This window comes from Lolium perenne, chromosome 6 (genome assembly GCF_019359855.2).
Source record: "Lolium perenne isolate Kyuss_39 chromosome 6, Kyuss_2.0, whole genome shotgun sequence".
Classification (NCBI taxonomy): Eukaryota; Viridiplantae; Streptophyta; class Magnoliopsida; order Poales; family Poaceae; genus Lolium; species Lolium perenne.
Genome location: NC_067249.2, coordinates 116,738,283 through 116,810,371, shown reverse-complemented (window position 1 = coordinate 116,810,371; position 72,089 = coordinate 116,738,283). Strand labels below are relative to the sequence as shown.

General features: G+C 45.4%; 4 protein-coding genes across 5 annotated transcripts; 1 reads left to right on the top strand and 3 right to left on the bottom strand.

Annotated features, from left to right (window-relative positions):
- Window positions 1-20,011: 20,011 nt before the first annotated feature.
- Window positions 20,012-20,629, bottom strand: LOC127323144 (uncharacterized). Its single transcript, XM_051351331.1, has one exon. The coding sequence runs from the start codon at window positions 20,627-20,629 to the stop codon at window positions 20,012-20,014; it is 618 nt and encodes a 205-aa protein (XP_051207291.1).
- An 874-nt stretch (window positions 20,630-21,503) lies between these two features.
- LOC127323143 (uncharacterized) lies at window positions 21,504-22,121 on the bottom strand. The gene has a single exon (XM_051351330.1). The coding sequence runs from the start codon at window positions 22,119-22,121 to the stop codon at window positions 21,504-21,506; it is 618 nt and encodes a 205-aa protein (XP_051207290.1).
- A 13,945-nt stretch (window positions 22,122-36,066) lies between these two features.
- LOC127323157 (gamma carbonic anhydrase-like 2, mitochondrial) lies at window positions 36,067-49,264 on the bottom strand. The gene is made up of 2 exons (XM_051351343.2): window positions 48,770-49,264; window positions 36,067-36,720 (listed from the first exon to the last, which is right to left on the bottom strand). The coding sequence occupies exons 1-2, from the start codon at window positions 49,170-49,172 to the stop codon at window positions 36,344-36,346; spliced, it is 780 nt and encodes a 259-aa protein (XP_051207303.1). The 5' UTR covers window positions 49,173-49,264; the 3' UTR covers window positions 36,067-36,343.
- A 3,524-nt stretch (window positions 49,265-52,788) lies between these two features.
- On the top strand, window positions 52,789-56,689 carry LOC127323150 (uncharacterized). 2 transcript variants are annotated; one of them, XM_071822619.1, is made up of 8 exons: window positions 52,789-53,131; window positions 53,219-53,613; window positions 53,680-53,724; window positions 53,821-53,909; window positions 54,489-54,713; window positions 55,323-55,735; window positions 56,072-56,287; window positions 56,432-56,689. In XM_071822619.1, the coding sequence occupies exons 3-6, from the start codon at window positions 53,698-53,700 to the stop codon at window positions 55,525-55,527; spliced, it is 546 nt and encodes a 181-aa protein (XP_071678720.1). In that variant the 5' UTR covers window positions 52,789-53,131; window positions 53,219-53,613; window positions 53,680-53,697; the 3' UTR covers window positions 55,528-55,735; window positions 56,072-56,287; window positions 56,432-56,689. The 2 variants fall into 2 exon arrangements, with proteins under 2 accessions (XP_071678720.1, XP_071678719.1); XM_071822618.1 differs by having other exon boundaries at window positions 52,790-53,131; window positions 53,219-53,326; window positions 53,401-53,724.
- The last annotated feature ends 15,400 nt before the right edge of the window (window positions 56,690-72,089 follow it).

Below are 72,089 nucleotides of genomic sequence, written 5' to 3'. Positions count from 1 at the left end.
CAACCATACCCTGCTGTTAAGCCCATCAATGCTAGTTTTCATGCGTTCTCACAAAAAGGTGGATCCAACATTGAAGGGGTTGGTAAAAGACCTTCAGTTCAGCAATATAAAACATGTAAACATAATGGGCCTGCTTACAAGGCTGCATGGTGGCCGTGATAAGATTGGCTGCCACAACAGAGACATACTCAACATGTAAGTACTCCCCCCCACCCCCCTCCTTTATATATAAAATGAAAACTTACATGAAAAACAGGGGAAAGAAAAAAGCAAAACAAAAAAAGAAAAATAACAACAAATTTCTTTTTGCAGGAAAGCAGAAAACACGAGGAAGGATGTAGGATAACGTTGCATAGAAAACAAAAATTTTCCTACCGCGAACACGCAATCCAAGCCAAGATGCAATCTAGAAGACGGTAGCAACGAGAGGGTATCGAGTCTCACCCTTGAAGAGATTCCAAAGCCTACAAGATGAGGCTCTTGTTGCTGCGGTAGACGTTCACTTGCTGCTTGCAAAAGCGCGTAGAAGATCTTGATCACGATCGGTTCCGGCGCCACGAACGGGCAGCACCTCCGTACTCGGTCACACGTTCGGTTGTTGATGAAGACGACGTCCACCTCCCCGTTCCAGCGGGCAGCGGAAGTAGTAGCTCCTCTTGAATCCGATAGCACGACGGCGTGGTGTTTGTGGTGGTGGAGAAGTCCGGCGGAGCTTTGCTAAGCGTGCGGGAAGAGGAGGAGCGGGGCGGCTAGGGTTTGGGGAGAGGGGGGCGCCGACCACTATGGGGTGCGGCCACCTTGGTGGTGTTTTAGGTGGCCGGCCCCCTCCCCCTTGGCCCTCATTATATAGGTGGAACCCCAAGAGTTGCTCTCCAAGTCTTCAAATAAGACCCGAACCAAAAACCTTCCATATGGAGGGGAAACCTAGCCAAGCTAGGACTGCCACTAGAGGTGGGAGTCCCACCTCCCATATGGGGGGGTGGCCGGCCCCCTAAGGGGGAGTCCACTTGGGACTCCTCCCCCACTAGGGTTGGCCGGCCATGGAGGTGGAGTCCCATGTGGACTCCACCTTCCTTGGTGGTTTCTTCCGGACTTTTCTAGAACCTTCTAGAACCTTCCATAGAACCTTCCGCGTCAATTTAATTCACATAAAATGACATCCTATATATGAATCTTATTCTCCGGACCATTCCGGAACTCCTCGTGATGTCCGGGATCTCATCCGGGACTCCGAACAAATATTCGAACTCCATTCCATATTCAAGTACTACCATTTCAACATCCAACTTTAAGTGTGTCACCCTACGGTTCGTGAACTATGCGGACATGGTTGAGTACTCACTCCGACCAATAACCAATAGCGGGATCTGGAGATCCATAATGGCTCCCACATATTCAATGATGACTTTAGTGATCGAATGAACCATTCACATACAATACCAATTCCCTTTGTCACGCGATATTTTACTTGTCCGAGGTTTGATCTTCGGTATCACTCTATACCTTGTTCAACCTCGTCTCCTGACAAGTACTCTTTACTCGTACCGTGGTATGTGGTCTCTTATGAACTTATTCATATGCTTGCAAGACATTAGACGACATTCCACCGAGAGGGCCCAGAGTATATCTATCCGTCATCGGGATGGACAAATCCCACTGTTGATCCATATGCCTCAACTCATACTTTCCGGATACTTAATCCCACATTTATAACCACCCATTTACGCAGTGGTGTTTGGTGTAATCAAAGTACCTTTCCGGTATAAGTGATTTACATGATCTCATGGTCATAAGGACTAGGTAACTATGTATCAAAAGCTTATAGCAAATAACTTAATGACGATATCTTATGCTACGCTTAATTGGGTGTGTCCATTACATCATTCATACAATGACATAACCTTGTTATTAATAACATCCAATGTTCATGATTATGAAACTAATCATCCATTAATCAACAAGCTAGTTTAAGAGGCATACTAGGGACTTCTTGTTGTCTACATATCACACATGTACTAATGTTTCGGTTAATACAATTATAGCATGATATATAAACATTTATCATAAACATAAAGATATAAATAATAATCACTTTATTATTGCCTCTAGGGCATATCTCCTTCAGTCTCCCACTTGCACTAGAGTCAATAATCTAGTTTACATTTGTAAAGATATAACACCTTCGCCTTCTGGTGCTTTATCATGTTTTGCTCACAGGAGAGGTTTTAGTCAACGGATCTGACATGCTCAGAACCGTATGTATTTTGTAATTCATTTGCGTCTCAACGCATCACTCATTTCCAAATGAGTCGGCATTAAATATGTTTGGTCTTCTGGTGGAACCTTAATTCCGCGGTCTGAAATATGTCACTAATATTGTCACACACAATATAGCTTCAAAGTTCGACTGCTCGGAAATACACCAAGTTCTCAAAGAACCTCTTGACTTAACATCCTTTGTCATTGTCAAAACAATGACATACTCTGCCTTCTTTTGTAGATTCCGTCACAATATTTAGAACTCTTCTAAATCTAGCATAGACAACTTCTAGCTCATTGTGCTACCTTTTAAACAACACTTAGTCTAATTTGAGATTGAAATTATATTTTATATGTGACAAAACCAATATCGGTGTAACACCTTACAGCGATTTGTTTGTCATTTCTTCATACAAAAAAATATATATATCCTTAGTTCTTCTAAAGTACTCAAGGATATTCTTACTGTCGTCCCATGATCATCTTATGAATCATTCCAGTATATGCTCATAACATTTTAGAGCACAAGATATCTGATTTTGTACATATTGTTCGTGATCTAAAATCACTCATGTGTTTTTACTCATCGAGTGTCAGATACACTCAAGTCTTGTTAAACCTTCACATGACAAGAACATTTTCTTAATATTTCTATATTAAACTATTTCAATATCCATTCTATGTACTTTGACTTAAACTTATTATGTGTTTCAATCTATCTTCATAGATCTTGACACTAAATATGTTTTAGTCCATATCCTTTCATTGAAGTTAATTTTCAATGAAACATTTTAATCAAGTATATAATTATATTATTTATAACCAACTATATGTCATCTACATAAAATATTATAAATATCTCTCAGCGCTCCCACTTAATTTCTTGCAAATGCAAGCCTCTTCATCATTTCTGATGAAATCAAAAACTCTTTGACTATTTCATCTGGTGAAGATTCCATCTCCGTAATACTCACTTCATCCAATTGAAGTTCGTATACCTATCTAGTATTCTACGGACTAGCAAAACAATTGGTTGTATCTTGTATACATACTTCTGTTAAGTAGTGTATTTTGCCATCCTACTAGCATATCTCATAAAAGAAATATGTAGTGATTACTAGAATAATCCACATAGACTATAAGCATTGCTACGGAAGATCTAATCTTATCGTAATCAACTCTTTGAACTTTGTCGTAAACAATTTTTCGACAAGTCGAGCTTCTTTAAGGATATTTCATCCAAGTCTATAGATCCATTTACTTTCAAAAAGTATTCATCTATTATGGATTTCATGGCGTATGGCCATTTTAACGGAGTCAGGGCCCATCATAACTTCTTTGTTTGTAGTTGGTTTATCATTGTTCAAAATCAATCCTTTGTCCACAAATCATTTATTTGATCACAAAGTAAACCATACCTACAAGGTCCAATATGTACTTCGATCTCCATGGCTAAAACACTTTGTAGTCATGGGAGCCATGATCGTCGTGGCCACTTCCGAAACCAATTCCGATGCTGTGCTACTCTGATCATTATGCTCAGGTTCATAAACCTTATCAAGTTCTATTGTCCTCCCACTCAAATACTTCGCTAGAAACAATTTCTTGGAAATAAGAAACATTGACAAACACTTTTGTCTTTGTCTACATAGTGGGAAGAATTCCCAATCAATTCTCTGGGATAACCAACAAAGACATTCATTCGATTTTGGTTGTAAACTCTTAGACCAAAATTTAAAGAAAGGACTATTAGGGTTTATACCCATGCCATAACTTGTATGGTGTCATTTCATGGGATCATGATGATGCTCTATTCAGTGTAAAAGCGGTAGTCACTAAAGCATAATCCACAAAAATATAATGACATCAATATTTTATCTCATCATTGACCCAACAAGTATTGGATACATCTCTTGGATACTTCTTCATCACTATGATACTCCAAGAAACGTGAGTTGTAGAACAATTTCATAACTCTCTTAGATGTTCGCTAAAACTCGTAATTCAAATATTTCCACCATGATCCAATCATAGATATTTTACTTTTCTATTACGATGATTTCCACTTCATGCTGAAATTTATTTGAATCCATTCAAATGTTTCAAACTTTTCCTTATTGAATATATCCACATATATACTCAATTCATTGTTTGAAAGTTTTCATGAAGTAGAAGAATCTCCCGCACACAACTATGCTCAGTGAACCACATACATCATTATGTATTTTTTTTCACTAAGTTTGTTGCCCGTTCAACTCTTGGCCTATGAACGGTATTTTAATCATTCTCTTTAGAAAATATTTGCAAGCGCCAAATGATTCAAAAATCAAATGACTCCAAAAATCCATTTGCATGGAGTTCCTTCATGCGTTCCTTTCTAACATGACTTAAATAGCGGTTCCACAAATAAGTGGAATTCAAATCATTTGCCTTATGGCATTTTTAGCGTCAGTGTTATGTATGTGTGTTTCACCATTAAGATTTATAATAACTTATCCATCGTACATGGAGTAATGTCATAATTTGAACAACTCATTGTTTTTAATTGACCAGAGCAAAATAACAATTTATTAAGCTCTTTATTATAAATTCTAAGGGCTAGATAGAATGCCAACGACGAACATAATAACACTTTATTTTTGTTTCTGACGTGCATTCCTATCATATTCCTTGTCAGTCACTTAGGCCATTGTATTCTTGTATTGCGTTGTTTTGTATGACACTTCATACCAACTAATATGGTACTAATACCCAAGAATTTCATTGTGTGATCTAACTAGGAATATAACCATAACATGTATATCATTTATATACACCTGAGCTAGACCTTCTAGTCTTTTCTTTTCTTTTTGCCAAAATATTTTTTGCAGTTTCTCTTTTAGCTTTCCTCATTATTCAGAAAAACACTTCAACATCAATAACTTCTAGGTTTGTTGGTCTAATACCAATAACCTTGAGGTTCTTATTTTGAAGTTGATCATCATATGACAAGTGTTCTAGATTCCACTATTAGTAACTTTGTAATATGATGAACAATTTCACTCATAATTTTATCCATCAATTCATGACAACTTTCTGAGACCATGTCTGTACATGCTAGGCTCATAAAGTTTAACCTTAGTATTCGCATGTGCAAATCTGGCTTGCACCCGTTGTAAGCACACGTAGAATCTGTAACACCCGATCATCACATGATGCTTCGAAACGACGAGTCTTAGCAACGGTGCATACTAAGGATGATAACTTCATGGATATGCGAATATCATTAGTGCCCCAATAGTTGGAGGATTGTGACGTCTGGCGTCTTCAACCTTCATACATTCCCATAAAACTTATGAGTTTATGTAGTCTCACCAAATTATATTCTATCATCTTGCAATAAGGTCTTAGATATCACACATATCTCATACCTTGATTATTTCTGAAAACTAAATTTTCAGCTCCTTACTTTTCAAACAAATTTGAACTTCAAGTTTTACGGAGACAAGATAACTTTAGGTACTAATTGAAACCATAACTCTTTGAATCAACAATGTGAGGTTTACTAAAAGTTTGCAATAGGACTTAATCAATTCTTGATTCTTTAACAATACGGTACCAAACCGTAAAGTTTCTTGTCAGATTTTAACAGTATTTCTATCTCAATTACAAGACTAGCGCATAGTAGTAAACGGATGCCAATACTACAAAATTAATTCAAAATACTACTCAAACTATGTTTATGATAATTAGTTCATGTTTTAATCTAATTACTAATGAACTCCCACTTAATACAACATCCCTCATAGTTGTTAAGTGGTACACGATCCAAATTCACTACACCAAAAACCGATCATCACGTGAGATGATGTAGCTTCAATGGTGAACATCAACATGTTGATCATATCATCCATATGACTTGTGTTCAACCTTTCGGTTTCCGTTGTCCCGAGGCCATGTCTGTACATGCTAGGCTCGTCAAGCAAACCCAAGTATTCCGCGTGTGCAACATGGCTTACACCCGTTGTATGTGAATCGTTGAATCTATCACATCCGATCATCACGAGATGCTTCGAAACGACGAACTGTTACAACGGTGCATACGAGGGGAGAACACTTTATTATCTTGATATTAATGTGAGGGATCATCTTATAATGCTACCGTCGCGATCTAAGCAAAATAAGATGCATAAAAGGATTAACATCACATGCAGTTCATATGTGATATGATATGGCCCTTTTGTCTTTGCGCCTTCGATCTTCATCTCCAAAGCACGGACATGATCTCCATCATCAACGGGCATGATCTCCATCATCGTCAGCGTAGCGTCAAGGTTCATGGCACCGGCTTCATGGTTGTTCACCTCATGTAGCAACTATTATAACTACTTTGAAATACTACTCAACATGAAATTTAAAGACAACCATAAGGCTCCTGCCGGTTGCCACAATACAATAATGATCATATCATACATATTCATCATCATATCATGGCCATATCACATCAGCAAACCCTGCAAAAACAAGTTAGACGTCTCTAATTTGATTTGCATATTTTACATGGTTTAGGGTTTTCGAGTAAGATCTAATCTGCCTACGAACATGAACCACAACGGTGATACTAGTGTTGTCAATAGAAGAGTAAGTTGAATCTTCACTATAGTAGGAGAGACAGACACCCGCAAAGCCTCTTATGCAATACAAGTTGCATGTCGAACGAGGAACAAGTCTCATGAACGCGGTCATGTAAAGTTAGTCCGGGCCGCTTCATCCCACTATGCCACAAAGATGCAAAGTACTCAAACTAAAGATAACAAGAGCATCAACGCCCACAAAACCATTGTGTTCTACTCGTGCAACCATCTATGCATAGACACGGCTCTGATACCACTGTAGGATAACGTTGCATAGAAAACAAAAATTTTCCTACCGCGAACACGCAATCCAAGCCAAGATGCAATCTAGAAGACGGTAGCAACGAGAGGGTATCGAGTCTCACCCTTGAAGAGATTCCAAAGCCTACAAGATGAGGCTCTTGTTGCTGCGGTAGACGTTCACTTGCCGCTTGCAAAAGCGCGTAGAAGATCTTGATCACGATCGGTTCCGGCGCCACGAACGGGCAGCACCTCCGTACTCGGTCACACGTTCGGTTGTTGATGAAGACGACGTCCACCTCCCCGTTCCAGCGGGCAGCGGAAGTAGTAGCTCCTCTTGAATTCGACAGCACGACGGCGTGGTGTCGGTGGTGGTGGAGAAGTCCGGCGGAGCTTCGCTAAGCGTGCGGGAAGATGAGGAGCGGGGCGGCTAGGGTTTGGGGAGAGGGGGGCGCCGGCCACTATGGGGTGCGGCCACCTTGGTGGTGTTTTAGGTGGCCGGCCCCCTCCCCCTTGGCCCTCATTATATAGGTGGAACCCCAAGAGTTGGTCTCCAAGTCTTCGAATAAGACCCGAACCAAAAACCTTCCATATGGAGGGGAAACCTAGCCAAGCTAGGACTCCCACTAGAGGTGGGAGTTCCACCTCCCATATGGGGGGTGGCTGCCCCTAAGGGGAGTCCACTTGGGACTCCTCCCCCACTAGGGTTGGCCGGCCATGGAGGTGGAGTCCCATGTGGACTCCACCTTCCTTGGTGGTTTCTTCCGGACTTTTCTAGAACCTTCTAGAACCTTCCATAGAACCTTCCGCGTCAATTTAATTCACATAAAATGACATCCTATATATGAATCTTATTCTCCGGACCATTCCAGAACTCCTCGTGATGTCCGGGATCTCATCCGGGACTCCGAACAAATATTCGAACTCCATTCCATATTCAAGTACTACCATTTCAACATCCAACTTTAAGTGTGTCACCCTACGGTTCGTGAACTATGCGGACATGGTTGAGTACTCACTCCGACCAATAACCAATAGCGGGATCTGGAGATCCATAATGGCTCCCACATATTCAACGATGACTTTAGTGATCGAATGAACCATTCACATACAATACCAATTCCCTTTGTCACGCGATATTTTACTTGTCCGAGGTTTGATCTTCGGTATCACTCTATACCTTGTTCAACCTCGTCTCCTGACAAGTACTCTTTACTCGTACCGTGGTATGTGGTCTCTTATGAACTTATTCATATGCTTGCAAGACATTAGACGACATTCCACCGAGAGGGCCCAGAGTATATCTATCCGTCATCGGGATGGACAAATCCCACTGTTGATCCATATGCCTCAACTCATACTTTCCGGATACTTAATCCCACCTTTATAACCACCCATTTACGCAGTGGTGTTTGGTGTAATCAAAGTACCTTTCCGGTATAAGTGATTTACATGATCTCATGGTCATAAGGACTAGGTAACTATGTATCGAAAGCTTATAGCAAATAACTTAATGATGAGATCTTATGCTACGCTTAATTGGGTGTGTCCATTACATCATTCATACAATGACATAACCTTGTTATTAATAACATCCAATGTTCATGATTATGAAACTAATCATCCATTAATCAACAAGCTAGTTTAAGAGGCATACTAGGGACTTCTTGTTGTCTACATATCACACATGTACTAATGTTTCGGTTAATACAATTATAGCATGATATATAAACATTTATCATAAACATAAAGATATAAATAATAATCACTTTATTATTGCCTCTAGGGCATATCTCCTTCAAAGGAGTCCATGAATGAGGTGCAGAATATGTTCAAATTCTTTGAAGACATGAAGAAGGAGAATGGAAATTTCTTTTATGACTACAAGGTTGATGACGAAAACAGACTGGAAAATGTTTTCTGGTCTAATGCTAGCTCGAGGGCAGCATATGCAGATTTTGGAGATTGCATAACTTTCGATACTACTTACAAGTCGAACAAGCACCACTTGCCCCTTGCAGTATTTGTCGGCGTAAACAACCACTTGCAGTCAACAATCTTTGGTGTTGCGTTGATGGGAAACGAGTCAGAGGAGTCCTTCAAATGGGTATTCAGCAGATTCCTTGAATGCATGGGCGGTAAACAACCAATCTGCATACTTACAGGTTTGGAGAAAATCAGAATCTATCCTCCTGTTTGTACCTTCAGTTGTAGTTCATAACAAAACACACAGAAGTTCAGATGTTTACACCCCTGCAACACGAAAAAATAAAAGATATTTAATTTGCTGAAGTTCACCTTTGTTTTGTTTTTGTGAAGTTGTTATCACCAGGATTTGACCAAGTCAGAGGTGGGCCGCGACCAAGGTGGACTTGAAGATTTTATGTTGAAGAATATACGTGAATCGGCCTTGTTTAGCAAGTTTGGGCTAGTTTGCCCTTGTATCTGTAACATAGTAGGATACGTGTCGGTTAGTTAGATTTGGGCCCGTGCCCGGTTGGGACTATTCCCACGATTAGAGAGTCTACGGACTATAAATATGTATCTAGGGTTTATGGAATAAACAACAACTCACGTTCAACCCAAAACAAACCAATCTCGGCGCATCGCCAACTCCTTCGTCTCGAGGGTTTCTATCAGGTAAGCGACATGCTGCCTAGATCGCATCTTGCGATCTAGGCAGCACAAGCCCCACGTTGTTCATGCGTTGCTCGTACTGAAGCGTCTTTGATGGCGAGCAACGTAGTTATCATAGATGTGTTAGGGTTAGCATAGTTCTTCGTATAACATGCTTACGTAGTGCAACCCTTGCATGTCTAGCCGCCCTCACACCTATCTCAGGTGTGGGGGTGGCACCCCGCTTGATCCTTATTTAGTAGATCTGATCCGTTACGATTGCTCCTTGTTCTGCAAGGATTAGTTTAATATCTGCAATAGTTAGGCCTTACAAAGGGGTGGAGGATCCAGCGGCACGTAGGGTGGCGTTCGCAAGCCCTAAACAGGATGTTCCGAGGATCAACTTCATGTTGGTTTTTAGGCCTTGTTTAGGATCGGCTTACGATCACCGTGCGTGGCCGCGAGGCCCAACCTGGAGTAGGATGATCCGATTATGCGGTGAAAACCCTAAATCGTCGTAGATCTAATCAGCTTTATCTTGATCAAGCAGGACCACCATATGTTCGTGCACCCCGTACGAATCATGGGTGGATCGGCTCCTTGAGCCGATTCACAGGATAACCTGAGAGCCGATCGAGGCTCGGATTTAATGTTTACGTGTATGCCATGCAGGAAACTAAGCGAGGCATCCCCATCACCTTCCTGACCAGGTATAGGTCAGGTGGCACGCCCTTGCACTTCGCATCGCCGCGTGTGACCAGAAGAGCATTGCGGGCCGTCGCTCGGAGGGGTCTCAGCCAGCCGCAGCTCTAGGCTCTTCCCGGCTCTACCGTGTTGACAAGTCACTGCCCGCCGGTGGGTTTTGGCAGTCAACACATTCTGGCACGCCCGGTGGGACAATCGTCTACATCAACCACATCGCCATCTACATCTGAGATGGCGGACGGCACGCCAGTCACCTACGAGGAGCTGCCTGACGAGCTCAAGAAGAGATACGACGAGATCAAGGTCACCCTCGAAGCCGACCTCATCGGCTCTTTTCAGAGAACCCGTTCCCATGGCATCAGATGGAAGGGATTCTCACCACAAGGTGCACTCGACGGGATAGACCTCTCTGCCCCGTCGGAGGAACGCACCAGGGGCCTGCGGCAGGAGATCAACTACTTGGTGGCTCACTCGCTACACTGCCACTCTGAAAACTTGGTCAACGTGTTGGAGCATCTCGCTCTGCGCGTGATCCAGGAGATCATGAGCCACCAGTACTCGCCGTCAGGACCAGCTCTCGGGACGCATCAAGGAGAGTTGCCACTCCAGTCCCGTCCACCGCTGCCATATGCGTTGGCAGCACCAGCTGAAGTGCCGGCTACACCGGCATTCGTCGTCTACAAGATCGGTGGTGACCCTAGTGACTACCAGTTCTTGGCTGAGGCGCCTAAGGAGATCCCTCAAGGATACGCGTGCACGTATGTGCCAGATTGTGGCAACTGGGCACTCTCAAACCAGGCCACAACATCAGGGACTCCGGCGAAGACAGGAGGAACGTCGCCGACGTAGCTTGAGAAGCGCACGTGGCTAACTAAGTATGCCACCCCGACGAAACTCCGAGCCCAGCTCCTGCAGCTTGGCTCGAGCTGGAAAAGCAAACATGGCTGGCTAAGTACGCCACCCCGGCGAATCTTCGTAGTGCAACTCCTACAGCCAAAGACACGGCGGATCAGATCGTACCATATCGAGAGACCAGTTCGGCATGGTGCCGAAAGAAGGGCAATCGGCTATTCCAAGCCGTACTCGACGAGTACGAGATGATCCCGCTGCCACCTAAATATCGGCTCCCCGACTTCTCCAAATTCAGTGGATCGGATGGCTCCAGCTCCATCGAGCACGTCGGCCGATATTTGGCGCAACTAGGACCGGCTTCGATGTCGGATCAGCTACGCGTGAGGCTCTTTTCACGGTCCCTCACGGGATCGGCTTTTGGATGGTACACCTCTTTGCCAAAGCAAACTCCATCCAGTCTTGGAAGCAATTGGAAGAACAATTCCATACGCAATACCATTCGAAGCTTCCGAGTCTAGCATTGCCGATCTAGCACAACTACGTCGAAGCGCGGAGAAACGGTGACAGAGTACATCCGGCGCTTCAGAATCTTAGGAACCGATGTTATTCGGTTCGTATAACCGAAAAGGAAGCGATCGAGTTGGCGTAGCTGGCCTTGCAACACAGCTCAAGGACATGGCCTCCCAAGCAGATTATCCTCGCTGGCGCACATGGTTCGAAGCTATCAGCATATGAACAGCGCCACCCGGACCTGTACCAAGACAAGTTCAAGCGTGCAGTAGTCCTGGTCGATGCAGAGGAAGACGAAGTTCCTGCGGGAGACCAAGAAGTAGCAGTGGTTGAGTGGACTCGGGGAGGAACCCCCGTGTCCTGCAAATGGGTAAAGCCACCAGGGCCGCCCAGGGGATTTGATTTTGACGTGACCAAGACTGAACAAATCTTCGACCTCCTGCTCAAGGAGAAACAGTTGACGATTCCTGAAGGTCTCAAGTTCCCCACGGCGCAAGAGCTAAACGGAAAGCCGTACTGCAAATTCCACAACTCGCTCTCCCATGCCACCAACGACTGCAGGGTGTGGCGTCAGCACATCCAAGCGGCGATAGAGAAGGGGCGTTTAATTTTCAACCAGTATGCCATGAAGGTCGACACCCAACCCTTCCCCGCCGTTAACATGGTGGAAGTCACCTACCCTGAGGGTTGCCAGCCAGGTCCCTCGTTCAGTGTCAACATGGTAGGACCTGGAAACCACTCTGGCAAAGATGGAGATGAGGGCAGCTGCTCTCATAGCAAGGACACAAAGGAGGCCGCTCCACGCGATCGGCTCCATCATGATGGCAAGCGCTACGTCACAGAGGGAGAGGTGAAGAATATAAGATATCAACGACCTCTCTCTGATCACCTCCTCAACAAATATGTGAGTCAGTATGACCAACGCCGACGGTCCAATTATGATGATGAAGGAGATCGTCTGGCTAGAGAAGCCAGAAGACATCGTCGGCATGATCGCGATGAGGAGGAGTGCGAGCGCCGTGCCACGGACAGGTCAAGGGAGCAAGATGACAACGCCAGACACTGGGACTGCCCTTTCTTCAGACACTGCTGGGATTCAGGAATGAGCAGATTGCCCACAATCGGCAATTGCCCAGAATGCAACAAGAAGAAGAAGGAGGCAGCCAACGTGTCTGTGTTCGAGCGATTAGGGCCTCTCCCGCCACAGAGCAAACGTGCTGAGTCACCTCGTTGGGCAGATCTTGAGGATTCCGAAGACGAGGGACTAGAAGAAGAAGAAGACAGGTACCACCGTCCAAGGTGGTGCCCTGACGGACTTAGCCGTTCACAGAAGCGCAGGGTTCAGTGGTTGCGCGGCCTGGAGGAAGCCGAAAGGTTATACCTGCATACGTTAAGGAAGGCACGGCCTGATCTGGCTGCAAAGGTTCAGCGAGCCCTGGATGAAGAGGGTCGTCCACGGAGAATGGAGTGGCGTCCCAAGCAAAAGAAAGCCGATGATGAAACATCGGCTGGCACAAACATGGTGCTCATCTTGCCGACAGAGCTTAGCGCTCCACGAGTCTACGATGCACTCAAGGTGGACGACAGCAGGCGCATCAAGTCAGAGGTTGGGTTGGTTTTATCCAGCCTGACCGAGTAGCAAGATTAAACCAATGAGCAAACCGTGCGAGGCTGATCCTTGTGATCGGCCCCAAAATTTTTTATGGAGGAACATTACAAAACCTTCATCGAACAAGCAATGTGGAGGCCGATTCCAGCAATCGGCCAAAATTATCCTCTGCACATATTCTGCTTGTGTTCAGCAACGATCCACTGGGCGGCGGCCACGTCAGCAGATGAAAGTCAGCATGAATCTTTGCGAAGCCGACGTACAAGAGCAGTGCCCTGACTAACCATGAAAGCCGATATCTGCAGTCATTTGGCAGATTCGGCTCGGGGGGCATATAGTCAGATGAACATGTGCAGATAAACATGTGCAAACTTGCGTGCAGTGGAACATTGGGGGCCGATTAAGGAAAAATCGGCCAAATAAAAAAAAAATTCGCACGAAGCAAAGCCGATGCGCGGCCATCGACTCTAGTACAGACCAAGACCAAGACCAAGACCTACTGGCTATCGCAAGATGTGCTCAAGGCTCACGTTTTCGCTAGGATGGTTTTCAGTTTGGTGTTTCATCTACAACATCGGCGTTCAGTGGAGGGGAGCTGATCAATGACATGTGCATCCTCGCCGGTATTCTCGCCTTGATTAAGGCTCGGGGGGCGGCTCACCCTAGAAAGATCTTTGCCCTGAAGAGCCGATCTGGCCAGAATCGGCTGGTTCTGTGTTCTAACTGAGAAGCCAGTAGCAGCTTGCCCCGAAAGTTCTTGACCCTGGGGACCCAATTTGGTTGGAATCGGCTGGTTCTACATCACAGTTACCCTGAAGAGTGGTGCTTTTGTTATAGGAGTGCCAGTCTCACCATCCAAGCTGATTCAGCGACAGTCCCAGGGTCCTTTTGAAGCTTATCAGGAACCAATGCGTTGCCAACAGTCATTGAGCTTTGTTTGAGTTGACAGCCGACGAAGTCAGAAGAGGTGAGGCTCGGGGGGCAGCAGGCTTGGTGGATGCTCTATTCAGGAGCTGATGGGGATACCATCGGCTAGACCTTCGTGGCGACCTTCTTCACAAAATGATGAGCGTTCAAGGAAGATTAGTTGGTCTGGTTGGAAGAATTCAAAGGCGTTCCGGGAGACTCTATTTTGCCCACCAGATCTCAAGATCATCAGTGAAGAATCGATGGATAGTAAAATGTGGAGGCCGGTACACGAAATCGGCCAAGAAAAGTTTTGAAACAGCCGCCGCACGTACATCGACTTTAGAGTTGCAAATGTTGTGGTCAGATATCAAGTTGCAGTCTGAATCGAGGAGTGTTTGCTTGGATATCTGTCCGATTTGGGATTTAAGTTCGGCCTTATGGGCGTGTGAGGGTGAAAAGCCGATACGTTGCTATCGGTTCTTGGTGCATTGACCTGTTTTGGCAGTCGGAGGATTCGATATTGAACAAATGGAGAATCACATTGAAAGAACAATTTTCATTGATTCGAAGAGGGATTTTTACAAGGAAGAGCCGATGGCTCTCAAAAGATCATCCGATGCCTAATGCACTACTACTACTAGCCCTATGCTACTCCCTGATCTAAGGGCCGTCGCCGCCCTCGTCGTCGCCATCGTGGCTGCCGTCGGCGCTGCTGCCGGCGGGCTCCTCGTCGCTGTTGATGAAGCCGCCGGTAGGGGCTTCATCTTCCTCGTCATCGTCGTCGTCATCCGACCAGGCCCAGCCACGGAAGCGCTTGGCCGGCGGGTATCCCGCGGAGGAGGAGTCGTCTTCCGACTCCTCCGCCTCTTCTTCCTCCTCGTCGGGGGAGAGGACTGCCTCCCATGGGAAGAGGTCGTCGTCGCCCGCCGGTACCAGCTCCCGTCGACGAGGAACTGGAGGTCCTCCTCCCCTTCGGTGAGGGGTTCGTCGTCTTCCGATTCGAGGGAGAAGTCCCAGTCCCGCGCGTCCCAATACTGCGGGCGCGGGCATCGTTGATGGCCATCAGATTGACCTCCTGCTCGGGCTCGCTGGAGGAGGAGGACTGGAAGGACAGGCTGGAGGAGGAAGAGGAATCCATGGCGGGCCAAGAAGGGTTTTTTGTTTGCCGAAGGCTACTGCGGAACAGGAGGATGAAGAAGCAAACCGCTCGACGCGGTTAAAAATAAAGGGGACGGGGAGGTTTAATGCTGTGGTGATTTCCGAGGAGGTGGTGCCAAAACTGTCAAATCGTGCAGAGAAGTTGGGAAGGTAAATTGTCATGATGAAAACTGCTGCGACGGTTTTGCTCTGCCACGACATGACCCGACGAAAGAGAAGCGTAATGATTTTGGAAATGTCATTTCCAAAACCAGGGGGGCATGTGTTATCACCAGGATTTGACCAAGTCAGAGGTGGGCCGCGACCAAGGTGGACTTGAAGATTTTATGTTGAAGAATATACGTGAATTGGCCTTGTTTAGCAAGTTTGGGCTAGTTTGCCCTTGTATCTGTAACATAGTAGGATACGTGTCGGTTAGTTAGAATTGGGCCCGTGCCCGGTTGGGACTATTCCCACGATTAGAGAGTCTACGGACTATAAATATGTATCTAGGGTTTATGGAATAAACAACAACTCACGTTCAACCCAAAACAAACCAATCTCGGCGCATCGCCAACTCCTTCGTCTCGAGGGTTTCTATCAGGTAAGCGACATGCTGCCTAGATCGCATCTTGCGATCTAGGCAGCACAAGCCCCACGTTGTTCATGCGTTGCTCGTCATCAAGCGTCTTTGATGGCGAGCAACGTAGTTATCATAGATGTGTTAGGGTTAGCATAGTTCTTCGTATAACATGCTTACGTAGTGCAACCCTTGCATGTCTAGCCGCCCTCACACCTATCTCAGGTGTGGGGGCGGCACCCCGCTTGATCCTTATTTAGTAGATCTGATCCGTTACGATTGCTCCTTGTTCTGCAAGGATTAGTTTAATATCTGCAATAGTTAGGCCTTACAAAGGGGTGGAGGATCCAGCGGCACGTAGGGTGGCATTCGCAAGCCCTAAACAGGATGTTCCGAGGATCAACTTCATGTTGGTTTTTAGGCCTTGTTTAGGATCGGCTTACGATCACCGTGCGTGGCCGCGAGGCCCAACCTGGAGTAGGATGATCCGATTATGCGGTGAAAACCCTAAATCATCGTAGATCTAATCAGCTTTATCTTGATCAAGCAGGACCACCATATGTTCGTGCACCCCGTACGAATCATGGGTGGATCGGCTCCTTGAGCCGATTCACAGGATAACCTGAGAGCCGATCGAGGCTCGGATTTAATGTTTACGTGTATGCCATGCAGGAAACTAAGCGAGGCATCCCCATCACCTTCCTGACCAGGTATAGGTCAGGTGGCACGCCCTTGCACTTCGCATCGCCGCGTGTGACCAGAAGAGCATTGCGGGCCGTCGCTCGGAGGGGTCTCAGCCAGCCGCAGCTCTAGGCTCTTCCCGGCTCTACCGTGTTGACAAGTCACTGCCCGCCGGTGGGTTTTGGCAGTCAACAGTTTGCTTGCATTATACCTGATGTGTTTTTTCCTAATAATTGTTCAGATCAATGCCCAGCAATGACAAAAGCAATACCTAAAATTTTCAAACGGACTCTACATAAGTTCTGTAGATGGCACATAATGAACAAGCATAAGGACCCGCTGAAGAAGCTTTATAAACTATTCCCTGACTTGAAGGATAAGCTGACTGCAATTTTGAACCATCCCCTAATGCCATCTGAGTTTGAAGATGCGTGGAAGGCTTTGATTGAAGAGTACAATCTGCATGATATAAATGTCATGATTAACTTATGGGCTGAAAGGAAATTGTGGATATCAGCTTACTGGAAAGAAGTTTTACGTATCGCATGACTTCAACACAAAGAAGCGAGAGCATGAACTTTGTGCTGAAAAGGGGTTTTGTCACTGAACGAGACAACCTCCACATTTTTGCTAAGCAAGTTAACAACTGCATACAGGCAAGGCATGAAGTAGAGAATGCAGAGGCGAATGCATCAACGGTGAGTGCTCGATTTCCTTTTTTATATTAATGAAAAAAATATGCTTCAATAATTTGGAAAAACATAGGATGAGAACATAAAAAAAGGAAAAAGACTATGCAGATGTTATGGAAGTTCACAACTGTTTGGTTAGGGGTTCTTCTGTACACAAAAAGTGTCATCTATTTTCGAAAAAAAAAGTATGCATATGCATGGAAGTCCACATCTGTTTAGTTCTGGGGTTCATATATATATATAAAAGTTATCTTATGTTTCATGTTCAAAGCAAATGACTTTTCCATCGACAAAAATCAAAATTGCAGGGCACAAGGAAAACAGTCACCAGGTATGGCTTCGAGGCACATGTGATGGATAAGTACACACGGGCAGTGTACTCAGTTTTCCGGGAGCGGCAATATCACAGCACAGCTTTCCGCATTAAGACTTCCCAGGATAATCCCAACATTTACCTTGTGCATCACTACAATCAGAGTAAAGAATTCGCTTGGTCAAGACATGAATTCAGAGTGCTAGCAGATGAAGTTGAAGGCCGCTATGAATGCGAATGTAAACTGTGGGAACATACAGGTAAAAAAAGCCTCTTTCAGCAATTGCTTTTGGTTGTATTACACTACAGATGCATAGAAAAAAGTAATTGTTGACACGAAAAAATAAAAAATTAACCGAGCTAATGTTAAGTTTATGCACACACAGGGTTGTTCTGCCACCATGTCATAGCTGTCTTTGAGCACCTACGCCTGGATGAGATACCAAGCAAGTATATACTCCAGAGATACACCAAAGATGCAGTGACAAACCCTGATTTCAACCGCAGAGACTACAGGACAACAACAGATGATGGGACTTCAATTGAATACAGACGAACAATCCTTTACAGTGAAGCAGTTAAAATTATAAACAAAGGATGCACTTCGGAAGCAAAACTCCAAATAGCATTATCTGCCTTCAGAGATGCCAATACAAACCTGGACAATGAGGATGCAGAGCTGGAGAATAATGAGGATGCAGAGATGGAGAATAATGAGGATGCAGAGATGGAGAACAATGAGCAGTCATCGAACCAAGAAAACACAACACGAGAAACTGGCGAGCAGAACGACATTCCTCAGACTGAGGACAATGTACATATGCAGATATACAGCCTCCACTACTTGCAATAACAAAAGGAAGCAAGACTACAGATGCTGCAAGGAGGAATGGAAAATGCAAACCCCCTGCACCTGCCCGTCCGGAACCAGAACTAGATGAATACGGGAGACCTAAAGGTACAAGAATATGCGGAACATGCAATAAAATTAATGGCCACAATTCCAGAACCTGCAAGGCAAGGCAGCTGGCTAAAAAACTCTTGGAAACACATAAGAAGGTGTATGGGCCTACGGCATCTTCAGCAAATATCAAGGTGCGCATAAGAAACTTGCTTGCTTGCCAGCACAACCCAGAGAATGATGAAGAGGAAAAGCTGGACACAGATGAGGGTGAATGCTTCGAAGATGAGACGGATGATGAAGAAGATGAGGATGAAGATATCACTGAGCAAGAAGATACACAGAAAACACCAGATGTGGAGAGAAAACTGCAAAACTTAAATAAAACGGGAGGACAAAGGAAATGCAGCGTGTGCAACCTAAGGCTAGGACACTACGCATCAACGTGCCCCTACAGGGAAAAGATACTACAACAACAGATTATTGAACGACAAAAAAGTGATGGTGCGACAGTGAAACCAAAAGGGGTGAAAGCTTGTGGTACATGCAATAAGATAAGGGGACACAACTCTAGAACTTGCGCAAGAAGGCAGCTTGAGGAACAGCTATTACACCTGCAGTCAACAGAAAATGATAGCAACACAATGGAAGATAGGAGCAAGGAGAAGAATAGGGAGAAAACACAAACTACACCAGCAGCTATAAGAAGGAGTACCAGAAAGAGGTAGACACAAAAAGGAAAAAAATAGAATAGTTCATACTGAAACAATATGTAGTTGGTTACATTGTGTAGAATAAATATACTGCTGAAGTTCACTATTTGTTCGTGCTACTGCCAGCGATCCAAATTGTAAAGAACAGGAATTTTCATAAATATCATATATTTTAAACCTCTACACAGGATGTTGTGAGAATAAATATATCGTAATTCAACTGCTAGACAGTTGTTCACGTAAAATGTTGATTAAAAAAACAGTAGGAAGTTCACAACCGATTATCCGCGAAGTTCACTATTTATGACGGTGTGAAAAAAAGTTCGTATAAAAATTAAACAGGAACACACATGCAAAAAAAGGGAGTTCAGATATCAACAGCTGCGAAGTTCTCACATACTATTCAGACGTGAAAGGTACTGAATTGTTAAAAAAAATGAACAGACAACATATAGGATTGCAAAAAAGTAAAATAGGGACATCTTCATTGTATTATAAAATGAATAAAAGGGAAGGGAAACACAAAGTAAAAAAAACATATGACTGCGAAGTTCAGATCTAGCCAACTAAGGAGTTCTCTTAAACATAAAACCTAAAAAAGAAAAATGTAGGGAAAAATAAACGATTACAATCTGATCATAGAAAAATAAAAAGAAAAATGTCCCTACAAAACTAAATTCTTCACCAATCCCTGCCACGCTTCTTCTCGGGATGTTTGAATAAGGAGAAGAAGCCCCTCTCAAACAAATCCAGCCTTCGATAAACCTCGTACGTTGCATATGCATCCCTTGCAGCATATTCCAAATGCTTAGGCGGTAGAGGCGGCGGATTAGCCCACATCCTGTGCTCTGCCCTTCCAAAACCATCCTTCATCTCAAAATAGATTGGATCTATAATAGCTCCAGCAACATCCTTCATGCCTTGAAGTTTCTTCTTTTTGTCCGGATCTCTCCATATTTCCTGGATATCCTTCAGATTATGAACATAGTGATTTGAACGTGAGAGAACTTTGCAGTCTTCTGTAGTGCAAAAACCAGCAAAAATGTACCTAAAGCCATGAAGAAACTCAACCAAACTTTCACTCCTCTCATCAGCATGGCATATGTGGTACACAAGAACATCGGTGCCAACACATAGCTGGATCACAGCAGCTTTCTTCGGATTGAAATAGGTACCACTGAGTCTATCATACTCAACATCAAGACCAACAATCTTCCTAGCAGAAGAATCGAGGGAAGCTTCAGCATTGGTGATCCACTCCTCAACACTAGCTGCTGAATTCGTGTACAAAACCTTCATAGTGGTTGTGCCATGGCAGGGGAATGTGTACTCGTGGGAAAAAGGAGCGTTTGCCATGCAAATCGGTGGACAGAAGAAAAGAAAGAAGAAGCAATCGGTAATTCACGTGCACCGAGCCAGAAAAGAAAAGACCTGTATTTATAGATTGAGATGTAACAAACACGTCGTGATCCACGAATTCAGGAAACAAACAGTATATATCCAAAACAAATAAATAGAACACCCGATAGAGATAACAAGAAAACAAAAATTCTGCGGGATAACAAAACAAAAAGGATCTTATCCGGGTCCGGGGTGAGTTAACATGCAGCTAATGCCAACGATCCAAATTGTAAAGAACAGGAATTTTCATAAAATATCATTTATTTTAAACCTCTACACAGGATGTTGTGAGAATAAATATATCGTAATTCAACTGCTAGACAGTTGTTCACGTAAAATGTTGATTAAAAAAACAGTAGGAAGTTCACAACCGATTATCCGCGAAGTTCACTATTTATGACGGTGTGAAAAAAGTTCGTAAGAAAATTAAACAGAAACACACATGCAAAAAAGGGAGTTCAGGTATCAACAGCTGCGAAGTTCTCACATATTATTCAGACGTGAAAGGTACTAAATTGTTAAAAAAAAATGAATAGACAACATATAGGATTGCAAAAAAAAGTAAATAGGGACATCTTCATTGTATTATAAAATGAATAAAAGGGAAGGGAAACACAAAGTAAAAAGAAATTTATGACTGCGAAGTTCAGATCTAACCAACTAAGGAGTTCTCTTAAACATAAAACCTAAAGAAAAATGTAGGTAAAGTAAACGATTACAATCTGATCATAGAAAAAATAAAAATAAAAATGTCCCTACAAAACTAAAATCTTCACCAATCCCTGCCACGCTTCTTCTCGGGATGTTTGAATAAGGAGAAGAAGCCCCTCTCAAACACATCCAGCCTCCGAAAAACCTCATACGTTGCATATGCATCCCGTGCAGCATATTCCAAATGCTTAGGCGGTAGAGGCGGCGGATCAGCCCACATCCTGTGCTCTGCCCTTCCAAAACCATCCTTCATCTCAAAATAGATTGGATCTATAATAGCTCCAGCAACATCCTTCAGTCCTTGAGTTCTCTTCCTGTTGTCCGGATCTCTCCATATTGTCTGGATATCCTTCACATTATGAACATAGTACTTTGAACGTGACAGAATGGTGCGGTCTTCTGCGACGCAAAACCCAGCAAAAGTGTACCTATAGCCATGAAAGAAATCATACAACTTTTCACTCCTCTCATCAGCATGGCATATGTGGTACACAAGAACATCAGTGCCAACACATAGCTGGATCACAACAGCTTTCTTCAGATTGAAATAGGTTCCACTGAGTTTATCATACTCAACATCAAGACCAACAATCTTCCTAGCAGAAGAATCTAGGGAAGCTTCAGCATTGGTGATCCACTCCTCAACACTAGCTGCTGCATTCGTGTACAGAACCTTCATAGTGGTTGTGCCATGGCAGGGGAATGTGTACTCATGGGAAAAAGGAGGGTTTGCCGTGCAATCGGTGAAACAGAGAAAACCCACAGAAAAAGAAAAAAGAAAGGAAGAAGAATCGGTGATTCATATGCACCGAAACACAGAGGAAAAAAGACATGTATTTATAGTTCCAGAAATGTAACAACAGACGTCGTGATCCACAAATTCAGGGAACAACCAATACATATCCAGTCAAACAAAAAAGAAACAGCCGAGAGATAACCACAATAAAACAAAAAAATCCTGCGGGATAACAAACAAAAAGGATCTTATCCGGGGCCAGTTGTGAGTTCACGTGCAAGCACAAACCAAACATAAAAAGACTACAAAGAAGTTCACGTGATAACAGTGCAGACGTTCGCACATAGTAAAAACACTGAAATAAATAAAAAACTGTTCCGCACCAACCAACCCACCCCCACCCACCAAACCACGACCAACCAACCAAAAACCACCACTCGGCGCAAACAAACTCAACCACTGCCTGGTGTTCCGCCGGAAGAAGCATCCCACAGAGGAGTCGAAGGAAAAGCAAAAGGGAGAACAAGAACAGAGAAAAGAAGAAGAGGAGAAGTCTAGCAAGATCTACAAAAAAGGAATCCAGGATAAGAAAAGCGAAGGGATTACCTAACAAAAGAAGGTGCATCTAACCCATCCCCATCCCATCTACTCATTGAATCGCACTGCATTTTCCTCTCTTTCATCCTTCATGGCCGTGGTTTTGAATCTAGACTAGTATAAAAAACAAGATCTAACAACTTAACAAAAAAATACCTTACGGATTACTTAAAAAATGGTTTGCATACGATAGATCTATCAAAAAGAATCAAAATAAAAATATGTTAGGCAGAGTGGAGGGGCGGGGGGGGGAATAGACACTGATGAACAAGAAGAGGAGTTCAGATAAGAACTCCCGAGAAGCTCACTTGTGAAAAGAAATGGAAAACAATATACAAAAAATAAATAAGTTGGAGGGTTTTTAAATCTACAAACATGTATCCAGCCGGCATTAGTATACTGTGTTTGGGAAACTTAAAAAATATATAATAAAAGAAGTTGGAGTTTAAAATGTAGACAAAAGAATAACATAAAAACATGCAAACTAGAAGTGGAAGTTCAGTTCAAAAAAGTGCAGAGGTCCTGTTAGTCTAAAATATGTTTTATGTTGGAATCTTGTGACAGGAATGGCTGCTGGTCCATCGTACGTCATCCTCAGCGACAGCGAAAGCGATGAAGAGACCTGTAAAAGAGGTAAAAAAAGATAGAAATGCTTTCAAAAATACTTTATGGAACTAAAAATGTGCTTATTTTTTTATGCAGGTCCAACTATTCATGGATTTGAAATCTTTGACAAGCACTGCCACTTCGGAAATGAAGTTGAAATGACCAAGGAAAATCTGGATCAACTCAAAAAGCAAGTACTTGACTACAAGCCAACAATCCCATATTATGTATGCAAGATGGGGAAGACAACGAACAACCTCACGAGGGGCAAAATGGTAATACCAAAACGCCAACTTACAAAACTTAATTTCGTACACTACCTGTATTACATATGATGTTTTGGCTGAACCAACATGTATTACTAACTTTATTACAGTCTTCCGATATTTAAATGTTTCCTGAAGTCCAGATAAAAGAAACAGTGAAGTTCACTTACAGCAAAACACAGAAAAATGTTTCATGTTGACTTTGATACCTGTTAACTAGCATACTGAGATCAGTTGTTACATGGCTATGATATTCACTTTCATGTGTTTTTATGCAGACTTTCGATAAGGAATACACTGAAGAACACCTAAAGAATTATCTAACGGAGCCAACAACAATTCCAATAACCTCCAACACAAATGCCTGGGTTGGTACACGGGTAAGGATAAACAAGGTTGCAACTGGAAATGCAGTGATGACAACAAATTGGCCAGATGTAGTCATGGGTGCAGAAATAAAAGATGGAGATATCTGCATGTTCTGCTTCTACGACGGAACAAGAGAACTCGGCTGCTTCGTGACACGTCTTAGCAACTGAGTCTGAAAAACTTACTATGAAAATAAAATTATGTACCAGTTTACTTTATTGAACCTTATGTTTTGTATAAGCACACCGAGAACAATTATGGTTGTTTCAGTATTGTTGATGTAATAAGAATGCTTGCTTATGAAGAAGTTCACATAGAGTGAGTACGAAGTTCGCTTATGAATGAAAAAACATTAGCAAGTTTATATTCACGAAAGTTCCTACATGAAAAATCATTTCTGACTATACAGGAATAAAAATAGTAAGGTTTGCATTGAGAAAAACGAATGGATATGGGAATACTTTTACACACATAACTGACAAAAAATGAAGTTCACACTATGATGACAGAGAAGTTCACTAATAACAAAATACATCACAAATTTTGTACAGTTCGCTGTTTTGAAAAAGAAACAACATATCCTCACTAAATTAAATCTGTATCCTGAATTCAATCACATAAATGAGAAGTTCAGTTCATTAACACAAACAATATAAAAATGTTGAATTTCCTATCAACTACTAATTGCGAAAAAATTGAATCAGATCATCATCATGCAGATCCCAATGATTGCTGGGTTGTCTGCGAACCTAGACCAATAAGCAGCATCAGATCTTTCAACATACTAGGCCACTCCTCCACCAGAATTTCATTCTTGGGATGAAATATGAGCTGATACATGTACTCAGCTTTCCAATCCTCAACGCGCCGCTGGTAGACAATCAGGAATGCAAAAAAAAAAACATAAGAAAAACAGTAAAAAAAAAAGACAAAGAGCTATACAGCGAAAAAACACAGCACTACACTTACATCCTGGTTTTTTATATTATCAGCAATCTTATCACCACCGTATGCAGCACAAATTCTTAGAGCATAGAAACCACACTCATTAACCCCTTGTGCCGGAGTCTTTGGATATGAACACCTGTCAGCAACAACATCCCACTGTATATTACCATTATGTTTGTTAAATTCTGCAACACCATACACCTGTTTTATCAGGGCCACCATCCTATTAATCTGCAAAAACAAAAAAAAAGTGAATGGTTTCAGCAGTTTAAAAACAAAAAGGAATAAAAAACTGGGAAGTTCACATAGTAATGACATATCAGTTCACACACTACTATGGATAGTTTCAGCAGTTTAAAAAACATATAAAAAACTAGGAAGTTCACATTGTACTAACATATCAAATTAACACACACAGTCAGATGGTTTCAGCAGTTTAAAAAAATATAAAAATAGCTAGGAAGTTCATATTGAATGGTTGCAGTACAGACAAAAGAGTTTTAATGGTTGCAGTAGTACACATAAAAGAAAACGCTGGGAAGTTCACATTATATTAACAAATGAGTTAAGATAAAAAAAAGTAAAAATGATAGCAGTGAAAAAGTAAATAAACAAATGATGAAAAGAAAATCACATACGATCTCAACACGATCCTCGTGATGCCGACTACTTGAAGTATGTGCCAGACCAGTATACCTCCTAGTGTCAAGGATGTCCAACGTACCAGTGTACTTGTTCATAACATAAACAGAGTGATGATCATGCATGAAATGAGGGATGATGATCTGTTCAGCAACAACCCAAATTAACAAAAAGGAAGTACGCACGTGAAAAACAAAAAAAATAGCAATTTCACTAAAGCAAATATATGAAAGAGGTTCAGATTAAAAAGCATACCAACTTTGCTTTCAGCAAAGTTTCATTAGGCCGAACATAACGCTTGAACATTTTAGCAGCAGACTTCACATCAAAAGGTTGTCTCGGTAATGGATTACCATTGCTGTCCCTTAACTTGAATGGTGCAAAGTCAAGCAAGTACTGCACAAAAACACAAAGGAAAAACACAACCAAAAAAAGAAAACTATACAAAGTAAGTATATGCATACAAAGGTATATCTGAAAAATAAATTTTCAATGTTTGAAAAAACCTACAGGGATAGTATGAGGTGACATCAAAACACGGGAGCCAGATTCAAAAATATATTTCATCCCTGGATCATCCTTCCAGTAATTGATGATACAATCCATCATGTCGGAATCCAACATTTCACAGCGGCCAAACAGTTTATACATGTAATTGGCATCAATTAAAACAGGATCATCAAAAGCATTGCAGAACTTCACCAGGGGGGCACTGCAAACACATTAAAAAAGAAAAAAATATATATATAAGACTAGGGAAGTTCACTTAGCATATAAAAAAATGAAACTCTCCTAAACACAAAAAAAATAAAAAGAACTAGGGAAGTTCACTTAGCACAGTACATGAAGTTCATATGCCACAAAAAAATAGAAACTAAGTAGTAAACGAAAAACATACCTTCCATGAGCTTTGATGTACTCCTTACTTAGAATTAACTCCATCATCTGCTTGGCCTTGGATAAATGAGGAAACACATATGGTACAAAGTTTGGGACTTCTTCCCTGAACTTATTGGACAATTTAGTAGGCCTTTTATTCGAAAGAACCAGATTTTTAGCACTAGACTGCCTGGGCTTCTGAGTTTCAAAATCATCACTGCTAGTCGGAGAACAGCGCCGAACATCCTTTGTAATGGGCTTCGCAGTAAGCTTCTTACCAAGTTGAGTGACAAAGTCATCAGAATCATCATCGTCGTCGAGCAAAACTACATCAGCCTTCCCCTTCTGTGCAGTGTCAGGAACCTTATTCCTAGAAGATTTTCTGGTATTGGAATGCAGCCTCTGGATAATCTTCTTTGACTTGCTTACAAGACTATCAAAATTCTCTTCAGGAATAATCTGAACTTCTGGTGTGAATGACTGAGTCTCGAAAAGTGAGAAATTATCTTCCTCGATACCAAGAGATGGACCTGCATGAGAAGTATACAAAACCAGGAAGTTCACTTCTGAATAAAAAAACAAAAAGTAACAAAAACAGTGCAGTCCAAAAAACATGTGTTATAGAGCATAGCCAGCGATATATTTTGCGAAAATGTAAAAATCATACCAGGATCAACACCTAAAACATCTTTCAGATCGATATTGAAATCTCCACCTGTCAGCCAGCTATATAACATGGTCATCCTAATGTTTAGAATATCTTTTTGACTGAACAAGCACATGCTTTCGCCATCATAAGACTGGAGGATCTGTAGCATGAAGAACCCACAATCATGGCTGCAAAAAAAACAAAAAAAGAATAAGAATAAAAGAAAACAATTGTAGTAGTCAAAAAAAAACCTGAAGTCAATGTATACATAATAAAGAGCAAAAAACAGAAAGGGGAAAAAAACGCTTCTGCAGATTCACATGCCTTGGAGAATTAACATAGTGAAGCTTGAAGTGGTCGATGGATTTTGGATGAAAATGATCACCCTTTGAATTCCCTGCTAACGACCATAACTTCTTGATACCAGATGCCATTGTATGTAACAGCTTCTTACCATCTGGATCATTTATATCGCGTAAGGAATCAAGCAATTCAAAACGCTCTTTCTCAAGGTTCAAAGCAACAACACAGAAGTGACCAGGAGCTTGTGGTGCACATGGATCAGGAGGATCAAAGGTACCAAAAAGAATCTGCCATTAAAATGATAAAAATAAAAAAAGGACAGGTTAGAAGTATGAAAGGTACACTATTTCCTGAAAAAAGAAATCACATTTAACTTTACTACTGAGTTATTTTAATAACATGTACAACAGGGGAGGAAAAAAAGGTAGGAAGTCCACATGCCATAATTAGTGAAGTTCAGATGTATAGAAAAGAAGAAAAAAGACAACAGTCAGTACCACTTTCTTGTGGTCCAAACGTTCCGGAGCATCGACGCTGAAAATATTACGAACAAGCCGAGAACTCAGATTTCTTTCAAATATCTGCCTCTGCAAACATGACAATGAAACACAAAAAAGGTGAAAACATAAAGGAGAAAAAAATAAGCACCTACATTAACAAAAAAAACTAAAAAATGATAAAAAGAACGGAGAAATAACTTACAGAACAATTGTATGGCACCACCATTTTATCAGAATTCTTGTACTTCTGACCAAGCAAGTATATTCCAACAGAAACAATTAGAGAACAAAGAAAACCGTTGGGTTTAAAAGCATCAGCAATTTGTCCGACCGTGCAATCACATTGATCATTCCTGAAAAGGGTCTTCTTACTGCAGAAAAAACACAAAAATAGAGGACAAAACAAATATTTAATAAAAATAAAAAACAAAACAAAAAAGAAAAAGAAAAAAGCCTAAAAAACAGATAGAACCTTCTTATGGGATCTTTCCTCAACTTGCAAACGCTTTCATATACTTCTTTGATTTTAATCATCATAGGTTGAAGAGACAGTGGAGGCGTCGAACATAAACTCGAGTCTGCAAAAAATAAGAAAATACAGACAAAATGTAAGAACAAAAAGGAAGTTCAGATGATGATATTCCAGAAGTTCACATATTCAAATAACGTGGTGCAGAAACTGGAATGTCCAGAAGACCCACAGTTCATCAATGAAGGCTACCATCAAAAAATACACACACACGATATCGCTCCCCCCCGGTCAGTCATATACATGCAGAAAATGAAAAACTACGACATGAACTCATGCCGCATTACATAGCATTAGAAAGTGTCTTACATGGAACATGATGCCAAACAGCGAAAAACAAAATACATATACAAAAGCACCCCACCACACCCCTCCCCCCATAAAAGAACCAAAAAAAAGGGAAAAAGGTTTTAGATAGAGATATATGAGGAGTAAACATAAAGAATAAAAAGGCGGGCTAGCATTAGGGGAGGGTGTGTGGGGTAGGAGAACTGTATGTTCCCCATTCAGATATCCTTGCCTAAGTCTTGCGGGGATTCTTCAATAGAAGCGCTCAAGTCATCTGTTGATTCTTCAAAGATCGAGCTCGACTGCTCAATCGAATCAGAGGCATCGCGTCCATGGTTATCTCCAGCCTGAAACTCATTATTGTCATCATCATCAGCACCAGTGCTGCGCTCTATATTGGCTTCAGTACCCGGCAGTTCTCCCCGTGCGTGTACAACACCTACTTCCTCACGACCATGCGCAACAACAGACTTACAATCCATAGCAGCTGGTAATACACCAACATCATCAGCAACCTCAGCACATGTTTCGGAAACAACTGCACCAATGCCATGTAGTTGGGCAGCATCCTTCGCATCATTTCCATCCTGACATGTTACAAGATCTTCAGGAATTGAGAAACCTTTTCCAGCAACTGCGCCTTCTTCAGCATGGTGTTCAGCATCTTTGTCTCCATCAGAATGTACAACTATCTCAGGAAATAAATTCCCCTTTCCAACAGAGTCTTCCTCAGAATAATGATCAGCAACTTTGTCACAGGCACCACCAGAATTACCATCACTGTCATCTAAAGGAGGAGTTACAGGGGTTGCCGGATGGACAAAATTATGCTTGACATAATAACGGTCAACAGATGAATTGTCATCACTGTCATCTGGAAGACCACCCTTCTCAACACACTTTTCATTTACCTACCAACAAAAAAAAAACAGAAGTTCAGATGGAGAAGATGGAGTAGTTCATATACACAAACAAACAAAACAAAAGCCCAACTATAAAAAAAATAAAAAAATAAATTGCAAAACACAAAAAAAATACCTCAGCTAAAGGAGGTGATTTATCAAAAACTACATCTTCAACATGATCATCAGAAAAAGCTGGAGGACATTGAGGGGTTGGCGGACGAACAAACCCATCATTCACAGGTGCATCATCACCATCTCCTGAATTCTGAGGTGCATTTTCCTCAGCAATCCTAGCATCTTCCTGCAAAAAATAAGAGGATAACAAAAAAGAAAAAGGTAAGGAAGTTCACATGAAAAAAACACAAAAGTTCACATATATGTAATAGCACAAAACAAGAGATAAAAAAAGGAAGTTCACATAAAAAGGGATGGACATAAGTTCAAGAAGGACTAATTATACCTCAGCTTCAGCAGCTGACTGACCAAGTCCTGCATCAACATCTTCAACAGAAGAAGAAATATTCTTCTGAACATTACTTTCAACACTATTATTGCCTGATACATTTGCACGGCTCTCATACTGCTTGCATAAAGAGTCCTGATTCATACCAAAATCAAGAAAACCTGTGCGCATTAGAGACAAAGCCCCCCTCAAGCTATCAAGGAGCGATGTTTCACGCTTTGACTGCTCATCCAGTGCTTCAACACTGGGGAAATTACCATCAGCAAGCCGACCTTGAAATTGTTTCAGACGATCAGCTGTAGTCGGAATCGTACAAGATAGATACTCAACTTTCTGCAACAGTGATCCAATCTCATCAATAACACCAGCAGAAGGCATCCCAGCACTAGTTGAAGCAGACTGGTGCTTGTCTTTCGTGTTGACATTAGCAATTTGTGAAATTGGAATCTCGCAATGACCTCCAGCAGGATGTTCATTGGCATTACCAGCATCAGGCTCACTACAATAGGTGCCCTCATTAAGATGAACAATTAAATCTTCAACACGATACCGATATGAATAAGCAATTTGGTTGCGGCCTTTCCACTGCATTGTAATACAGGAGTTCACTTAGCAGATAATATGAAGTTCAGATGATACATAAAAGTAAAAAATATATACAAAACTAGGTAAGTTCACTTGGATATAAAAAGTAAAACTGATAAGCCACATAAAACATTAAAAAAAAGACTTCGGAAGTTCACTTGCGACGTAGTATGAAGATCAGATGCCACATAAAAAAGGGTTACAGTTTGAAAAAACTAACCACAATTCTGCCAAACTTGTACTTCATCAACTCTGGTCCACCATTCTTTTCAATGTCCATTTTGTAAATAGCCTTCAGCGGTTTCTCATGTAGAAAGTTTGCGCGAGGAGTTCGAGTATGCATGACAGAATGTGGTGGTAGAAAGATGCTGTCAAGATACATAACAGTGGGGACAACAGCACACCCTTCTAACCCAGCCTGAGGGATATCAGGGTCTTGATATTTAGTAGCAGCTCGTTTCAACTCATCAACAACAAGCTGGCAATAGTCCATCTTTGCCATCTTAGAATAATCCATGTTCACAAGCATTGCAGCTTCCCTACCGATACGGGTAGCTGAACCAGGACATATGAGCTTGCTAAAAAGAATGGCAAAAAAGACCTTCACAGCCAAATCTACCTTCTCGGGGTCTTCAACAAGATCAGTTAACAATTGTCGCAGATCTTTAGGCTCAATACTAGCATTGCTTTCGAACCCAAACTCTTGTTTCAAAAGAGCCAATGACTCATCATGTCCAGATTCTGCAGGGAGTATGGGAGTATCACCTCCTATAGGAAAACCAAACACATGATGAACACTGTCTCTATTAACCTCTAGAACTCTGCCAGATCCACAAGATAACTTCATGGTAGAGGTGTCAATATTCTTCATCAAATAACACATGAGAACACGTGATATGTTACCCTCGAGGACCCAATGAAAAACACAGCCAAAACCAGCTTCCTGAACCTTCAATCTGTGATTATCTTTTAACAATGCTGCAGCAGAACGCACTTCGCCGAGAGAACAGTGAATAGTTTGCTGAAAACGCGTCTTCTCACCATCAAGATCTTCAACTGCCTTCCTCTTCTGAGCCATAGTTTTCTTTGTCGGCCTTTTCAAAACTTTTTTCGAATCACCTTCCAAAACAACAGGTTTAGAAGGACCTGGCTTCCTACCAACTTTCTTCCCCTGGTAATGAAAAAAGCATAAAAAACCAAACAGTTAAAAACCACAAAAAAATTGATGAGAAGAGGAAGTTCACACCAATATGAACAAAGAAGTTCACACTAACCTTGACAGGAGCTTCAAAATCTGATTCATCACTAACAACTTCTCTACGACTCTTCTTAGCATTGCACTACATAAAATGAGATACATAAAAAGGGAAGAGTTCAGATTCAATAAACAAAAACAAAAAAAGAAGTTCACAGTGGTACAATTATGTAAAAATGGACAGACAAAAATAACCTTGCCAGCAGCAACACCATCTTCAGTGGCATCCGGGACATATGTCTCATCGACATCAATCTTACGTTTACGGTTGCCCAGACGTGATTTCCCAGGAGATGAAACTCGTTTCGAAGAAACAAATGGTCCGGACGAGAGCAAGAACACGAGGATCTGCGACGACAGATTTGTAGCCTCACGGTAGAGCAGATTTTTGTAAAAAAATAGAGAAGTTCACAATGGTACACCTATGTAAAAGTGAACAAAAAGGGAATTTAACAGAATAAACAAATAAGAACATAAAAGAAATAACCTTGTCAGCAGCAACATCTTCTTGAGTGGCACCTGGGGCGTATGTCTGCTGCAAAGGATCTCTCTGCCTGGCAAAGCAAGAAGAAGAAGCAACTTTCCCCAAAGGTGAATTCTCTTTTATCTTCCTGCAAACAACCCTTTCTTTCCTAACTTTAGGAGAAACAGTTTCAGCACCACATTCATCACATGTGGGTTCAGCAGCCTCGCCATCACATGCAACATCATGGACAACGGCAGTACCCTTAGCAGACTTTGCTTTCATAAGATATTTCCGGTAATATGTAGTAATTCTCTCCTGGTGCTGAGCTAATTTAGCAGCTTGTCTCTCCTTTTCCTTCGCAAGTTGTTCTTCCACCATATAATCCTGAGTAACTATTTGAGTACCAGCCACAGACTGAGATTGAGTTTCTTCCATCACAGGTGTAGCTTCAACTGTTTCAGATTCAAGAACTTGCCGCAGAGGAGTATAATCAAAGACAGGGCTGCCCATGTTACCCTTCTCAACAGCAGGAGTCCTGTCAAATACAGGGGGATCTAAGAAACGCGGTAAACTAACAGCAGAATATGCAGCAAAATCCTGGTTCAGCAAGTCCAGAGATTCTCTTATAGTCTGGTCAGCTGCATAACACAAACAAAGAACACAAAAAAAAGGACATGTAAACAAAAAAGCTTGTATGGATTGCAGGAAAAGGAAGTTCACTAGAAAATGTTACTGAGGTTCACATATGTATGTTGCTAACCTGACTCATCAGCATCATCTGTCATATTAGAAGATAGATTCCCCAAACCAGAAAACACAGCATCACCACAATCATCAACATGATCAAATACCTTCCCTAAAAAATACAAAAAACAAAATAATTCAATGTTCCTATGTGCAGCAAAATGTTAATTTCATGATTCACTTTAAAAAAACAGACTCTACATGAAAATAAAAATTATAAATAGGAAGAATGAACATAATTAATATAGTGAGTTCAATTAATGACAAGTAGTTCATTACATGTGCTATACAGAAAACAGATAAATAGATAGAACACTAAATGGTGACCACGGGGAATTATAACACAGAAAAAGCCTACAGAAAAGCAAACCCTAGAACAAAAATAAATGGGCCAGTCATAGGACAGAACAAAAACATGGATATTTCATTTTTTGACAACGCAAGAAAAGCATGAATTTATGGGTAGTAAAAAATACAAAACCGAAAAGCAAACCTTCACCACCAGTCGAAGCATCCTTATCCATCAGACAGAGAAAAAGAAAGAGGAATGGACTCCCAAACCAAAAATTGATGACGACCAGCCCGTCTGGGACGAACTAGAACCACCGCGAAGAAGAATCAGAGGAGCGCCGGAGTTCCAACCGCCGGCCGAACGGGAAAATATCGCCAGCAAACACCGAAGACGGCGAGGACGAGCAAACTGCAGCGAACCTAGGGTTTAGACCAAAGGGGAAATGGTGGATTTCGAATAGAAGGAAGGAATAAAAACAGGGGACGAGGGAGAGCAAATGATGCGGGGGGCAGCAGTTACCTAGAGCGCCGCCGCCATTGCAGAGAGGATATAGCAGTTTCGGGATGTCCGCCTGCGAGTGGGAGAAGTGGGGAGGGCGAAGGCGAAGGCGCAGACAAGAGGAGTAAAAAGAGGAGTTGGGAAATAACTGCACCAAGTTTATATTAAAAAAAAAGGAGGCAACAAAAAAAACACTGAAACGTTACCTTTGTCAGTCAGATAGAAACAACAGGAAGTTCACATCAAACTGCGACTGCGATTTACTTTGTCTAAAAAAAAGGAAAAATTATAGGATGGGAGGGTCACACGCGCACTGACCCCACAACCATTACGAAGTTCACTTGAAAACACGTCAGGGGTTCACTCATCTTGAAAAAAGGTATTTGAGTATGTTTAAAAACATTAATTGATTTCCTAATATGGCGGGTAGGAGTTCCCCACCACAATTACGAAGTGCAATTCTGTAAACGCAAGGAGTTCACTCATCTTAAAAAGGTATTATACTCTATTTTAAACATTTATTAAAAAACATTTTATTCATTTCCTAGTATGGGGGGGTCCCCCCCCCCCAACCCCCCCCCCCCCCCCTCCTATAAAACATTATACTTAAAATGTATGTACAAGAATAAAAAAATTAACAATGGTTAATTTATACATGGAGTTAAAGAAATAGAATAAAAGAAGTAAACTGACAGTAGTTCACGTAATAAAGTAACAGCAGTTCATTTTCAGATAAAAAAAGATAAAAACATGCGTATGAATGGAAAAACAATAATACAACAAAATTGGATTGTACATTAAAGTGAAGTTCACAACTTACAAACAGAGATACATACATGCTCGATGTGGATTTACAAGTGAAATAGAGGCCCCAACTTGTCTGGATGATGAAAATCAAACATGCAATTGACAAAGTTCATGCATTCCGGTAGTTCACATCATAAAGTTAAAGAAGTTCATTTGTTATAACAACAAAAAACATTCACTGCTGGTAATGAAAAACAGAGCAGAGACTTGTAAGCTACGAAAAAACACACAGATAACAAGCATTATCTAGATTATGTTACTACATCAAAGTGCAAGCATGAACACCACCGCGTCGTCACTGCATCAACTGAGGAAAACATAACTACACAAGCATAGGCAAATAGCGAACTAAGCAAAGAACATAGATCTATGAAAACAAAATTCGTGGATAAGGATCAAGCAAACCTATCAAACACAAAAATCCTACAGGGGAGAGAGACCCAATACAATTACCGAAGACAAACAATGCGCGAGAATATAACGGCGGAGCCATCAACCTCGAGGATTTCACGTAGAAGAACGCCGAAGCTGTGCGACGGCCATCAGAAAAAACAAATCTGCAGATCAAGATAAAAAAGATAAGAGCAGTGTCCGGATAGCATAGAAGAAACTGTGCCGCAGACATCGACGATCTGCGATGCACCAGTGGAGAACAAATTCGTCGATGGAGCGTCGGACACGAGCACGGAGATGATCCGCCACCGTCGCCGAAGTTCTAAGAAACGCATCGAGCAAAGGGAGGAGCTCGGGAGCGAGCAAGGGAGGAAATCGCCAGGGAGGAGCTCGGCAGCGAGCAGGGAGGAAATCGCCAGGGAGGAGCTCGGGAGCGAGCAGGGAGGAAATCGCTAGGGAGGAGCTCGGGAGCGAGCAGGGAGGAAATCGCCAGGGAGGAGCTCGGGAGGAGGGGTGGTATATATATATATATATCGTCCAGGAGATCAAGGCACGGGCGACTAATTTCCAAGACGTTCAGTTTGTTCACGAGGGTCGTTCCATGAACGGAGGGGATCTGTTACTCTGTGATGTAGGTCAGCACGAGCGACGCACATTGCTTGGCAAGGGGATCTGTTTCTCGTGATGTAAGTCGGCATGTGTTGTTCACAACTCTATACATTATGATACTATTTGAATAAAGAGGATGAGAGTTTTTCTCAAAAAAAGAAAAGGTGAGGAGATAATCGTAGGCCGTTCTATGTGCGCTTGACGTCATTGTCGATCGACATTTAAAAATCCTTTCACAATCATATGTAAGTTCATTAAAAAGGAAAAATATACAAGCTTCAGCATGGCACTCACAGAAAGCAAATATTCCCGAGCAAATATAGATAATGTGAATACAACACTGGTAAAAGTAGGATATTGAGCACAGTGCATATTGCCCTAGGGAACACGGTACAGCCGTACAAAGAAACACAATTCCTGCAGGCGTCTCCACAATTCACAACAACCATGAACAAAAAAATTCACAACGTAACATATCAGCCCAGACTACAAATTAGATTCAATACAAAGCATCTAGTACCCGGGCTGCTTTATTTCCTCATTCATTTGCTGGGAGAGGGGAAAACATGATCTTACAAAGGATATGAGAACGATTCCTTCAGCTTCTCTACCTCCAAATAAGCATTAGAGTATGGGAGGAACTCTGAGAAATGGCTTTGCATCAGATCATTGATGGCCACAGCGAGCTTTGGAATCTCCATGATCTCTTCATTAGTTAGCTTCCGAACAAACCTAGCAGGGTTGCCAGCCCAGAGTTCACCAGTAGGAATCCTCCTTCCTGGCGCCAGGACAGAACCAGCTTCTAGGATTGAGTTAGTCTCAACCAACGAACCTTCCATTAGGATGGAATGCTGGCCGATGATGCACTCGGGTTCAATAGTGCATGACCGCAGCAGACAGTATGCACCCACTGTCACATACCGATCAACAAGGGTCTCAGCTGGCAGTCCTGTGAAAAATAAGTACTAAAGATGAGATGAACCCAATCACCATTAACACAACGTATCTATCTGCCACCAAAAGTTTTAGGTAACATACAAAGGGCACGTGCATTAAGCAAAACCCCCAAATTACTTCACTATTAATTACTTAAAGAAAAACTACTGCCAAAAGCAGTAAGTCATGTCGCATACATGTCAAAAACATTCTGTACGAAAACGAGGAAAAATGATATCCCGCACGACACGATTTCAGGAAGAAATGTGAAAATCTCACCACACAATCAGGCAAAAGGTGCAATCAATAAATCAGTTAACAAATGAACAATGGTATGGAACCACTTTCTGATAAGCATTGATATTATACTGACAAGTATCAATCATACTTGTGGTATTGTCAGTATATCTGGATTCTGATATGAATGTTATCAGAATCCTAGAACCTTGTCATCAGAAATGAAGAATAATGTCCACATGATCTGGTCAGCATTATTAACCAACTTACAACAGAAGTCAAACATATCATCATGAACATTTATGAACAATGATAAGCTATCATCCAAGTACCGAGATTTCTAATAGCATATGTTAATGCATATAACCATTATATTTGGCAAAAGGGCATGGACATGCCAATGTAACAACTGGATGCAACTTCGGCCGACTTGCCTACAATCATAGAAGTAGCAATAATATTTATCATTATCTATATAAATGAACTAATAAATCCTCAGTTTGATGTGGCAAACTGAATTTGTTCATGGAGGCATGTGACTTAGCATCTCACCCTACATATATGCCTAAAATTTAAGAGTGCAACCAATGGGACAAAACCAAGTAACTAATCACAGACCGCCAAGAAACTTCTCTAATACTGTTGGCGTCTACTTGATTTGGAGGTTCCTATGCATTCTTCAGCTTTGTTCCAGATACAACAACAATCCCCATGCCGGGCAGGCGCGCGCGACGGCAGCCGCTCAATTTCGCGCTGCGACAAGGTCGTTCTGCTTCCACCACGACGAAGCCGCCCACTGCTGAACGGCGGGCTCACGTACAGGTCCTCCGCACCCTGGGGATTGTGGGCACCAACCAGACGATCACCGCCGCTGAGATGAAAGCTTTCGACGACGTCTTCGCTGCACCGATTCCGCTGGCCGTCCTCACCGCCATAGCCGCGCTAGTTGACAGGCAGCTTCCGACTTCCTTGCTGTCGCCTACGCCGGCCGGTGCGCCCATTGCGGCATAGCTGCGCCTGTCCTATCCGTCGATTTGTTGTTAATGGATTTTGGTCTCAAGGTTATCATTTGGAATGTCCGGGGCCTCAACGCTCGTGCACGCCGCGTAGCCATTCGCTCGCTGCTTGCCACCACAGATGCGTCCATCATCTGTTTCCAGGAAACAAAGATGGAGCTGATCCTTAGGAGCATTGTGCTTGAAACAATGGGCTCGGAGTTCGACGATTACGTCTACCTGCCCGCGGTTGGCACCCGTGGCGGTATCCTGCTTGCTTGGAGAAGCAAGGAAGTCAGCGTCTCTGACCCTCTTTTCACCGCGAACGCTCTCAGCGCCAAGGTGTCCTTGCCCTCGACCACGACAACCCCCTGGTGGATCACCGTTGTCTATGGGCCACAGGAAGATGCCGATAAAATCGCCTTCCTCCAGGAGCTGCGAGACATCAGGACCGAGTGCACCGGTCCCTGGATGCTCTGTGGGGACTTCAATTTGATCTACAAAGACGAAGACAAGAACAATGGCCACCTCGACCGGCGCACGATGGGGCGCTTTCGGCGTGTTTTGAATGACCTAGCCCTCAAGGAGATCTATCTCAATGGGAGGCGTTACACCTGGTCCAACGAGCAATCTCCCCCGACCCTCGTCCACCTCGATCGGTCGACTGGGAGGAGCAGCACAGCCATTGCCACCTGCGATGCATTGCATCCGTGGTGTCGGACCACAGTCCGCTGCTCCTTGACTGCTCTCCCTTACCACCGGGGCAATCCACGATAACCCCCCCAAGTTGGTGCACCTTCCATCATATGCCCCCCTTGAGTCACTGACATGTGGGGCCAGACCCCACATGTCAGCGACACAAAGGGGGGCATATGATGGAAGCGCGCGCGAACTGGAGGGGTTATCGTGTATTTTCCCCTTACCACCAGCTTACCGGAGGTTCCACTTCGAGGACTTCTGGACGCGTTTGGACGGTTTCGGGGGTGTAGTTGGCCACGGCGCGTGGCCTCACGAGCTGGAGCGCCCACACCGTTGGAAGTGTCAGGGATAAGCTCGCCATCTCTCGCCTGCTGCTGCTGAAACTAGACAAGGCGCAAGAGGACCGGAACCTGTCAAATGTCGCCGCATGAGGATTGGCTTCGCAAGGAGATCAAGCGCACGTACCTGGGACTGGCTTCCCTCGAACGAACCATTGCTAGGCAGCGCGCTCGCATCGCTTTTCTCAAGCAGTGCTCCTACCGTCGACAGAAGAATAGGATCTATTCCATCTCTGTCCAAGACTCGGTGCTCACGGACCAAGGCGACATTGCCGCGGCCGCGTTCGAACACTTTGATGACCTGTTGGGCACGGACGCTGGCCGGGATTGCACCATCAACCTCGCCGATCTGATCGAGCCTGACGCTTCCCTTGCTAGTCTCGAGGCCCCCTTCGGTGAGGACGAGATCTGGCAGGCCATCGAGCGCCTACCCGCCCACAAAGCACCTGGGCCGGACGGGTATACCGCGGAATTCCTGAAGGCGTGTTGGGGTACGGTCAAGGCCGACATCGTCGGGGTTTTTCAGCAGTTGTACGAGCTGCGCGGCAGGGGCTTCCACCGGCTGAACCAGGCCCTGCTCACGCTCATACCGAAGCACGCCGACGCGAGTAGCCTGCGGGACTACCGGCCTATTAGTCTTATCCATCTTCTGGCCAAGCTCTTCACCAAGGTCCTATCCCTGCGCCTCGCACCCAAGCTCGACAAGCTTGTCAGCCCTGTGCAGAACGCGTTCATCGCGGGTCGTAGCCTCCACGACAACTTCGTCCTGGTGCGACAGTCCGCCCGCCTCCTTCACCAACTGGGAGACCCGCGCATCCTCATCAAGTTGGGACCTCGCCCGCGCTTTCGACTAGCTGGCCTGGCCCTTTCTCTTTGAGGTTCTGAGACACTACGGCTTTGGGAACCGCTTCCTCGATTGGTTGGCCATCTTGCTCACCTCCGCCAACACCAGAGTAATGATCAACGGGCAGCCGGGGCCGGCAATATGGCATCGACATGGGCTCCGTCAGGGCAACCCGCTGTCCCCACAGCTGTTCGTCCTCGCCGTCGACTCTCTAGGACGCTTGTTTCGCCGCGCCACTGAGCTTGGTGTGCTACGTCAGCTCCACCCTCGGCGCGTGCTGCCGTCGATATCGCTTTATGCGGACGACGTAATCCTGTTTTGCCATCCGATCCAGGAGGAGATTGAGGCCGTCAAAGCCACGCTCGACCTCTTTGGACGCGCATCTGGTCTAAGCGTCAACTACGGCAAGAGCACCGCCACGAGCACCGCCACGCTCATTCGCTGCGCCCCGGAGGAAGTGCAACCTGCCGTCGACCTGCTCACTTGCCTGGTGGTCGAGATGCCCATCACCTACCTGGGAATCCCTTTGACCATCCGTAAGCCTACGAGCGGCCAGATGCAACAGATGGTGGACCGGGTCGCGGCTAGACTGCCCAGTTGGAAGGCCAACCTCATGGACAAGGCTGGGCGTCTCACCATGGTCATGTCAGTCCTAGGAGCCATCCCCATCCACCAGCTGCTGGTCCTCGCGCCCTCCAAGAAGACCCTCAGGCTAATCGTCAAGATCGAGCGCGGTTTCTTGTAGGCAGGCAGGGCTGCAGCCAATGGCGGACACTGCCATGTCAACTGGCAGTGTGTTGCCCTCCCTATTGCCCTTGGTGGCTTGGGTGTCCATGATCTGGAGCGGACGAGCATGGCCCTACGCCTACGCTGGATGTGGTTCAGTCAGAACGACGATCGCCGGGCCTGGCATGGCCTTGTTTACGGATCAAAAGCGAGCCTTGTTCTTCGCCTCCACGACGATGATACTTGGCAACAGCCACACCGCTAAGTTTTGGGACGACCGATGGCTGGATGGACGTTCGGTCAAGGAGATCGCACCCTCGCTCCACGCGTGCATCGTGCATCCCTAAACGTCGCCGCAAATCGCGTACGGTTGCGGACGGGCTGCAGGACAACAGATGGGCAAGGGATATCCATGGCACGCTTGGCATCCAGGAAATTAGCGAGTATCTACAGCTTTGGCAGAGGGTCGAGGGCACGCTCCTTAGCCAGGACCCTGATCACCTGCGTTGGAAGTGGACTGCGTCCGGAATCTACTCCACCAAATCCGCCTACCTCGCCACTTTCCAAGGAGCGATCGCGTGCCCGGCTGCCAAGCACATCTGGCGGACTTGGGCTCCACAGAAGGTTAAATTCTTCCTTTGGTTGGCCCTGCAAGATCGCTGTTGGACTGCCGAGCGGCTTGCTAGACGCGGCCTACCTCACCATCCCCGATGCCTACTCTGCGACCAGCTTCCTAGGCGCTCGCCTGGCTGAGGATACCCTGCAGGACTCCGGACAGCGACTCAGCCTCCCTGACCGACTGGATCACCGAGACAAAGCCGGCCCTCCCAAAGCCGCTCCGCAGGGGTTTTGCTTCGGCCACTTTGCTGATCCCTTGGATGCTCTGGAAACACGAAACGATTGTGTCTTCAACAGGGCTCGGCCGTCGACGCAGGCTCTTCTTATCAAGATCGAGGAGGAAGCTACCGATTGGGCTAGGGCAGGGGCGCTCGGCCTACGGGCTGTGCACTAGGCATTTTTCGCTTGTTTTTTGCTTCCCCTAAGGGACTTGTAACCTAAACTCTCTTTTCAATGATATGAAGCGCAAAGGTCCTTTGCCGTTTTCTCAAAAAAAAGAAAAAAAAAAACAACATCAAAGCCTTTTTTCCAAGCAAGTTGGGGTAGGCTAGATATGAAACCCAACAGAAAAGAGAACCAAAACAAGAAGACATAAAGAAAAAGAAAAAAGAAGGGGAAAAAGGAAAAGAGAAAAGAGAAAAGAAGCGACTGACTAAGGTTCCGGCACATGGATCGCTGATCTCCATGCAGTCCTATCAAGAGCCAAGACTTTAGGTACATTCCAATCCCTTAGGTCTCTTTTTATCGCCTCCGCCCACGTCAACTTTGGTCGTCCTCTACCCCTTCTAGTCTCCTCCATACTCTTTAGAGTTCCACTGTTAACGGGAGCTTCTGGAGGCCTCCGCTGGATATGCCCAAACCACCTTAGTCAGTGTTGGACTAGCTTCTCATCAATCGGTGCCACCCCTAGCCTATCACGAATTACCTCATTCCTAATCCGGTCCTTTCTTGTATGGCCGCACATCCAACGCAGCATGCGCATCTCTGCGACACTCATTTGTTGGATATGTTGTCTTTTAGTGGGCCAACATTCTGCCCCATAAAGCATCGCCGGTCTGACAGCCGTCCTATAGAACTTACCTTTTAGCTTTTGTGGGACCTTCTTGTCACATAGGATACCAGATGCCTGCCTCCACTTCATCCACCCTGCATCGATCCTGTGGCAAACATCCTCATCGACATCACCATTGCTTTGCAACATAAGTAACTGAAGGTGTCCCTCTTGGGCACTATCTTTCCATCTAAACTGACATCTCCGTCTTCGCCACCAACACCACTAAAATCGCATCGCATGTACTCAGTCTTGGTCGTGCTAAGTCTAAACCCCTTTGACTCCAACGTTTGCCTCCATAGCTCTAACTTCCTATTCACTCCGGCCCTAGTTTCATCTACTAGCACCACATCATCAGCAAAGAGCATACACCAAGGAATATCACCTTGTATATCCTTGGTCACCTCATCCATCACCAAGGAAAACATGTATGGGCTCAAGGCTGACCCTTGATGTAGTCCAGATACACAGAAAGGGAAAAAAAAAGAGTAGTACAAGTCAGAAAAGGATTATCATAGCTCATCCTAGTTCAGGGACAGTAGGCCCAACTCATACTGTAAATTGCTTAATTTTCATATAGGAGTCCAGACAATGAATCTCTAACTATTAGTGACAGATTGATAATCTGTTGCTGACCAGAAGGATAATACTTAGTGGTAATAAGCAGCGACGCAGGATGCAAGAAACAATGAGATCATCGAAGATAAGACAGAATTGACTATCCATCATGAAACACATGTCATGCTTGCAAACAAGCAACTAAGGAAAAGAAGAAGAAGAAAACATGTCGCCACCTTACAAGCTAGTTCCACTATTATGCTACAAAACCACCAACGAAATATAAAACAAGAGAAACCATTTGTAAAAATAAATATCAAACGCCACTGCACTCTAAAGCTAGGAAGCGTGGATACTTCAGTTTATAGGCGTGTCGGTATCAGATACTAGACGGATAGAGGATACTGCCCAGATACGTATCCCGTATGTATCTGCCAATTTTCCAATTAAAAAAAGTAAAACAAATAGTGATAGGTGTGGGATACCTCAGGGATACGCTGATGATATGGAAACCTAGTAGAACCGCTTGATATATCTCCTCCCACACAACCTCTCTCTCGTTAACGAGTGACTCAGCTGCCGCCTCCCATCGCTAACTGAAGCGCCACACCCCATGGCTAACCCTACTGCAGGGGCCGCCGCTGGCGCCGGCGCCTTGCCGCTCGGCTCCTCCGCTCTCTCCTCGCTGGTGCCGCTGAAGCCATAAGGAGGAGCTGGCTGCCGGTGAGCCTTCTTTCCTTGTCCCTTCTACATGCATGGACAGCTTCCAGGCCAATCTCCTTCAATTGCTCACTTCTCCCTTTCAGATCTGATAGTCGCCTGCCTTCCATATCCTCTAGTTGCTTCCTAGTCTCCCACGTGAGGCGGCTGTTTTTTTGTAATGTTGAGTTTGAGTATTGAGATTTCTTGATTTCTTTCCTTGCTTATCATGCTTGCTGTGTAATAGTGTTTGTATTTTGCACTATTTAGGATGCACCACCGGCAAATAATATAGACAACAGGCCCTTGTGGAATTATGTAGACATTGTAGAGACAAGTGCAGGAGATGGAGGAAATAGGCGATTCAGGTGCAGGTTTTGTAGTCGTGAATACAATGGAAGCTATGCGAGAGTTAAAGCACATTTGCTTAAGATAAGAAATAAGGGGATCATAACGTGTACAACTGTGATAGATTAGAGGTTCCGACAACTTCAAACTGAAGTTGCAGCAGCTGAAGAACAATAGGACCAAGTTTATGGTTCATTTCCATGTTTCTGTCACCTTATCAAATTATTAGAATTCCTTAATTAGTTGCTTTTGTTTGTGATGTGGTATATTAATCCTATGAACAATTACTACTTTTGGTATCTTAAATAAATAATAGTATATATATGCAAACATATCCATGTATCTGTATTTTTGGAAAAAATCGACGTGTCCCCGTATCACGTATCGGATACCTATCCAAGTATCTGTGCTTCCTGGCTCTAAAGGCAGCCTGATTACATTGTTAAGTACTACATCCAGGCTAATCTAAACAATTATTTCATAGTTATGAGAAGTATTGGCTAAAAATTCTAAATAGTCAACGCATTAATTAACCCAAAAGTTAAATTGGCCTCAAGACAGGGCCAGGCGAGCAGGAGTGCGACCTGTGCGGCCGCACATGGCCCCAAAATTTTTGGGGCCCAAACTTTCGTAAGCGGTTCACAGTACATCAGGCTGCACTGCCGCTGGGATTGGTGGGAACTATCACAGAGGAGAGTAGTCCCGGCGCGGAGCAGGGTTCCGCTCAGCCCTTTGTCCCTTTGGTTTCTGTCGATGGGATCGAGAAACGCCATTGATGAGACCTCTTTTTCTGTCGAACAGTTACGTCTGGGAGGAAGAAGAAAGGGAAAAATATGGGCTTGGACTAATGGGCTTAAGTTATTGCGGAAGGCCCATTTACTATTTTTCAGCACAGCATGCACATCACGCCTCTGTATCTTCTAAAGAAAAAGCATGCGCCTGTAGCGAGTACCATGTCCACGCTCGATCAAGTGGTTTGATTGGGCGACTAAAAAAATGTGGTTTGATTGGGGGGGAAATCACCGTATTGCAGCCTCACAATTCAGGTTTCAAGTGGTGCGGTATGTCCCGCCACGCCGCGAGGCCGCCCGCAAAGCCAAATTCATTCGCTCCCCAAGTTCCAAATCCTCGTTGACCTCCCTCTGTCGCTGACGGCGCCGTCACCGCCACAATCGATGCCCCGAGCTTCTCTTCCCTCTCCCCTCCCTATCAGTGAACCTGCTCGCAGTTCCTGATGTTGGGGTCGACGGCGGCGCCACCGCCATCTCCACATCAGGACTGCCCTTCTGGAATCCTCGACGGAGAAGATCTTCCTCCACCCTCCCTCACTAACTGCAGCCAGCGTTTCGTCGCCATCAACTTCCGCAAGACCAACATCCTCGCTGCGCCCTATTCTCTTCTAAAAGAATAAAGGATCTCTGCCATCTGCTGAAATCGTTGCCAAAGATCAACTCCAAGGTATGTGACCCAACATCCTCCCCTGTTTTCTAAGAATTACTTGCCCTGCCCAAGTTGGGAGAACACAGATAGGAGAATGGTGATACCTTGTCTCACGTTAAGGACCTCCCCTGTTTTCTAAGATCTGAATCTTCCATTGCTTGAACCTTAGGGCTTAGGCAACGAAAAATAAGCTCTGTCCATGACTGCAGTAGCCGTTGCTTCACGGACTGTTTATGACATGTGCAAAGCTGCTTCAAGGGACATTTCTATACCAGATATCTGTCTCCAGCACAAGTCTAGGGGAAAGAGTGGACGCTGGTCCAGAAACAAGATGCTTCTGTTAGAAGATTTTTTTTATAATTCCGTGCTAGCTAGAATGTTTAACTTTGAGTCATCATCTGAAATTATTTCGAACTGTCTGTGTGTTTTAAATGCATTGCTCCATGTTTTTTTTATATAATTGTCTATATTACACTGTGCTGACAAATGCATGTTTCCCGTTGTGTACTGTGCATTTTCCATTTTGTTGCTCCAATATGCATACTGTTGTACACATGTCATAAAGACAGATGAAAGTTAAGAGACATGTAATATTCGTGTACTGGGATGAAGAGTGCACAAACAGACAGTTTGGTTTGTACAATAGAGAGATGTCTAACGCTTCGTACATTAAAATAGTCCACATGATTTTATACAGAGTACTGATAAGACTCTGCCTCATGTAATCATCAGTCGGTGTTATGGTGCCATGTTGACCTTATGGTGCATATGTTTGTTCAAGTTTGGTTACAAGTGGTTAAGGCATCTCCTGGATAACTATGGGGACTGGAAATGAAATACAGTAACTGGTGACTGCTCTTCATCTTGTGCCCTCATCAACTCTGTGTGCACATAAATACTTATATGTCAGATGACACAGAGGAAAAATGTTGATGATTTATCACATCTTAATCTTCAGTCAGTAGTATTCTATGACCTCATTATCTTGGGTTCTGATGCTAAGGTGTGAAAACATCCAAAACTCAGCCTAATTCCTACTGACATGTTGAAGTTATTTGCAGGCGATGACAAAATCTTGACCCTCCTTAACATCACACTTTCATGTGAAACAGTTGTTTATCTTGGTGCTCTCAAACCTGCTATGTTTTACCTATTTGCTGGACATGCTGGAAGTGGGACATCGAATAGAATTGTTTATAGGATTGCCTAATGAATTCTATGTCAACTTGAAAAGACCAAGCTGAAGAATGCTCAATCTAATTCCTGTTGCACATGTACTAGTTTGCCAAGTAAATTTGCATGGTGGGTCGGGCAGATTTTTATCCAAATTGGTAATAAAGTCACAGAGTTATGTTACTACTCCTACCATGCTTAGCTACTGAATTCTAGCATATGGAATGTTCAGACATGAAAATTCTATTTCAGTTCCAACCTGTGATCTGTGTTTTTTACTCCCAGTTATGCACTTATGCTGTTTCCAAGACCTCGTGTTATAGTGCATCGAGTGTGATTGCTATACGGGTCAGCACCTCTCGCCCCTTCTCTGCAACTTGATTATCTTGTTCTGATTCGTTTTGGTTTCTTTGTACCGTTTCTTCTCATGAGATTGTTTTATGATTTCTTCAGATATGCACCTCCGTTAGCATTGAAGAAGGGTGATGTCGAAACATGTTTGCATCACTGGTCTTCAAGATCGACGAGCTAGTTTTTTTGTGTCTCTATGTGTTGCAAGTTTCGGTTTTAGATGTATGTACTGGGCACCCTATTCTCAATGCGTGTGCTCCATGTAAATATAAATTCAGAGAAGTACATGCTACATCGACTTTATTTATCTTCCATGCTACATCTCTCCCTCTTCTGTCTCCTGAATGATCTGAAATGATGTTTTGGTTTTGGATCGAATTGGTTTAGGATCTCTTCCGTTTTTCCCCCTTTATACTTTGAAAATGTACTGATAAGTCTATACATGATCCATAGTGCTAGTCAGAAATATGTTTGTATTTTTCTCAAGAATATTGGTTGCATTGCTCGAGAAAATAGGTCCACGAGTTGTAACTGGACAGGCATTCTTGATGGATAGTCGAGCTGAGCTCAATAGAATGGCTGTCCGTCATGGATTTTTTGAGCTGCTTTGGTTCACCCTCCCTGAGCTAGCTAATACTCCGATCAGCCGAGCTAGCTAGGACTTCTGATCGGTCAGACAGCTAGCTAGCTAGTTGCTCCTCTAAGCGAGCACGCGGGCAGGTGCGGGATGACGCGGCGTGCCGCAAGGTCCCGCACCAACTCCAGCGGTCGGTGGCAGCAAGCCGCGAGTGTCCCGCAGACCTGGCGCTGTCCCGCGTCGCTATGTAGCGGGCAGCCGCAACCCGCGCCGCTTGCAACCTGACTCACAATCTTAGATCAACTCTATACTCTCGCTAGCTCAAAATGAAAAAATCCATACCCCCGGAGCAATAGACGACGTTGCGGCCATGCTCCCGATTGGGCCTAGCCTACGTCGCTGGTCAATGCCGCGGCAGTTAGGGAATATGTAGTCTATTGCTAGAACCGCTAGGAAGCTGAGAAGACGAGAACCATTGAGGCACGGCTGTGTGGAGCCACCGCGCCAGTTCATTTTGTTGCCGATCACCAAATTAATGATGGTCTTGTCGAGATAGGGCCTCATTTCAGAGTGCCGGACAGGGCCCCGGATTTTACCGGCCCGGCCCTGCCTCAAGAACCAATGCGATAGTAATAAAGAATAATCAGCTTGAGTGTGGTCGTGCACATAGTCAGCATAAACTCGACAGTCCAGTTGCACACCCTTTCAAATTACATTGGGTATAGATTGTACTGATTATAATGATAAAAAAATGGTGATTTAGGAGTTAACTAAAAGAATTGGACGGATCTAAGAACAATTTTGTACACCAGAATATGGGAACAAAACCAAGCATGGAACTACGTTCAAATTACATAGTTATACACAGTGGCGGAGACATTACCCAGGCAATGGGGCAATGGCCCAGGGTGCATGGATGTTTCCTTTGCTAAATATTAGTGATTTTCAGTATAAACATGAGTGTATCTCTTATGATTTGTTCCTCTATTGGTACAAAATGGCCCTCTTTTTTACTACGTTGTAGCTCCACTGGTTATAAGTAAGAGAATATTGATTGGGCATAACTGCAACCTCAATCCGAAGTTGATAATCATTCAGGATTTGAACATACAAATAACCATGGTTATCTAGCAAATGCCTCTCACAGACAACCAAATTGGACTAGCTACTTGTGATCCTCTGTTCTCCCAATCAAATTACCCCCATCATCATTTCTAGCATATCGAGTAGAGAAGAGTGGCACACTAAGAGGTAAGACATCATCAAACTACGCAATATAGACATTATCGAATCCACATCGCGTCAATGGGAACGAAGACATCGAATCATCCAAGAACAACAGTAATATTTTGCCAGATCTGGGTACTACACAAGGTAGAAAGAACGGATAGCAAGGAGGGTGGGTGACCTGTAGGTGCGGACCAGGCGGCGTGCAGTACGCACCGCTCCTGGACGTTGGCGCAGAATCCGAGTGTGATCTTGTTGAGGTCTCCCCGCAGCACAGAGCCGCTCCAGACGGATGCGCCGTCGTGGACGGTGACCTGCCCAGCGAGCACGGCCTCGGGAGCCACGTACGCATCGACGGCCACCTTGGGCAGCCACTGCCCGAGCGGTACTAGCTGCCTCTGCCCGCGGTAGTCCCACCGCACCCGATCCGCACCTGCTGCCGCGGCTGCGGCGGGGGATAGTGGGGGCGAAGAAGCGGCGGGTGACGGTGAGGCGGTGGCGGTTGAGTAGAGAATCCTACGGAGAAAAGGCCCCGCGGAGGCGGAGGCGCGGCGAGAGAGCCGGGACATGGAGGCGGCGGCCATGGTGGCGCTGGTGGTCCGGGTTGTGTGTGTCTGTCTGTGGACGGGCGAGCAGGCGGATGGTCCAACGTTCGGTCGCTGTCTGGGGGAAGCCGGAAGTTTACCCGGGCTTGGTTCTGTGTGTAAATGGGCTTCTGGAATGTCGAGGACGACGTTGTCACCACACACGACCTTCCAAGGGCCCAAGCGGGGCAATCCCATATTTGACGCCTAACGCGAACCTTATTGTCCCTACGCGTATCCCTCTTCCTTGAGCACGAGATAGATGGGCCAGCCATTTTAGGTGATGGTCGGGGAGGTGCAAGAGGAAGAAGACGACTACCCGCCCACCTCGCCGGAGATGGGGACGACGCGGCCTGCCGCGATGTCGCTAGCGAAGCCGAGGAATGAAACTTAGGGTTTCACATGCGGGTACTTATGGTTTCAGGTGCGGGTACTACGGTTTCAGGTGCGGTGGCTCGCCGGCTTTGGTCTTAGGGTTTCTGGTGCGGGTGCGGTGGGCGGCGCCGGAGAAGATGGGTGGTGGGGTGGTTTAGAGGGAAGCCAGGGCGGTGGAGGATTGACGAAGGACTGCGATCGATGAGGGCGGGGCGACGACGTAGCACGGGAGCGGTGCCGGCCGCGGGTGGTGGCGGTAGGCGCCCTGGCGCCGGCGGAGGAGGCGAGGGATGAGCTGGGATGGGAGAAAGAAGGTGACCGACGGAGGCAGAGGAAGGTGACCGACGGAGACAGAGGATGGTGACGGGAGGAAGAAGATGACTAGGTGTGGGCTGCAGCCCATAACAGCGCCCCTACGTGCGTCCACTCGTACGGGGACGCATCAAGCGTCAACTAGGGGAACCCCCCCCCCCCCCCACGCTGTGCTTCATCCTGGGACACATCGCCGGGAGAGACGCGAAGCCCACAAAACACGGTATAAGGAGGCACATGCCCATAAGAAGCGGGCTGATGGCGTGTAACTCACACGTTCGTTGGGAACCCGAAGAGGAAGGTATGATGCGCACAGCAGCAAGTTTTCCCTCAGAAAGAAACCAAGGTTTATCGAACCAGGAGGAGCCAAGAAGCACGTTGAAGGTTGATGGCGGCGGGATGTAGTGCGGCGCAACACCAGGGATTCCGGCGCCAACGTGGAACCTGCACAACACAACCAAAGTACTTTGCCCCAACGAAACAGTGAGGTTGTCAATCTCACCGGCTTGCTGTAACAAAGGATTAACCGTATTGTGTGGAAGATGATTGTTTGCGTAAAACAAAGAGAAAAGATTGCAGAGATTGTATTTCAGTATAAAGAATTGGACCGGGGTCCACAGTTCACTAGAGGTGTCTCTCCCATAAGATAAACAGCATGTTGGGTGAACAAATTACAGTTGGGCAATTGACAAATAAAGAGGGCATGACCATGCACATACATATCATGATGAGTATAGTGAGATTTAATTGGGCATTACGACAAAGTACATAGACCGCCATCCAACTGCATCTATGCCTAAAAAGTCCACCTTCGGGTTATCATCCGAACCCCCTCCAGTATTAAGTTGCAAAGCAACAGACAATTGCATTAAGTATGGTGCGTAATGTAATCAACAACTACATCCTTAGACATAGCATCAATGTTTTATCCCTAGTGGCAACACAACACAACCTTAGAACTTTCTCACATCGTCCCGGTGTCAATGCGAGCATGAACCCACTATCGAGCATAAATACTCCCTCTTGGAGTTACAAGCATCTACTTGGCCGAGCATCTACTAGTAACGGAGAGCATGCAAGATCATAAACAACACATAGATATAACTTTGATAATCAACATAACAAGTATTCTCTATTCATCGGATCCCAACAAACGCAACATATAGAATTACAGATAGATGATCTTGATCATGTTAGGCAGCTCACAAGATCCGACAATGATAGCACAATGGGGAGAAGACAACCATCTAGCTACTGCTATGGACCCATAGTCCAGGGGTAGACTACTCACACATCACTCCGAAGGCGACCATGGCGGCGTAGAGTCCTCCGGGAGATGATTCCCCTCTCCGGCAGGGTGCGGAGGCGATCTCCGGATCCCCCGAGATGGGATCGGCGGCGGCGTCTGCGGAAGGTTTTCCGTATCGTGGCTCTCGGTACTGGGGGTTTCGCAACGGAGGCTTTAAATAGGCGGAAGGGCAGGTCAGGAGGCGGCACGAGGGCCCCACACCACAGGGCCGCGCGGCCAAGGGGGGGGCCGCGCCGCCCTAGGGTGTGGCCCCCTCGTGGCCCCACTTCGTCTCCTCTTCGGACTTCTGGAAGCTTCGTGGCAAAATAGGACCCTGGGCGTTGATTTCGTCCAATTCCGAGAATATTTCGTTACTAGGATTTCTGAAACCAAAAACAGCAGAAAACGACAAGAATCGGCACTTCGGCATCTTGTTAATAGGTTAGTTCCAGAAAATGCACGAATATGACATAAAGTGTGCATAAAACATGTAGATAACATCAATAATGTGGCATGGAACATAAGAAATTATCGATACGTCGGAGACGTATCACGGGCATCGAAAGATACGTGGAAGCAAGAGGAAAATGGCATCTTCGATCTACCATGTAATTGAACATGCCCAAGTAGTTGTATCTCTCCCCTCCCTCCTTGGATGAACTTGCGAGTTCATCGGATTCCTCCCCCTAGCATGATGCTAGGGCTTGTAATGTGTGAAAATCGTGGTGAACTATATATCGACCTGCCCTAACTTGCTCATGCATATGTGATGTTTAACCTGGTTCCTTCTTAAACATGGGCTATCATGTCTTCATATACGAGCGCATATAGGCCACAACCCACGTTCAACTTCAACTTGCTCACGTCTAATACACCGTGATGATTATGACTCCATTAATCCCGCCATTAGCTCCTTCCGCCGTCGCGATCCACCATCTCCCTGGACTGACATTTATGTTATCCCTAGAAGCCTGAGGGGAGTACGCCGAGTCGGTGGATGGTTGGGGGACCTCTGTCCAAAGATCACTTTTTTTCGCCTCCATTCGATTTGAACTTCTGTGTTTGTTGTGTAGGAACAAGTGGATGGCATGTTGGATAGGGTTGATGTGGACTTGAAGTTGGATGAGTCTGCCGCCAAGGTATTTTTTTTCTCTTAGATTTTCTTGGTTGTAGTGGAAAGGATCAGCTTGCACTAAACAGCAAATCAGTCCAATTTCGGATCGAAATTCATGTAGTAGTATTTTTGGTTTCTGAAGTTCTCCATAGATTCGGCAGTGAACCTGCTATTAGAATAAGTACTATACTAAACGTGAACTGACTTCTTTTTTGTGGTAATTTTGAGCTCAGTTGAGGATTAAGGTGGGCGTGACACATGTTTCTTCAGCTGGTTTGCTTTTCCTGGGTATTTTCGTGTGTACAATTTCGGTGCTCTGTACCATTTGTTTCGAGGGCTAGAATTTCACATGGTGGCAACACGTATAACTAGATGATTTCCTTCCTGGAACCTTAGAGAGATGATTTGGTGCCCGTAGCTAAGATGTAAAAGTGGTGGGTACGTGGGCGGTAGCCTTAATTTTTGTCAGATTTTAGAGCTGTGTGAAATGGTCAAAGCGGTGGTGGTCAGTTGGGTCTTATCTCTTCCATTTTCTCTCTCTCTCTCTCTCCATCCGCTGATGCATATTATTTCTCGCCCGAGCATTGTCAAACAAAATCGCCCTGATCTTCCCTGCCTGCGCTTCGTCCGTGATTTGGCGGACGAGCTCGGATGGCGTTTCAGCCTCCTCTCCCGGCTTCCCATCAGAGGCACCGGCGGACGCACGACACCGCTCCAGATCCTCTCCATCACGCTGTGTGGTGCCTACGGAGCCAGACATTGACGCGGCGCGCCATCAGCAAGCTGTGCGAAGGAGCTCTAGGTGTTCGTGCCGGCTTCACCTCCACCGGACTCCCCCTGCCCGAGCTCCTCCCCGGCCCGGTCTCTCTGGTAGGATTATCCAACCTCCCAATTTCTCACGCCCTTCGAGCCCTCTACGGCTCCATGACCCATCGCCTCCTAATCTTTTTCCTCTAGAAAAGAAGACATGGATGAGAAGCCGGAGATGAGGCTTGTGGCGGCCGGCTTCGAACGGAGGCGGGAGCGGCCCTCGCTGGGTCGAGAGGCGCTGCAGCGGCTGACGGTGTAAGGCGCCAAGCGGTGGAGCCAGGCATATGGGAGGCCTCACCAGCTCACTTCTTTGCCTCTCGGCTTTGCAGCACCGGCCGTCTTCACCGCTGGCTCTCCAGGACCAAACGACGCCACCACACGGAGCTTCCCCTCTGTCTCGCCTTGCCCTAGCGTCGTCCCCTTGCCGTCGAGTCCCAGCGAGGCTCGCCAAGCAAGGGTGATGGCGACAAGAAGACGCATCGCCTCAATTTCAGTCTTCTCCAATAAGGACGTGCCCGTCGCCGGCTTGGCCATTGCCAGAGGTTTGCTGGGAGGTGCGGATCCAAAATTTAGTTTGTGTAGTACTAAATTTTTCCCTTTCTATGCAGGTTGCGAGATGAATCTGGATGATTTCTTTTAATTTTGACTCAAAGGTGAGCAGATCCGAAATTTAGTTAGTAGCAACCGTCTTGGGTCTCTTCTACGCCCTATTTTCATGCCAGTTTCTACTCCATGAATTTGCTTTGCAGACCCGAAAAGTGCCTGGCTGGATAGGATGGACGCGGATTGTGCCATGCGTATGTAGTTCATCTGCAGAGCTGCAGCCGAGAAATGGCAGGTATGCAGACTCCTGTATCAAGAATGCATGTATGCAATATCTATTTTGTGATTCTTAGTTCAGTAGGTACCTAATAGTAATTCAGTCGTCAGAACCAGTTTAAGACTCTACATAAGCTATTCTGGTACCACATGTTACGGTGACAGCTCCATCAAAATTCAGCGTTTGCAGTAATGATTTTGTTTATCATCTCTGTACAAGTGTACAACACTGTAGAAGTTTATAATAATCAGTTTCAGATTGTTGCAATTTTTCTTCTTGCTGTTCCATATTCTTACAAGGGCAACTCATTTTTTTGCTCAACGGGCGCCTCCATTTAGTATTAAGTCACCAAATTGAAACAATCAAATATATAGGTACTGCATGTAAATATAGGTGCTTAGAAGAAGCATTTGTTATCTAGGTTGTCATATGAGAATATAGTTATCTACACGTAACTGAAAAGAAGTCATTCGACCTTCTCCGCATGCAAGATGAGCAATTGCCTCTGTGATTTACTAATTGAATATTTTTTTGAGTATAGTTCGAATTTCTTGAAATACTTTCCGCTGATGCCTTTGTAATGTGGAGCCTCATCAGGGTCTCGCCGGCCACTGTCGTCGCCCGCAGTTCCCGCAGCCAGGTTGGCCGTGATGGATACCGGCGAATCGACCACCGCCGCCTGATGGTGCACTCAATGTTGTTCCACTCCCACTGTAGGGGAGCAGGCGGCTGTGGCATCAGGACCATCCGGGTCCGGATCAATTCGTCGAGACACAGACCACTTCCACTGATCTCTTTAGAGTATATGATTGCTTCAGAAAGGTGCTATCTGCAATTAGATAACATATACATATCCAAAAGAAATTGTTGGTATAATATTGCTTGAGAAATAATCTCTTCCAGGCGTGGGAGCTGAAAGTTGCAAATGACCTTATAAGTCTGATTGTCTAAAACATCAAAATGATTAATTTGTAGATTGTACAGTTTGAAAATTCTACCTCTGAAGTGTAGAGGACGTTACCATCTGAAACATCAAAATGATTAATGTGTGAGTTTGGATTGCCATGCTATGCGCATGGGCACATGGCCACACACTAGAGAAGTGTGTTGTATTTCTTCCAATTTTTTGACAAGCTACTGTATATTCTTTCTGCATAAGATTTCAGAAGCGCATATATTTGACTTTTGAAGCACTTTCTCAAGATCATTGCGTCTAAAAAAGTAGTAATCTCTTACTATAGCTATTATCCAAGAATTGCATGTTTTTACTTTTTACTAGAACACAGCGTCGTCATGACCGGTTTATTTAACTGCCTAATGGAGTTCGGCTCTTACCCCATCTTTAGTTACATGTTTTAGTTTTTTTAATTACTGATCTTTATGTCTGTCATGTTCACCGTTTTCCAAATCGCTTCATTTCTTTGTTGTCAGGAAAGTTCTATGGTTGATGGGGAGCTTCAGTATCTTCGTGTGGCCATGGGCCATGAAAATGAATCTTTTGAGGATTTCGTCAAGTCACATGATGCATGCCAAGAGGACCTTATGTTTTTCCCGAAGAATAAAAGCTATGGTCTTGCCAGTGTTGCTGGAAATGCTGATAAGATTTCTGCTTTGCAACACGAGTTTGAAATTGTGAGGAAGAGAATGGATGCTGAAGCAAAGAAAGCATATAAGTTACATGACTAACTTCCATATCTGCACAAAACATGTCTAATGATCTGCATTCTGCTCACTTATGGATGCCAGCTCCACCTCTGAAAAAAAGGAAGGTCAAAGCATTGGCTACTACACCAAGAACCAGGCTTCAATACAATTCAAAGAGCTGCAGCACCATTGCTAATATAGTGAGTAGTGTTATCTACAACAGAGTATTACCATTCTCATTTTCAACAAAAAAAAATGGAAGTTTAACTTCAACATACTTCTTTTAGTTCTGAAATTTTGTGTTGCCAGTGTAAAGTTGTCAACAATAACTAAATAAAACTATCTACTGAAACTTTGGGTGCTATATATTCCAGAGATTATCTGTACTGCTACTGTAAAGTTTTGATTCTGAAATCCATATGCCCAAATATCTTAGCTAACCATTTTCCGTGCATACATTGCCTTTTCACTCAAATCATCATACCTAAACACTAATAATATATTGTATACAATGACCTTGCTCAACTTGAATGCAGGTTTGCTGACATATTGGTAAAGAAAGCATATGAAGAGTGGATCCATGATGTAGGATACGATCGTAAGACACTCCAGAGCTTCAAGCATAATCTGTCGCAACCAAAAGTGATAAAGCAGCAGCTTCAACAATTAACCATGCTTCACATGGTTCAATCAATGCACAGAAACAATTATTTGCGGGAAAAGCTAGCCAAACTTCCGCAGGTACTATAAAGGTAATAAGATCTAAACTAAGAATCCTGATGCATCTTGTGAATATTTCATGTTTGCACTATTGTTTCTATAAGGATATTAGTCTGATTTCAAGTGAGTTTCATATCTTCAAGTTTTCCATTGTCATTAGTTTTTTGCATGTCCAGTCAAGTCAGCTCAGCCTAAGGATCCAAGAGGAAGAATAAAACCATGAATCTGCCGACGTTAGTCTGCAGAAGACCATGTTTAGAGCTGCTGATCTACGTTCAGTCTCTAGAAACAAAGACTTCTATTATACTGTTGTATATATTAAGTGCCCACCAGGAAAAATAAATTACTTTATCGTGCTACTATGTTCTTTATCATACTCTGTTTCATAGGACTTCCGAGTTTAAGTGTCTGTACGTATAAGTAATTAAGGTGTACTGTTCTAGCCAATTTCTGCAGTTTTGTTTTTTTAATGGAGGTTATACCCCCAGCCTCTACATCAAAATGATGCACACAACTTTCTTTTATTAGGATTATTCACTGGAGCCTTACAAGGAAAATACAAAGATCAAATTGAAGCCACCTCACTAACGACAGATATCTCAACACCTACAAGCATGATGAAGGGGGTGACCCTGTCGGGGCCTCATGCCCGGACCTCAACCAACGCACATCATCGAAAATCCGGTGGCCTCACCAAAACACCCAACGGCGAGTCGGGAACACAAACCGGTCCAGCGAACTCACAACGCACGCCACTGCATACGCTCGATAAATCGCCGCCACCATCTTCCGCAGACCCATCTTGATGTAGCCCCGGTCACCGACGTCGCTACACCAAGACCATCAAGTGCAACCCCGCCTATTGTCGACGCTACACCATGGCCAAAGAGTCCCCCAAGTGGACCTTCAACCCTAAACCACGCTACACGCGACAAGGTGAACTCCTTCCTCTCGATACTCGACCTCGTCAATACCTTGAATGGAATGCTACCTCATATCGGTGTGCTACATATCATTAGGTACAAGAATCATCGAGGAACCGGAGAGGAGGAACACCCATGGTGCAAGGAAGCGAGGGAAGGGAAGAGGAGCCATTCATCATGGTGCAAGGAAGAAGGAAGAAGAAGAAGGAAAGAAGAGAAGAAGGAAGAGGGAGGAGGAGGCCCAGCCGGCCCAGAGTCCGGTCCGACCGGGCCCAGACCGACCTGCCCGGTTGGCGACGGTCGGCAAGCTCCACAACCGGACCGCCCGGTCCCAGGCCCGGTCCGACCGGCCCTGCATCGGATCCGACGGGAACTACCCACCAAACTGCCTAAGTTACCCACCTATGTACCTTTTCGCCATGTGTTGTCTTGTAGGCCTATATATAGACCCCAGACACCCCCCTTACCTCTTTAGACAAGATGATAGCTTAAACATGAAGATGAGCTTTGTCTCCCTAGGGTTTCATCCCCTTTGTATCAAGGCAACCCATGTTGGATGATTGGATTTGGTGTGTGAGATTCTAGTGTTACCCACTCTCTCTCTCACTCCTAGATTCATCTCCCTCACCAATCTCTCCGCTCGGAATTCTACCGCGTGTCTCTTCCGGGTTGATTCTATTGGCGTGGTCCATCGAGCCACGGGGTAAGTATCGATTGTATCGGGTTGGTGTGCGTGCGTGAGTTCATCGTGTTCTTCGTGTTCATCGTGTTCTTCGCGTTCTCCCTCTCTCCCTCCTTTGGATTTCGGGTCAACCGCAAGATCGGGCCACACACGGGGTCTTAGACCTCATCATATGGTATCAGCAGCCTTTGGTTTCCGCGGATTTGACCCCCCACCCATCCAATTTCGTTTCTAAAAATTTTCCCCAAAAAATCCCCAAAAATAGCCCTAAATTGCCTTTGGACGGATCTGCGATTTCGTTGCGTTTTGAGTGGTTTTGGTCCATGGATTTGGTGTTGGAGTGCTTGATCTACTACTTCCCCATCTTTTCCCCATCAATTTCGTCCAATTCCGCTCGAATTTGAGCAATTTTCGTCCGTGTTCATAGCTGTTCATCGTGGAGTTCTTCTCCAAATTGGTCAACCCACAGTGCCGCCCCACGCCCTCGCGCTGCCGCCGGCCCACCTCCGCCTGGCCCACCTCACTGCCGCGCGCACCATCCGCTCGTCGCTCACCACCGCTGCTCACGCGCCGGCCGCCCAGGCACGAGCGCTCGCCCGCACGCCTCCATACGCGCCCCTGGATCAACGCCACCCTCCAGCTCCCGCCCAGGCCCACTCCGCCGCTGCACCTGGCCCAACCGCCACCGCGCCTCAGCCAAGGCCCGCCCTGCACCTTGCCCATCTCCACGCGCAACCACCGCCTGGCCCAACCAGCTCCCGCCCGCGCCAGCTAAGCTCCCGCTGATCTCCACCGCGCGCACAAGACGCCAGGCCACGCCCGCTCGCCCCAGCCCACGAGCCGCCGCGCGCCTTGCTCCATCCACGCAGAGCCCCAGCCTGCTCCCCGCGCGCAAGCTGCCACGACCGCCAGCTGCTGCCGTGCGCCCGCCCGTGGCCCAGCTCCTCTCCACCTGCACGCCAGCCTCGCGCGCATCGCATCCGCGCCAGGACCACCTCGCCTCGCCCAGCGCAAAATCCGGTCAGACCGGATTTCTGACCGGGACGTCCGGTCTACAACCGGGGCCCAGACCGGTGCCATCCGGGCACAATCCAGGGGCCCATCCGGTTCCAGATCCGGTTCTGGACCGGGCCGGCCGGTTCCAGGTCCGGTTTGACCGGGTTCTGGACCGGGTTTGACACAGTTTCGCCCAAATCTGACTCCACTTTTTGCTCCAAATTTTGACAACTTTCCGGCGCCCGTTTGACCCCAAACTTTCACAGTTATCCCCTTTCATCTTGACTCTAATTTTGACACCGTTTCCGAAATTTTTCGACTCCAAAATTTTGACACCTTCGATCGCTCGTCGTGACCCAAATTTTCGGGCATTGACTTATTTTGCCCGGTTTCCGTTTTGGAGTGCAAGGATTGTCTTTCGAGTTTCCGCGTCTACATCAACACCGCGGCGACACCTTCGGCACCCCGGACTCCGGCGCAACTACGACACAATCGTCGCCATCCTCGCAAGTTGTGTGTTACGACACCGCCTAACTTTTCATCTAGGTATAACTTGCTCCCCACCGTGTAGCCCCTCTTCCTTTTGCGATCTATCCTACGAGCATTGCTTATCGAGTGTTGCGAGACATTGCACGTGGCCCCGATTGTGAGGTGTGTGTGTCGTGTGGAGTAAAGCTTCTAAGCAAAACTTGTGTGGCAAGATAGCAAAAGCGAGCTAACGCTAACATAGTGCGAGAAAAAGCCGCCAAAATACAAAAAGAGCACAAGTGTGCATAGTGCCATCATACATACCAAAGTGTACAAAGTGCCACCAAATACAAAAGAGGGAAAAGCTTTTAAGCAAAAGAGAGAAAAAGAGAAGAGAGGCCGCGTGTAAATCTTGTTGTCTCTTCGTTTGCAACCAAGCTTTGATCTCTTCTTGTGTTAGTGTGACACCGAGCACCCTTGATTAAGGGCTTCATACACTTTTCCGCTCATTCCTTGGTCGCACTAACCCCGTTCATCTCGTGTGTGTGTTCCATATCTTTTCCGTGTTTCTAGTGATCATCGCTTTGACATTTGATTTCGTTGGACTTCACCCACTCTTAACAACAAACTTGATTTCGGATTTCGTCTTTTGGCTTTCCACCACACTCACCTACCACCATATTTGCTAGCTTTTGCGTGTGTCTTTGTGTGAGTGCCCGATACAATTGTTCTAACTCTCGGTTTGTTGGATCACCCCAATCTTGTCATACCACGGTAAGATTGCGAGGTAGTGTTCTTCCACTAACATACACCATATAGATACCATCGTGCTAACATGGATAGCGAAGATGAAGATACGGAGGAGTACACGGAGCACTTCGAGGAGGATACCTCTTCAAGCACCGCGGATGTGGAGGAACATGTGGAGCTCGACACCGACTATGGCTCCGCGAGCATCACCGACATGACCGACATCGAGGAGCTCTACACCGACTATGGCTCCGCGAGCATCGCCGACATGGACGACATGGTGGAGTGCCACCTTGAGGACGACTTCGACGAGCTCTACATCGACAATGGCTCACCAAGCATGGACGACATGGTGGAGCGACGCCACGAGTACGACATCGACACCATGGCGGAACCTCACCTCGACTCCACCATGAGCAACGCCGGTGCTACCACGCACCCCTACTTGGCCAATGGAGCTACATATGAAGATAGAGGACCTCCACGATGGCACCATATGGATCATCAAGAGCGTCCCCATCATGAGCGTCATCGACACACTTCTCCGAGCTCCACAAGGCGCCAACATGAGAGTGCTTATGCACAAGATCATCGACATCAAGGACATCATATGGAGCTTCAAGAGCGTCCCCAACATGATCATCATCGACACGCTTCTCCAAGCTCCACAAGGCGCCGCAAGCAACATGCCACGTCGCATGAGCCATCATCTAGGCATGGCAAGGACCGTCATCGACTCACACCATCTCATGATAGTCGTCGACCACAACAACCTCATGGTCTTCATCGACGCACGTCACCACATGATCTTCGCCGCCACAAGCCACCTCATGATCGCCATCGACCAACATCCTCCAAGGATCATCGACGACACTCCTCAAGACATGGTGATGACGCACGAAGACGAGAGCCTCGACATGAAGGCGACAAACACCATGATAGGGTGTCTACCACTCCAAGGATGGCAAGTGCACATCGCGCATACCTTCCTCATGAGGCGACTTCCACCTCTTGTGCCACCACCACAATGGCCCCTACTTCGCCATATGCCTATGGACTCCGATGCTACAAGTGCAAGCAACAAGGCCACCCTCCACGGGAATGTCCCAATCTCCTATGTGAGGTGTGCAAGGCCAAGGGTCACGTGGCATGGCAATGCACAACGCCAAGCGCCAAGAAGCTATACTTCGACGAGCTCAATGCACAAGTTTCCGAGATGCCACCGCTTGAGGATGACTTGGGAGGCGAGGGAGTTGAGCATGGTGACCATGGGATTCTCCCTTCACCTATGGAGGCGCATGGAGTTGAGATGGTTGAGCATGGGAATTTCCCTTCAACCAAGGAGGCGCATGGAGATGAGAAAGTCGAGCCTACTCCCCTATGCTTCATTGATGAGTTGGTACCAATCCCATGTGAGGATGAGAGCCACTTAGCCCACTTGAGCGAGAGTGATAGTGAGTTGAGTGACTCCCACCCCATATGTGAGTTTGAGTGCTTCCGTTTGGAGGACATGAGTGACACACAAAGTGAGTTGAGAGAGGTAGATGATAGGTCCATGGAGGACATCGCATTTGCTAACACATTAACCTCTCCCTGGTTTGTGTCTTCTTATGTTGCACTAGGTTCCACGGAGGACGAGTTCACCCTCATGGAGACGATGTACATGGTGCATGAAGATGATGATATCTCACCATGCTTGCTCCAAGATGGACAAGTCGACCACATGGATCCTCCTACTTCCACCACACCTACTTCACATGAGTCGGCCTACAAAGGTAACAACATAGGTGTTGGTGATGCCATGATCCCACTAGTGGACATGATGACTCATGAAAGCATGCATGATCTTGATGACCCATTTGCTACGTCACATGCTACTTTCACTTTCCCATGTGATGCTTTGCTTGATAACATTGTTGATCATGTGGAATTGAGTGTTGGTGATACCATGACCATGCCATGCTATGAGAGCTTCAATTTTCCTACCATTGCTTGCAATATGTTACCTACTTGCTCTTTCACATGTATTGCTTGCAATGACAATGATGATATTAGCTTCCGCATGCTTTGCCCAAAATGTTTGCACTACTCCATGATCGTTGCATCCAAGATTGTGAACAATTCCCCTTTCTTATGCTTGGTATGCAAACATGCTTATTTCATTGTCCACGAGATGGCCCCCATAGCCTTCTCCATTTTTGATGATCATGAGTACCCACATACCACACATGCACCTTCATGCCATTTGCACTATCGCCATACATTTCATACTATCTTGCTTGACACTAATGGTGATGTGCACAAGTCTTGGAACATCATGATGGATGATGTGTTCCTTTACCATGCACACACGCTTTTTGTTCTATCTATTGTGTGTATAGGTACCCGAATGACAACTTCCACCGCTACGGAGCATGAGCTCACGATACGCGCAATTGAGAGCTACCCCAACAAGGACCTAACCCGCGGGAATCACACCAAAGGGTATGTTCCCACAAGCCTTCGCCCTCATGTGTTTCCGACTTGCCTTGTCGAGTTTCCGGTTTGGTCCAACTCCTCGTCGCCCCTTTTGCCTCTTTTGCAACATATCTTGACACCTCTTGTTGGCACAATGATTGTTGTATGTCTTGATGCTTTCATCATACACTTCGAGAATCTCAAGGACCATGTCATACATGTGAGAGACACCTTATGCATCTTGTGCCACATGTCACACAAAAAGTTGCTCTTCTTTGGATTTCACATTTCATCTATGGCAATTGCATTGGATTCTTTGACACTTGAGGATACCCATACTCGGCTCACGCCAACCATACCTCCCCAAGCTAGAAGTCTCCATAGCGTTGCCATTGCATATAACAATTTTGCCCCAAATTTTGCCACCAATACTTGCCTTTTGTTTGTTCCATTTGTTTGGGACAATGCTACACCACACATTTTTGACACCATACAACTTTTACATGCACAAATTTTTGCCCTCCCACATGTTGGATACACCCACACTCTTTTGGTTCCCATTTTTGCCAAATGCCCCTTGGAGCTTTCCCTTCGCAAGTGGTTTTTCTCCAAGTTCTTCTTCGACCGCGACTTTATCCCTCTACCACAACATGGGAGAGTCGTCATGGACTACACCGTCGGTGAGAAAGAACAAGAGTCGAGGACGACTCTTCCCCAAGGGGGGGGAGATGATGTAGCCCCGGTCACCGACGTCGCTACACCAAGACCATCAAGTGCAACCCCGCCTATTGTCGACGCTACACCATGGCCAAAGAGTCCCCCAAGTGGACCTTCAACCCTAAACCACGCTACACGCGACAAGGTGAACTCCTTCCTCTCGATACTCGACCTCGTCAATACCTTGAATGGAATGCTACCTCATATCGGTGTGCTACATATCATTAGGTACAAGAATCATCGAGGAACCGGAGAGGAGGAACACCCATGGTGCAAGGAAGCGAGGGAAGGGAAGAGGAGCCATTCATCATGGTGCAAGGAAGAAGGAAGAAGAAGAAGGAAAGAAGAGAAGAAGGAAGAGGGAGGAGGAGGCCCAGCCGGCCCAGAGTCCGGTCCGACCGGGCCCCAGACCGACCTGCCCGGTTGGCGACCGGTCGACCGGCTCCACAACCGACCGCCGGTCCCAGGAGCCCGATCGACCGCCCAGACCGGATCCGACGGGAACTACCCACCAAACTGCCTAAGTTACCCACCTATGTACCTTTTCGCCATGTGTTGTCTTGTAGGCCTATATATAGACCCCAGACACCCCCCTTACCTCTTTAGACAAGATGATAGCTTAAACATGAAGATGAGCTTTGTCTCCCTAGGGTTTCATCCCCTTTGTATCAAGGCAACCCATGTTGGATGATTGGATTTGGTGTGTGAGATTCTAGTGTTACCCACTCTCTCTCTCACTCCTAGATTCATCTCCCTCACCAATCTCTCCGCTCGGAATTCTACCGCGTGTCTCTTCCGGGTTGATTCTATTGGCGTGGTCCATCGAGCCACGGGGTAAGTATCGATTGTATCGGGTTGGTGTGCGTGCGTGAGTTCATCGTGTTCTTCGTGTTCATCGTGTTCTTCGCGTTCTCCCTCTCTCCCTCCTTTGGATTTCGGGTCAACCGCAAGATCGGGCCACACACGGGGTCTTAGACCTCATCACATCTTCACTCTGGATCTAGGCATTGACCTTGCTAGGCATGCCGTTGACGCCACCACGGCGCCAGACAGTGCCACCGCTCTGTGCGCATCCATCTTCACATGCCCGCCGCCGAGACCCTGCTGCACCACGCCGCCGAGACCTGCCGCCGCCGACGCGGTAGATGAAACACCGCTCCACCAGCAGACCCCTCCAGGCATCACGTGTTCCAAAACGATGCCCCCATCGGGTGAGAGACACCGAGAGTGCCGCTATCGTCCGACCCGTGAGACCCAGATCTAGGGTTTCTCTCGAAAAATGTCGCAGGAGGCGGAAGATACACAGCCACAACACCTTCAGCAAGGTAACGACGCTCGGGGATGCCGCCATCGTCGACTCCAACATGGTCGGAGTTCGGCTCTCACCGGCCGCTCATCTCGCAAACCCGCATAAGCCCAAGGGGCCGCCACAGGAGAGGAGGATGTCTCCACGCCATCCGCTGTCGATCTGCATGGAGAAGACCACTGCACCTGCCGCCGTGCTGCCGGAAAGCAGCAACACCGTGGCGCCAGCGATCGCGCCGCGCTCTAGCCCTAGGGCGCCCGGGCGAGGTGGCGAAGGAAATCCCCACCGCCGCCGCGTCGGCCAGGCTTTGCCCAGCCACGCCCTAGCGGCGGCGGGAGGATGAGGAGGAGGAGGGAAGGTGCTGGCGGCGGCTGTTTTTAGGGTCCCCCCCCCCCCCCGTCGCCCCGTGATTCTGCAGTTTTGTGTGTTTGGAAATTAAATTTTTGCTGCTTCCACTCTACCTACAACCACATATCTAAATTTACACAAGGGAACATTTTCGTTCACTGTGGATTATTTGACACTGTAATGACAATGACAGACACTCATATTAAAAGCATGTGCACTCCATCTCTGACATAAATTGTACAAACCACACCTATACATGCACTATGAGATTTTGTTACCAACTATGTTGAAGCATATTGTTTGAACAACAAAAACCTCACTACTTCTACCAATTAAAGAGCATTTTTAAAATTGTATAACACACTTGGCGCGGCGTGCCGCCGCGCCCATCCATTGCTAGTAACTTGTATAGTTGTACGTGGTTCTATTGTATCCTCTCTATATTTGTACATGTATTTGTACCCGGAAATGGTGAATGAAACCTGGGTGCGAGCACACCCATTTACGAAAAGTTTAAAAAAATGCTATTTAAAAGTTTCCAAAAAATTTAAAGTAAATTTTTGCACGTAGATATTATGTTGATACTTACTCGTGTGTGTTTTCACGGAAAAATACCATTGAGTGTGACCTATACAAAAATGATAAAATGCAAATTTCTATTCCTATGAATGTTCACTATTCTCATTTGGACATTTTGTTATTTTTATGCAGGCCACACATAATGGTATTTTTTCGTGAAAACTCACACGAGTAAGTATTAACATAATATGTACATGCAAAATTTTAACTCACATTTTTTTTGAAACTTTTAAATAGCATCTTTTTGAACTTTTTGTAAATGAGTGCGCGCACCCAGGTTCCATTCGTCCGGGTCGTATTTGTACCACCCTATCATAAAACTCTATCAGACACCTTGGATATAGAATAAGTAATTTTGCCCCCGGGTCGGTCAGCCGAGCCGAACTTCCACCTGATTCCATCGACCTGTTTGCGTGGCTCGCAGCCATAGGCGAACCTAGCATCCCTCCAGCCCGGGCGGCCGCCCAGTCTTCCGACCGACCGACAGGCTTATTTTTGTCCTTATTTTACATGTATTTGATACAAAATTAGCATACTAAGCCTATTTGTCCAGGCTTCAAAAAATTTCTGAGTCCGCTTATGCTCGCAGCACCCTACCAGCGTGTCGTAATTTTCTTATGTGTTTTTTTACTTTGACGTTCTGGGAGCTAGCCCACAACGCAACATTACCTGAACTTTTTCCTCCAATCTAGAGCGAGCGGATGAGCGGGTTGGAGATTGGAACTGAGGTGATGCGGCCGCGAGCGGGTTCGCGTCCGACGGACTCGAAGAGCAGGGCCGGGCGAGCAGGAGTGCGACCTGTGCGGCCGGCCCCAATTTTTTTTTACATCAAGCTGCACTGGCACTAGGATTGGTGGGAACTATCACAGAGGAGAGTACGGGCGGCCGCCTCGACTATCTCGGCACGGAGCAGGGTCCCGGGAGTTCCACCCTATACATCCACAACATGCCTAATTGTTGCTAGCGCATGTGGGTGTAGCTGGACGCGTCGGGGGTTGTAAAATTGGATCAAACAACAACCCACCATGCTAGTGTACACACCATTGTGACACACATAATATTTTGGATCATTCCCACCCCCGAGGTTCGCTTTTCACGGAAACCCTAAACCGTTGACCGCGCGGTCTACAAAATTTACTACATCCTAGCGGTTGTGCCGCGGTGGCATTGTGCCTTCGTATGAGCTTGGTTAGGTCATTGGGACATGTGGTGTCAAGGATGGATCCATAATATCTCAATATTCCATCCGGTTAGCCCTTCCCGGGAGTTCCACCCAATACGTCCAGAACATGCCTAAGTGTCGTTAGCGCATGTGCGTTTAGCCGGACACACCCGGGGTTTAATATTGGATCAAACCCCCACCATGCTAGTGTACACACCATGTGAAAAAAACACAATTTTTTAAGTCATTCTCACCCTCTGAGGCTCGCTTTTCAGGCAAACCCTAATCTGTTGACTGCGTTGTCTACAATATTGAGTACACCCTAGCGGTTGTGCCGCGGTGGCATTATGCCTTCGTTTGAGATTGGTTAGGTCATTAGGACATGTGGTGGCAAGGATGGATCCATATAATCTCAATATTCCCTCCGGTTAGCCCTTCCCGGGAGTTCCAACATATACGTCCACAACATGCCTAATTGTCGTCAGCGCATGTGCGTGTAGACGGACGCACCCGAGGGTGCAAACTTGGATCAAACAACATCCCACCATGCTAGTGTACACACCATTGTGACACATACAATTTTTTGGATCATTCCCACCCTCCGAGACTCGCTTTCCAGGAAAACCCTAAACCGTTGATCGCGCGGTCTACAACATTTACTACATCCAAGTGGCTGTGCCGCGGTGGCATTGTGCCTTCATTTGAGCTTGGTTATGTCATTGGGACATGTGGTGTCAATAGTGGCTCCATACTATCTCAATATTTCCTCTGGTTAGCCCTTCCCGGGAGTTCCACCGAATACATCAGAACGTGCCTAAGTGTCGTTAGCGCATGTGTGTGTAGCCGGATGTGGGGACCCCGGACTAGCTGTCCAAAATACCCTGTTATGTATACAGTTCACGATCCCATGATCAGTGTGCCGTGAACACATAACCGAACTGATATCAAATTACATCATCCATTACAAAACGGAATAAGAAAATTACAATAGGTCACATGACCCATCTTTACATAAAAGCCTCGAAGGGCCTAATCTAATCATCAGAGTAGCGGAATCACTTCAGCAGCGCAGAGCCCAAGTCATCTGCCTTAACCCTACAGGCAACTGACTGGGAAGACGTTCCTAGCTCGCATAGACGTCGTCAACTCCTTCTTCATCTGTCGAGTTCCTCCAAGTCTGGCCAAGTAAATAGCCAGGGACAAAGCCGTGAGTACATTGGAATTGTACTCGCAAACCATCAAGAAGGTGATAACAATTCTAACTCGAGAAGACAAGAGAGAAGAGCTAATTTCTCTTGTGGAAATAGCATGAAGAATAGAATGGTTTCTCTTGTGGATATAGCATGTGAAAGAGAATCAGTTTCTCTTGTGGATATAGCATGTGAAAGAGAATCAGTTTCTCTTGTGGATATAGCATCCCAACATCGCAGTTGAAGGGGACACTAAGAGGGTTATATGACATCTCTATATCTTTGTTAAAGAAGATACTTCAAAAGATATCCTATGACATCTCTATATCTTTGTTGAGGAAGATACTTCAAAAGAGTTCCACAACATAAAACACTAGGATGGGGTAACCCAGTTTATTTCCTTTCCGACCATCTCCATATGGTCAACCAAACCATTCTAGTACCCTTCCGGTACTCCGAACACAAGTTCCTTTTTCCTTTGGTAAACACTTTCTCAAACAAAACTCATCAGGCTAAGCAACAGCCATTTCAACCGTCCATGACCGCGGACACGGCTATTCGAATAGATTTGACTCTGCAGAGTTTGCACACTTTCCCCACAACTATCCGGATACCTATCGTGTGGGCATCATCCCCGCATAACAACATATGCCACGACGGATACCCGAACATAACCTTTCGCCCATTCGACTTAACACGAGGTCCTACCCTATGGAGTATATACCTCCCCGGCACCGTGGCAGCTCACCTCCTTTTGAGCGTGGCTCCACCGCCAAGCCAGGAGACCCATAGTGTCTTCCGGACGGGTCAGCCCCGAAGGCCTCCCGTTATACTATTGTCTCAACCTTGACAACCCGGACTCGGGGGTAACCGTACCCTTGTATAGTTGTGCGGTGCCTCATGCTAAGAAGAGCAAACGTCAAGTTAAGCTCCGTGCCCATGTTGGAGTAGCTATGGTTGCGCGGGTTAATTGTCACGGGTGAATACTTAGGCGCCAAAGTTTTCGAAAACAAGATTTTCCTTTCAACCATCTTTTCCAAGATCCTTTCCTTTCATAAACACACGCTCGGGTAAGTCCAACTCACCCAAGGTTTTCAAAAATTCTTTTCAACAAGGTATTTTTCCAAGGGGGTTCCCAACCTATAGTTTTATGAAGGAACTAAGAGTCACAATGACATGATGCTAGCCATCATACCACTAAGGGGATGATAATTGAGGTGTTAAGGGGAGCATACATACTTAGGATAAGCATGTATAGGGACAACATAAGTTGGAAGATCCAACAAGGTTCAAGATGTTAATCATCATACCGCTAAGAAGATGATAATATAGATGGTCAAGGGGGCATACATGCTCAGGGTATGCATGCATAAGATCAACAAGGGGTTCAACATACTCGAGAGTAAGTATGCAGAACATCAACAAGGGGTTCAAGAAGGGTGTCAAGAGGTCGACACACACAAGATAAGTGGGCATACCCATCACATTTAGAGGGTATACCAAGATCATGGTGTTGACAACCACCATTAACAACAAAGGGGTTTGTCGGCGAGGTGCCAAAGAGAGTAAACATGCTCACGGTAAGCATGCTCCGACAACAAAAGTAGAAATCACACAAGATAGATCGAGAGACAATAATAATAACAAAGTAACCACCATATGTGATTCAATATTCAGAGATCAAGAGATGGCTTGCCTTGGTTGGCTTATTTGTCCCCGGAATTCTTCAAATACTTCAAAATCCTCTCCTCCTTCAACTCCGAAAACGTTCGAATCTAGCGTCACAAAAATAAGGGAGCAATCAACATACAATCACCACATCATTTGAAAACATAATCAAAAATAATAAAACAAGTTTAAGTTGCAGAGTGTTTGTTTTGCAAATCCAAACATTTGAGTTGGTAAAACAAAATTGGTGGAAACAAAAAGGGTTTGACTATAAAAGAAATTTGGGCTCAATATTTCTATGTATAACACAAGATCATTAGCTAACACAAGATTTAGTTAAACAGAGGGTGAACACAATTTTATCTGAAATCTATCATTATAACAAGACTAACCAAATTGGTTTCATTGAAAAATATTAAACCTAGATTTTTAAAACCAGATTTGAATCTAAACTACACATAGAGCATAATTCAAATAGCATAAATCGTATAAAAATCATAAAAATATGAGACCAGTGGCATTGGAAAGGTAATGAAATTTTTGATCCAACGCAATTGGTTTCATCGGATTTGGGTGAGTAAATCTCAAGTTATTAGCAATTTGAGTTCCCTGGTTTTCTCCAAAATTTACAAGGTTTTCAAACTAAAAAAAATGGGCGGGAGACGTTCCTGGGCCGCAATGGAAAAGAAGAGTGGGTCGGCCCAGGAGAGAAGTCCAGGTGGCAGGAGGAATTAAAGAAAAAAAGGGTCAGAGGGGGGGCCCGTGGCGGGCCAGGCTGCATGGCCAGCGTGGCCAAGCGGCCCATGCATGCTCGCTCGGGTCCTCGTCTCCCTCGCGACGCACGCAGGCACGCGCGGCGGACAGGAAGAAACGGAGGCGGCCGGGGTCCTTACCAGCGAGGCACGGCGGTGGCTGGCGGTGGCTCGGTGGGCTGGTGGCGGCTTGGGGCGGACCAGGCGCGCGGTCTGCCTCTACTCCGACGTAGCAGCATCTCCACCCGGTGGCGTTCTCCTCGCAGATGTCCACGGCCATGGCGGCGGCGGCGAGCTCCGACGATCCTGGAGGGCAACGGAGGGTACGGTGAGGACCAAAAGGGGATGGGTATCACAGGAAAATAGAGAGGAAGAGACGGGAGCGTCGGGGGCGAGTGCCAGCTCCTCGCCACCCTTGCGGTGACCGCGGCAATGGCGTCTTCGGCGAGCAGCGAGGGGAAGGGGAGCGTTCCAGCGCTCCGCTGTGGCTTCGTGGAGAGGGAGGGGACTGGTGTGGTGGTGGAGGGAGCTGGGGCTCAGTTTATATAGGCGAGCGGGAGGCAGCAAGCGGGGGCGCCGTGGTGACCACGTCATGGCGTGGTGATCACGTCCTTGGCGAGCCTGGCGAGGCTGCTGTGCGGCAGGGTTGGCCTCAGGAGAAATTACCTCGGGGAGAGTGATGCCAGGACTGCATCATGGCGCAGCCTCGGGTGCTGGGGCGTTCCTTTTCTTCTTGACCAAGATGTGGTGATCACGCTTGTGCTGAGCACGGGCAGGCATGCATGGGGCATCGGGGGATGAGGGAAGGGTACCTGCGTGCTCCAGGAATCAAGGGAGAAGGGCTAGACAAGGCTAGGGCGCAGGGGTGCAGGTCTTGGGCCTTTGGGTCAAAGCCTATGCCATTAAGGGTATTGGGAAGGGAAAGGGGAGAAGCTAGGCTAGCTAGGGAGGCTCCAATGATGTCCTGGGGTGTGTGAGGGTCCTGTAGCTCATGATGGTACTGGTGCAAAAGAGAGAGGTGGGCTGCAGCAAAGATCCTACCAAGATTATGTCCCAACCGAGCTCAAGTGCCATTGATGGCATTGGGAAGGGGAAGAGATGATGGAGGGGTGATATTAATCAAGCTAGGGTTTAGCTAGGTTTGAAGGTTTGAGAGATAGGGGTGCAGGTTAGTGGTAGCTTATTGATGGGTCAAGATAGGAGAGAGAGATGGAGAGATATTCCCACTAAATCATCCATGCATGCTATGGCCGGCCACACTTCTAAGCCAAGTAAAAAGGTTGGGTGCAAGGTGATGCCAAAATGTCCATGCAGGTCTTACATGGTGTGGTGCTAGTGGTGGAGTGATGCTTAGTTGAATAGAGAGGGAGAGAGAATAAGGGAGTGCATGGAGTGATGGCATGGCATAGCCGGCCACCTCCCTAGTGGCATGCAAAGGTGGCTCACCACTTGATCACTAGGATAAGGTAGGTTAAATCAAAATAGATGGTGTGGTGAAGGCTAGAAAAATCTTAAGGAGAAAAATGATGGAAGTGGGAATTAATGCCATAGTTGATCAAATGAACAATTCACAAAGCTATGGAGATGATTGATGTTACATGGATCAGAGAGGTACAAATGATATTTCAAATGTTTCCATTTAACTTTGAGAGAATAGATTTGAAAGGTTTTGATAAAACTAGAAGTAGTTTTAAGGTGAAAATCAGTGAAGAACCTTAAATAGGAGTTTGGAAATTTTATTAAAAGAAGGTAAGAATAAATTCTGGAAATATAATCTCAAGGGTAGATGAGTTCTTCATAAAGAAACAATCATTTCCACACTTGGTTTGTGAAGAT

What these genes read in the sequence shown, in the direction of transcription:
- LOC127323144 (XM_051351331.1), bottom strand. Translation starts at nt 20,629, where the DNA reads ATGAAGGTTTTGTACACGAATTCAGCAGCTAGTGTTGAGGAGTGGATC.
- LOC127323143 (XM_051351330.1), bottom strand. Translation starts at nt 22,121, where the DNA reads ATGAAGGTTCTGTACACGAATGCAGCAGCTAGTGTTGAGGAGTGGATC.
- LOC127323157 (XM_051351343.2), bottom strand. Translation starts at nt 49,172, where the DNA reads ATGGCCGCCGCCTCCATGTCCCGGCTCTCTCGCCGCGCCTCCGCCTCC. An exon ending in CGCCTGGTCCGCACCTACAG is followed by an intron (nt 36,721 to 48,769) that starts GTCACCCACCCT and finishes TATTTTTCACAG; the next exon opens with GACTGCCAGCTGAGACCCTT.
- LOC127323150 (XM_071822619.1), top strand. Translation starts at nt 53,698, where the DNA reads ATGATTTCTTTTAATTTTGACTCAAAG. An exon ending in CTTTTAATTTTGACTCAAAG is followed by an intron (nt 53,725 to 53,820) that starts GTGAGCAGATCC and finishes TTTGCTTTGCAG; the next exon opens with ACCCGAAAAGTGCCTGGCTG. An exon ending in TATATGATTGCTTCAGAAAG is followed by an intron (nt 54,714 to 55,322) that starts GTGCTATCTGCA and finishes CTTTGTTGTCAG; the next exon opens with GAAAGTTCTATGGTTGATGG.